The sequence below is a fragment of the Athene noctua genome, chromosome Z (genome assembly GCF_965140245.1).
Source record: "Athene noctua chromosome Z, bAthNoc1.hap1.1, whole genome shotgun sequence".
NCBI classification, from domain to species: domain Eukaryota; kingdom Metazoa; phylum Chordata; class Aves; order Strigiformes; family Strigidae; genus Athene; species Athene noctua.
The window spans coordinates 34,707,892-34,779,980 of record NC_134077.1 but is presented as its reverse complement, the minus strand read 5'-3'; the positions used below and the strand labels follow the sequence as shown (position 1 = coordinate 34,779,980).

The window sequence follows — 72,089 nt, the reverse complement described above, 5'->3', positions numbered from 1 at the left end:
AAGCTACTCACTGTGGAAAACAATCATCCAGTGCCCTTTCTGAATCACAGAAACTACTTAATTAAAACAGCAATCTCTGGGAACCTGTTCTAGTGTGTAACCACTCACACATGGTGAAAAAATTATTTCCAAATGGTCTGCCCTTGATTCATAGTAATGTAACATGATACATTTGCAATGCTAAGTGATGACTTTGACTTTGATCAGATTAGAAGCTTCAAGAACACATATAGGACCTTCACAAATCCAATTACACGGTTTAACATGCCAATAGAAAAAGTTTGTTCCCAACACAAGCCTAACAGTCATTAATTCTGACATGAACCATGAATCTCATCTGTATTAATTTTAACTGGTTAGTGTAACAGCAAATAACATCTAATTTATGAAAAATGTGTCAGATCTTTTCAAATTAATTTTTTATCCAACTAATCCTTTTCCCTGTGCTTCTTTGATAAAGTGAGATAGAAGGTACTCAGACTGCTTATGATTTGATTCAGAATGTAATTCCTTGTCCTGATTCTACATTGCTTACTTCTGTATCTTCAGTGGAAGTTCCTTTGTTTCTTGTTTTATGAAAGCTAGATGGATGACACTTGGCTAACCTCCTACACTGATTATTGTAGGGATATTTCTATCTGCTCTGCCATTTTTGAGCTAGGACACGTCTAGAGGCCAGATCAGAGAGCATTGCAAAAAGCCCTTAGCTGCTACCAAGAAATTATGTTTCAGAAAGGACATAAACTTGTCAGTCTTACTCTGACCCTGAGCTAAGTAGCCAAAGGCTAATGAGATTAGGTATAGCGGCCTGCTGACATGAGCTCTGAGATTCAACTTCATATTTTATTTGCAGTTCTGGGGCATCTTACATGGATGTATGAGCTATTGAGCTTCACCATTACAAATGCTTTACCCAGCACAAAAGAGAATTACACTCTTTCACATGTAGGAGTAATTAAAAAAACTATCCCTTGTAATTCCACTTCTGAGTCCTTGATGCTGAAGTACATTTGTCTCTTTTCCTTGGTGTTTGGCATAGCTAATATTTTCTGCTTGGCTCAGAAGATGATGGCTACACAGCTGTCTTCCTGAGTGCCAGTCCAGGGAGGACATCCTATTCAAATGCACGGTAAAGGTCTCAAAGCTGCACGCAGATGAAGCCAGCCCTATCCATACTGTGTACATGGAGTGTCCTCAGACAGCACAACTATCCCACCAGGCTCTCCCAGCACTTGCCCTGCTCCTTACTTCTCTGACATCACCAGGCAGCCTTTAGAAGAGAACCCTCACACATCCTTGCCTCTGATCCTCAAGGTCCTCTAGGAAAGCAGGAGAGGCTCACAGGTAATATAGCACAACATCATCCTTCCCACATTTTGTAGGCCTCATAAGCAAAGGAGATCAGCACCTGCCCCTACAGGACCAGCCTTCACAGATAAAGAAGCCGGGGAAAGCACACATAGCACTTTTTGAGCCTCACCAAATAAAAGGGGATGCATGTCAGCTGTGTGATGGATACAGTCCTGCTCATGGTGTTTGGCCAAAGGTTTTCTGAGGCACTCAATAGCAAGCATGCAGTAGATCAGCCCTCTGTCCTGCCCTGTGTTGTACAGCCTAGTCAGCACACAGAGACTTCACATGGTAGAGTGCTCCAGGGGTGGTGAGGAGGAGGGAGGCATTATTCAGCTGTCTTTGGAAAGTGACTATTGCAAAGAGAGTATTGCAAAGTCTGGGTGAAGCTGCGGCTGTCTCCAGCATATGTACTGGCTGGAGGGATGTCTAGGTGACAGTCTTTGTGACATGTTGGACACTGCAACAGGACAGTGAAGATGCAACCATTGTTTCACTAGTACAATTGTCAAGAGTTGATAACTGCGAATTCCCTGTTGCAAAGCTTCCAATTTGGGGATAAGTTGAAATATGAAGGTATTCAGCCTTGTCCCTTTCTGGTCCTCTTGCTCCCACTGCAGCGCTATGCAATAGGAGCTACAGATGCCTACTCTCATTGCAAAAAAAGCTCTTTGTTTAGAATAATTTGGTGCTGCACCAAAGAAGATGCTCGGTACCTTCTCAGTACCCGGCAGTGCCACAGTGCCTTGACTATGCTGCACAGACTGTGCTACACTTGGAGATGGCTCACTTTCTCAGGTCAAACTGTCTTCATGCTGCTCTTTCAGCTGCTTTTTTCCTGTACCTGTCCAATACAAAATGTGTAAATAGTCCTGAGAGAATCTAGAATTTCCTCAACCCTGCTGAAGTGTTTCCACTGCTTCTTCCACCAAAGAAGAAGTATTTCACTCTCTTTTTCTTCTTGCTCTTTCCATGGAAATATTAGCCTATGGTGGACGAAGAAAGAAAGGTTTAACAAGATAGCCTTACCCAATGTGTCTCTTAGGGTAAATGTGAGAGGTTTCTTGTCTGGGAATTGGGACCTCAGGGCCTACAAGTTGTATCTCATGATCTGAGGCAGTGTCATAACCCTTAACTGACCCAGCACCCAGTTACCTTCCATACCTAACTACAGATTAGAGGATGCCACAGCAAAGTGCAAGATAATGAGTTTAAGCATCAAGGAACTGAAACATGGATTTTCCAGTGCCTTCAGGAGTGACAGGTTTTTTCTGAGCACCTACAGTACCAGTTTAAGCAGTCTAAACTCCAGTGTTTCCGGTTGGGCAGCTCTTGATATGTTCCTGCCAGAAAAATTAGCTTTGTGGATTGGCCTTCATGCTTTCACCACTGACTTGAAGGGAGCATGACTGCAGCCCCTTAAATTGCCTTGTTTGGACAAAGACTTACAATGCCTATTTTGGAGGTGCTGAATACCTAGAAGTCTCATTGTTCTCAGGGAGAGGCATATATGTAACTACAAATATTAAACAAAGAAACAAAACAGAACAAAATTGTAAAATAATAATTTATTGGAAATACAAAAAGATGGCAAATATATTGCTCAGACTTAAGCAATACCTCAGGTTTAAAACTGGGAATATTTCTTAGTGCAAATATCAGATAAGAAATAAACCAGCCTACATTTGACCCAGGCTTATCAGCAGTAGTTACTGAATAATCAATCCAAACAATCCTTGTTAATAAACAGAAATATTCTCGACACCCTCTGGTTCATGCTAAGTTCATGCTAAGTTCATGCTTCTGGTTCATGCTGTCAGATATTACTCAGAAAACATTCACCATTTTGCAATATTGTATTGATACGAGAAACAGATTTTCTTTTGCATAACTCCAAACAGATGCTGCACTCTTCTTTTCCTGATAAGAAAAATGATAATAAATTCTTTTTTCATCATAACTTAACAGATACAGATCTGACCTTGAAAGATTTTAGTTTTTTATTTTAGTTGATTTTCTTTACTTTTTACCAACATTTTTCCTAAAAAATATCTTCAGGCAGATTTTGAGATTTTTGAATACTGTCTTTCAGAAGCCCTATTCTCCTGCAGAGAGTGTTTTTTTCAGCCTTCACCCTGTGTATCACAAGTAAGAACATGACCCTCAGCTATGAAACCAACCTGATACATTTTTTAAATTTTTTAAATTTTTTAAATTGTCAAACTGCAGCAGTAATAATATTGTGTGTTTGCCTTTATAAACTTTATGCAATAGCTACAATACCAATAGAAATTGTTTAAATAAATATTTTTTACAAACCCAGAACAGATGACTAACCCTATATATAGATTTCATCACCTTCTCACCTACAATGCTATATAAACATATGATTTTCTGCAATTGTATAAAAAAATATATTTTAATAATATTAGATAATGCAATCAGACTTATTACAATTTCAACTTAATTAACAGGTTAGCTTAACATATGGCCAGTAAATGTCATAATTGCTGTAGCTCAACATTGCTGGTTTTTGTCTGGTTTAAACCAGAACATGCAGGACAGTATGAAAAGTTTATGCAGCAGCCCTTTGAACCAGTAATACGTTAAATACAAGAGGAGACAGCAGGATGGGGAAGACTCCTAAGTCTGTTCTTATTTTGTGTGTTGTTTACCAGGCTGCCTGTAGTGACTGGAAAATTCGTTCTACATTAGCTTTAGGTTCTGCTTTTCCTCCTGAAGAGTGACTGTGGGCTGTGTGGCAGAGCAAGATGTTACTTTTTATAATCTTTGTCCTATATACATTAAATACAGTGACTGTTTCTAAAGGTGGTGTTTCTGATGTTTCTTTCCTTACTGTTTGTTTATTATCATTTTGGGGAGGGTGTTTTGATTTGTTTTGTTTTGTTAATGTTATGCTGTTGGAACAGAAGCAGATAAAACAAGTTGCAACAAGAAGCACTCTTCAGAAAATCACTTTATCTTTGAAATTGTTTTTCTATGGTTACTTTGTAGTTTTAGTGTCTTCCCTCATTTGCTACTTTATCATTACAGTTTGTGTGCTAGGAGCTATATAGTACTCAGCTCTGCATCTGTGAATAGAAATTACATAATTAAAAGCCAGGCAGCAACATATCCCATTCACGGCAGTGTTATCTTCCTGATTTCTCTGATGAAGTCTGTGAGCAAACTGCTGTTCAGAAACTCTGTGTGTCCACATGTGGCAGGTTTGCTGTGACACAGACTGCCTGTGTGTCACTTTGATCAGTGTCCATTCAGTACAAGCACAGTACTTTATGATGTGCTGGTTTGATCTGCTTGTTCCTGCAAGATATTTGCCCAGTTTGCTGGTCATCTGCAACTTAGGCTTCAACCAGACAATCTGATCTCCCATCCAGAAGACCAAAATCCACTATTGATCTTAGATGTAGCTTCCAAGCATGAAAAATCAGACATACAAGGGCACTGAAAATATGGCAGACCTAGATGCACTTTTCTGTTTATTAGTTACTTAGGTGGGTAACAAAACTTCAAGTAGGAGCATTACTTTCCTCCCTTTTAAAATATTTTCTCTTTGACCAAAGATCTGCTTATGGGGAAAATGACTTCAAGCAACGTTTTCTGTAGACAGGACCTTTCTCTTGCAAACACAGCACAGCTGTACTACCTGACTTTCTGCAAGTGTACAGTCTGCAGTGGAACTGATTATTTTAAATGGAGGATGTAAGTGTTGCACTGGACTGTGGCCAAGACACTTGGAGCATTTCAGAACTCAGCCCTTGTTCTCTTTGGTTTGATATTTTGTCAAATTCAAAATGTGCCAGTTGTGCATCAAGTTTGTAGTACAATTTAATTGCTCCATGGGAAGCAACCAATAATTTTCTGATATATTCAAGGGAGTTTTTCAAGGGCTGATTAAGAACTTGTTGTGGAAACATGCGTAATTTTCAAATAAATAAGTTGCATGTGCTTTAGACCACTTGTAGTCATCTTAAAGATATGCAATTAATTTGTTTTTAGAGGTGAGGGAAAAAAGTTCTCTCTTCCTGATAGCAAAACTTGCTCTCCTATTTTTAGATGAAGTATATATGATTACATAACTCTGATATTTTCACATTGGAAAAATATTATCAATCAGAATACACTGAAGCACTGGTTTGATCTGTTTGCAGAGTGCTTGGAATGCAGCTGTCTCTAATTCAGATTGCATGATTCTGTAGGTAGGAAGATCTGAAAACAAGGAGAACTTGGAATTAATTACTTGCTTTGGAGAATCAAGAGAGCAAGTGGGTTTGATAGCCTCAAAATACATATTTTTGCAATCATCTACTTTTCTTTTCCCAGCATAACTCAGGAATATTTGAAAAAGAAATGTAGGGGAAAAAAACCCCACTCTTCCTCACTATGGTAAAACAAACTTGTTATATGGCTGTCAAAAGCTGGAACAATCCTTCCAGCACCATTATTCAAAACTTCTGACTTCTGTTTAACTTTAATTTCAGGTTATGTTAATAGATGCTGGTAGAGGAATTTTCACAGTTTGAAACAGAATTGCAAGCCAGACCAAAATGTCTGTGCTTAAGTAAGATGTTCATGTGGTGAGCTAGAGAGACTGATCTGTGTTTATGCAGATGCATTGTTCTCGTGATGTGAAAAGTTACTACTACTTATCTCTGATTTACTGTGTGGAAACTCGCAGGTAGATACTATACTCTCGAGACTGGAAAATGAGATTGGACATTTGGCATCTTTTTCTCACATACTTGCCAAGCTAGACAACTTTCTACATAAATGTTGCCTTTTTGGAAAATACTTAAACTATTTCTTGGAAAGTGGTTGAAGGTTGGGCAGGGTTAGTTCTAGATTTTACAGTATTTATTATTGCATAAGATGGTTGTGTCCTACTTCCATGGAGGTCTGGCTAAAGACTTGATGGGATGGGGGCATGCTTCCTGACACAAAAGAAACCCTACTGGAGACAGTGAAAGGCAGTACTACATACAGGTCCCTGTACCTGCCACATATTAATATTTACATTTGGGAAATAAGTACTCTAGATGACTCAAGATTGGGTCTCTGATGATGTAGCTTTGAAATAATCCTACTCTGTAGCAGGGGTCCCCAAGAGTACAACCAAAAGAAGACAGAAGATAATGGTAGAGTCTCTGAAGATACAGGCATGAGCAGGTAACAGGAGGCCAAGGGTGGAAGCACAGATCACAGTCAATTACTAGTCACTAAAGGAGTGCACATTTTGTCTGTGTAAAATATCTTTACCATGCCACTGGTAAAGTAAATTTGGACTCCACAGAGCACTGTGAATGTGTGCATGTGTGTGTGTACACATGTGTATGTGTGTTTTCCACTCCAACCTACACACACAATGAGGTGATTGATACTGCAGCACTGAATCAGAATAAACTCAGATGCAACCACTCACTTGAATGAATACGAGAATTTCAAACCTCCTCTCCACTCCCTCCCCCAGTTTCTTTCATCTACTCTTAAAAGTCTCAGGACATCAAAACATTACTGCATGTATACATTTATGCACATGAATAGTCCCAGCAAAGTTAAGGGAACAGAGTGCTGCTTCCTCTCCCACTAGTGCATTTGATGGAAGACAATTATTCTTGCCTTATCTGACCTTTGGATTTGTTCCTTCCTTGCTGCTTCCTGCCCCATGTATTTGTACATTGCTCAGAAGAGTGCAGTTACAGCCCAGCAGATTATAATTAATTGAACTGCTAGAGAAGTATCTGATCCAGAGAGTAATGGTCCTGCTGTAGAGAAGAAAAAGAACAAAGTAAAATAAGGAAGAAAAGTACTAGGGTATGTATTAGTATTTGTTTTATTTTCTCTTTTGAGGTTAGGGTTTGTCTAATTTTTTTTCAGCATAGAATTAGATTTGTGGGTGGAGGAGAAGCAGTCCATGTGCGGATACTGATGTATTATTTGGTTTTGGCAGAATGTCTCAAAATTAATTGAAATTTTAGCTTAAGAAGTGCTGTCATTTGGAATGAAAACTGAGACATAATAATTACAAAAGTACTGACTTGTACTTTTGAGTATTCTGGCAAAAATGAACTTTTTAATAGGGTTCATTTTATGACTTTTTAGAAGTAGTCTGTGTTTGCACAATAACTGCTCCCCTACATCATCACAGTGCAGCAGAATTACACAGCTGCAGTTCATATGTAGTCCCAATAATTTCACATTAGATTTACCCATGGTAAAATTCAAAAGTAGCCTTTACCTTTCTGTAAACTCAATCTGGAAAGGCAGTGAATAAACTGCCTAAAGTTTGTGGATAAAAGACCCGGTTGCTATGTTAACTCCAGATTATGTCATTAGCAGACTATAAACCTACCTGTATCTCCAATCTATCAGAAAAGTATCACTGTATATATGCTACTCAGCTGGAGGTGGTCTCCCCCATACTCTTGAAATTGTCGTTGTTAAGAGTAATGCAGAAAAGATGTGAATGAACACGAATATGAAGACAATGTGTAGCACAGATAGTTAAAAACAAAAACATTACATTGGTGCAGACCAACTTCTGGGAAAATTATTGTTTTGTGAAGTATGCAGGCCAGACCTGGGGAATGACAAAGTCAGATAAATTGTCACACGTGCCATATGCTATGTTCTTGGTTCAAAAGCTCCCCAGAGGCAAGTTTTGAGAAAAAGATCATTGCAAGACTGGATTAATTTCCCTCTTTCCTATTCCTCCTGAGTTCTCAACAGACCCAATATGATTTGCAGAAGAGGGTCAGGTTTGCCAGTGGCTTTAGATTAAAAGCAAAACCAAAAACCCAACAAACAACACTTCTGAGAAACTGAAATGCTGGGGCTTTTCATTTACATACATCTCAGAGTTAAAGGCTTCTTTACCAGAAGTCTCACTGTGAAAATGGAGAGAGGATAGTCTTTGAGTGAAACAATGCTAAAGAGAAAAAGCCCTTTGAATGAGCTGAAGGCACCAGTTTTAAGTCTTTTATTTCATTCAGAATGTCCCAGTTTTGCTCTTGGTATATTTATGCCAGACTGATATTGAAAATACGTTCTGTCAAAACCTGAAGGGCTGCTGATGGTCTCTGCATAATGGTGACCTTTGGGATCCAGGTTTTTCTTTGCATGAGATAAACACAAAACACGCAGTGCTCCTGTGAAGCTAGATCAGCATTATTATCCCTTTTAGAAATTATGCTTAGTCCCTGCTTTCACAGTGCTGGCTCAGTGATGCTCGTATTTATTAGCTACTTTTGGCACTATAAGTTTGCCATATGAACTATATCTTTAAGGAATATTTTCATTTAACACCCCAGAGTAGAATTTACTTCTCTTTCATCTCTTGATTTCACTTACCAGCTGCCACAGATGTAGCCTTAAAACTAGTATGATTTCATAAAGGATTTCTAGAGAAACAATGACTTGTTCTACTCCCACAAATGTAACTAGGGAGCAAGAGCCAATCTGCAGCTAATAACATTCGTTATAATTGAACTTTGCCTGATAGAAATTCAACACTGGTCTGTTTCCTCACACCTTGATCATTTTCTCCCTCTCTTTCTGTTTTAAAGTCTTTAAACTATTCTCTGTAACCACACCAGCATTAAACGGGGGCGGGGGGGGGGGGGGGGAATTCATAATCTCTTGACAGTAGAAATAGAAATAAAACTCGTTTTGTCCTTTGCTGTAACTTGAATATAATTGCTGGGAAAACATGGAGTTCAGGGATTCTAAACAGCTGTTGGGTACTTCGCTGTATAAAGTGATCAAAGCTGCAGGTGAAGGAAACCAGTCAGATATTCATTCAGGTCTTGTCAGTTCAGATTTAACTCAGAGAACTGTACTAAAACCCAATAGGGATAACTGTATATTGCAAAGGAAATGCTGGATAGAAAGTTTCTGCTGTAACCTTATTTTGTATTCCTGATGAGATAAAATACCTTAAAGCTATAGGGGTATTCACAAAGATGAACCATATGAGAATTTGGAGAATTCACTTCATAATTATACATTGCTTTTTAGAAATTCATTCACATTGCAGGAGAAGCTAGTAAGTTCAGTTTATCATCAGTCATTAATGCATAGGTACTAAATCAGATCTGAGGCCTAATTAGTTGAATGCACTGTCTCTTACAGTGACTAGATGCAGATACATTTGATAGCTGTGCAAAAAGCAGGCTGGTAGGAAGAAAATCTTTCTGCCACATTAGGTCTTCCATTTTATCTCAAATAGCAAAAGTAACCGAACTCATAAAATGAAATCAGAATTTAAAGAGTCACTGTTTGATTGTGGTCCTCTTATCTGCATGAAAGTCAGCTCTGTAAACCTTCCCAAATTCTTGGCCTCACCTCTGAAGAATGGTTACAAAGCTTTCTTCAATGAAGTTTAGTAATAGCTGGGTTGGCTCTAAAATGAGAAAAAACACACAAAGTATTCTAAGATCTTTAAAATTCATAAAACAAGGAAAAGCTAAGTAATCGACATAAACTGCTTTAATGTAATACAGAAAACAAATAATTTTTCATGTCAAATTTTCCTTGTGGAAAGTCTGTAAAAAAATAACTTTTTTCTTTTTTTTGCTTTGCTAAAATAAAGAACATTTTTTATTTCATTCATGCTTGCGTACAATTTCACATTTATACTTCTTTTGGTACTGACTGACCCCTTAAACATACTAGAGGACCAATCTTCAACAGTGATTCCCCAAAACAGACTTACACTTCTATATTCTGTGAAATGCATAATGAATTATTGTCTTTTAAATGTATATTAATTACTATAATTGTCCTGATATCTTAACTGATATGCCAGAGTTAGTGGATAGAATGCAGATATTACAAACATACTTCTGAGGGGTGATCTGAATGCTATCATGAAAATAAAATTTATTTTTAGACAGACAATTATCCTGGTGGTTATGTGTCCTTGACAATGCATGAGGTAGTTTAAAAGCTACCTGCTGAGCCAAGAGAAACTGTCCTTAGCCTGTTAAGTGTCATGTTGTATGAGTTAAGAGCAGGCATGCATGTACAGATGTGCTCCCATGTCTCTTCTTCAAAGGGACCACAGCTATAGACAGCATGTCAAGTCGTTTATGTCCATATAGTGGCCTATACTACCTGGTAGAATTTGGAAAGGTGAAGGTTACTTGTAATAGTCAAGTAGATAAGAGCCTCAGCTCCAACTAAAGCAATAGCTTTTGTACATATATTGCATGCATCTTGCTTTTCAGTTTCTGTAACTTGAGCTGGTACAGGATTTTTTGTCAGCTGGTAAGGCCACCTAAGTTGTCTCTGGGACCTGTGTTTGGGGCCACTCTGTAGCCTCACAGCAGGCATCTCTACTCAGAAATCAGTCCACTGTGGTCATAAGCACCCAGCCCATACCTGTGTTCCCGTTGTGAGCTCTTGCATGGTCTCATGCAGCAGAAGTAATTGGGAAAAAATTAAAATGTGTCTTTTGCTAGGCACCTCTGTAAGCCCCTGGGAGTAGGGGTGGCTAGCAAGGTGGAGCAGAGGCCAACTGGAGCAGGTAACCCTTGGAGACAGTTAGGACCATGCTTAGCCCAGCACCATGAGCTGCAGTTTGGTCCATGCTCATCTCTCTTTCATGTGCTGGAAAAAACAGCAGGTCCTGGCCAAAGGGTGAAGGCGGGGAAATTTCTGTGCTTCTTGGCAGTGCATCAGTCAGGTAATTTGCAGGGGAAAACTGGCTTATTATCTGAGTAGGTATCTTAAAAGAAACCAGACTCCTTGTTTTTAATAAATTGTTTTCTTAAGGCAATTAGCTAAAGTGAAAAATTCAAATAAACATTGAAACAAGATAAATATTGTAGACTGTGGAAATAATAGAAACTGGATGTAGCCAGTTTGATCATGCCAGTTGTATTTCACTCACTGTTTGCCTTCCCCCTCACATTTGCTACAGTTGGTGCATCTTACCTTCCAGTAAATTGTAGGGTCAGTGAGCCAGAGGCTACAGGCTGCATCTGCTTCTTCTGATGCTGTTATTAGGTTACATGCAGCCACAGAAGTAGTAGTTTTAGCACAGCCCCATCAGAGTGTGACAAGCAAACAGTCATGGTTCAGAGTTTTACACACTAGCCTTATACCCATGGAAACCAGTGCACTTAAAAATACATTAGATTTTTTAAATAGGGTACAGAAAGAGAAAGAAAAGGGTAAAAATCTTTGACATATAAAGCATTGAAGCCTTTGATTTATTAACATGGTATTGCATTCCTGTTATTTCTTTTCTATTTAGGTAGAGAGAGATTGCTATAAGGAAAAAACACCTTTCAAATCTTATTCTTTCGAATATTACTGTGTTCAGTTTTGGGCCCCTCACTACACAAAGGACATTGAATGACTCGAGCGTGTCCAGAGAAGGGCAACGAAGCTGGTGCAGGGTCTGGAGCACAGGTCGTACGGGGAGCGGCTGAGGGAACTGGGGGTGTTTAGTCTGGAGAAGAGGAGGCTGAGGGGAGACCTCATTGCCCTCTACAGCTCCCTGAAAGGAGGGTGCAAAGAACTGGGGATGAGCCTCTTTAACCAAATAGTAAGCGATAGGACAAGAGGGAATGGCCTCAAGTTGTTCCAGGGAAGGTTTAGACTGGATATTAGGCAGCATTTCTTTCCAGAAGGGGTTGTTAGGTGTTGGAATGGGCTGCCCAGGGAGGTGGTGGAGTCCCCATCCCTGGAGGTGTTTAAGAGTCGAGCTGACATAGCGCTGAGGGATATGGTGTGGTTGGGAACTGTCAGTGTTAGGTCAATGGTTGGACTGGATGATCTTCAAGGTCTTTTCCAACCTAGACGATTCTGTGATTCTTATTTCAGGTGCTCCAGGCAAGCCAAACCAATTCATTATGTGACTGGGAAGCTCTCTATGCTACCGCTGGCAGGTGGTCAGAATCTGACCCATTTCTAAGATCAGTTGTCTGCGTTTCATGTGTTGTGCACAGTGTTGGAACTGGATAGCTGAAGGATGGAGGTAAGAAGATGAGTGGGAACTGTGGCCCATCACGTAGGATTCTCTGCTTCCTGTCAGGACTTGGAAGGACAACTTCAGAGATTCTCTGGTCACTATTTTATGCCTATTCATTGCAAGCTGTGGACTTTCCCAGCTGCTGACTATCTGATTAACCGATTAACTGTAAATCTTTGTTCTGCTGCTTTTACTTTCCCCTCAGCAATAAGAGCCTGTTCTGCTCTGTCTGCTTTGCAAGCCCATTTTAGGATATTTGTACAATCATAACACTTTGTAGGGCAGAACTTTATCCATTTTGGGGTCTGTAAGTCAGGACAAAGACAAATAAAGGGAAAAAGAATCAAAGGAAGTGGTCACAGATGAGAGGTAGCAAAAGGAAGAAACTTTTCCTCCCCATGCACAGTTGACTGCAGACCAAAATCAGACTGGTTTAGGCAACCACAGGGTATAAAAATCAGGCTAGGGGCTAAATGTATTCCCCTGAAGACAGCAAGACAACATTGAGTCCGTGTGATTATTAAAAATATCTGAAATTTCCCACTTGAAGTGAAAGCTCAGTTGAGATACATGAGGCAGTTGCTCTTGAAGATTTCTTGTTTCTTCCTGGGCAGCGACAGCGAAGTACACATACCTTAACAGGGGACAATATGTGCAGCTTCTTTACCCATTGCCAACACACTAGTGAGGTTGATGTTAGAGGAACCCGACTCAGCACATGATCTCACTACTCCCACTAAGTCCAGCCGGACTCTGTGCAGCAGCAGCCCACATCACCGCTTGTAGCTGCTGCTGTGGTCACCAGCCAGTCTACAAAAGACCTGTTTTTAGCTGACAAAGAGTGAGAGGAGAGGGGGAGTGGGGTTCAAAGGGGACACCTTCTGGGAGAGCAGGATGCTGCTGCCAGGGTCCAGACAAGTGTCACCATCACCTCTAGAGCAGACTTGCACTCACTTGTGTTGTGGCCAGCATGTGCCCTCCCTGCCAAGCATCTTGTGCAGGCATTTGCCAGCTTGCATCAGGCATGGAGCTGCTGCACCAGGGCAGGCATTTACTACTGTCCTGCTGAGCACAAGCTGTGGTGTTTCTTCCACCCAGAGCAAGCATGTGGCTTGCCTACTGGGGCTAGCCAGTTCCTAATAGCCTGACCCCATCAGGGCTTGGCTGCACAAGCAAAGCATGCAAAAGTGCATGTGGAAGAAAAATGTGCAGACCATGTTCCCATTGCTGGATGATGTTCTTAGCTAAGCTGACCAACATCCTCCTTTTCTGGCCCCCGAGTCCAGGAAGGTGCAGTGGTGTTGGGCTAAACATGATGATCCCAGGACACAGAGCAGCTGGAAACAGGATATATTAAAATCAAAAGTTTTAGATCATTAATCCTTTAACCATTCTGTTTCTCCCCAAGTATTTTTTAATTTACTGCAAAGTGGAAGTGAGACCTGAGCAACCTCATCCCTCCCCTAATTTATTTACCAGTAAGGTCTAAAATCTTTCACCTATCTTTCATCTGTTGTTCCCTCTTTTTTTGTTTGCTATACATGAAATGAAAATGGTTGTTGGTGATTACTAGTCTGGAAAGGTCTCCCAAGAGGTTCAGCCTTCTGCAGCAGTATGAACTGCCTTCATGGCTGTGATATTTCTGGGAGAGATTGTGCAGTTTTTCTTGAGTGTATCTGAGATTTTCCAACATGTTCTGAAGCAGTGGCCAAGCTGTTAGAAAATGCTTCCTAACATTAAACCTAAAGTCCCCACCAGGATTTAGGATCTTAGTTTCCTGCCCTAACTCTTGTGGACCAGGAAACAAGATTTTTCCCCTGCTCCTTTGCAGCTGTCTTTTGTACACGTCAGGAGTGTTGTCATGTTACCCTAACATTAAATTAAACAGTCCTATTCTTGCAGTCTTTCCTTGCTGAGCGCATTTTCTAGACCTCTAGCTATTCTCACTGCTTTCTTCTGGAGTCCCTCCAGCTTCTCCCCATCTTGCAGGAAGTGCCTTGCCCATAACTGGATACAGTGGTTTGGCTGAGGTTTTGCAATTGCTGACTGGAGTGGAACAAGTACTGTATGAGCCCTCTAGGTTATGCCTCTGTTTATATATTCTAGTACAGTGTTTGCTTTTCTAGCAACAGCAGCAGATTAACTCCTGCTAGCTTCATATCCACTATGACCCCCAGATCCTCTTCTGCAGAAGCACTACCCAAAAATGTGGGTATCTGTCTAAGCACTAAGTGACATTGTCTACATGCAGTGTTACTGAACAACACCTGCTTAAAAGAAAAAAAAAAAGGTCAATTTGTCAAGATTATTTTAAGGGTTCATGATGTTCACCAGTGCCACTGCCTGTACCTTTAGCTCAGAGCCTAAAATTCAGTAGGGTTGCTTCCTAGTTCAATATTCTAGTTGCTGAAAATGTTGATTTGCACAAAGACAAGGACTTAATCTATGCTGTTGTTTCTGTAGTATACGGCTGAGCACTTTTCTGGTATGGTTCTCCAAATTTTTTCCCACCCAACAGTATTTCATAATGACATGGTTTGCCTAGTTTACTTACAAAAAGATCACATCATCCAACGTCAAAAACATAATGAAAGATTTATGGCTTCTATTGTTTATTCACAAGCCTTTTACCTTATTGTAGAGGAAATGAGATCGGTTGGATGTGATTTTGTTCTTGATGAATCCTCCACGACTGTTAAAAAATGGCTTGTATAGTATCGGTAGATCCTTTTTCAAACGTTCAAACTTGCAGCATTTTTTCTTAAAACTTTTGCTGATCAGTTAATTTAATTGGTTAAGGCAAAATTTTCTTAGCTTGTACAGCTTAAAATACAGTCCTCTGTACCGTACCCTGCAGTGTAGAGCAGGATTTGGAAACTTGTGTTGTAAGGCATTGCTGACTCTAGAGGAAGATCAGCCAATCCAAATGATATTAAGGAATAGTTTAACAGGCATAGGATGAAACAACAGCTAGATCCTGTATCTCAGGACCAGCAATAAGAATAGACTCATCCTCTTAGCAAGCAACTCACCCAGAGAGAATAACAAAGACATAGAAAGAGTGTAATTACTCCAAGTTTTGACTACCAATAGTGACTATTGTTATTAAAAGCTATGACAGGATTTTTGCAATGATGTCTTGGAAAGCCGTGAGTAACTTAAACTCTTTAGGCAGGGAATAGTTTACGTGAAGAGTAGACTCAAAAAGCAACAAAACCCAAAATGGATACAACATATAGATGTTCTTCATAAATAAGTCAGAGCTAAACATACAAAGAGGACTAAGAACTGCTGATGAGCCTAGAAAATGTTACCACTAGAATAAAGGAATATTGTTCTGTGGGCTGAGGCAAGTACTGTTAGCTATAGCAGGTATTTCATAATTGTAGAGATCAGAAGTCAGTAATCAGTCTTCTCAATACTTGTAGTAACAGTATATAGAAAGGAATAGAGGCAACCCTTGCATGCATCTTTCATTCTTCCATGAATCAGATCACCATGCATTTAGTGTTTCAGAGTCACTAAGGTGTCCCTGCAGCACTGCTGTGAAGGATGAAGGTAGTGTTTTATAGAGGAGTTGTACCAAAAATGGGATTATGCATTTGGAGTGACAAAAAGTACACTCCAACATGGAACCTGTAGGCGGTTTCTTTTTTCTTCTTCTTTTTTTGCTATTTTTTCTTTTACATCTGAATAGTGACTTGACTTAGTTTGCATAAGAAATCAGTGAACCTGACCAGTTTCCTGTATTTTTTTAGTGTCACACTCTGGCCTTTGGGCTACTTTTTATGCACAGTTTTAACCTGTCCTCAGAAGAACCCTGCAGCCTTTCACATTACAAAACCTAATGATCAATATTATCTCCACTGACATCTGTAAAAAGAGGCACAGAAAAGGTAAAACTACATTTTCAAAAACAACTTTTCCCACTGATGTATCAGGAACTATGGCTTTGAAGTTCTTGAGCATACCTACTTCTTACTACATCTGTAACTGTTACTAGATGGGCCTCCTGCTGTCCAAGGATCAGAGCAGCCACCATACATCCTCCTGGCTCTTCTGTGGCAAGTGGCATGGGTGTGCTGGTGCTGGGGAATAGGGTCTTCTGGTGCAGCTTTCTCCCTAGGGGATTTTAACTCTGGTTTTACAACTGCTTGCTTTTATTGGAGTCAATAATTTTTATGAACACTAGCTCATTCACTATTCAGTTTTCTACTTCTTATGAGTGCTGGAGAATACAGCAATAAATCAAGAAAATAACACATCACTGGACATACATGACTCTTCAGATTGGCAACGTGAGGTGCATACTCCTACAAATTCCATGGTCGAAGACAGTGACATATGTAATTTTGTTTCACAGGAAAAAAAAAAGGAAAATATTTTTAGCAACTAAGAGAAGATAAGGGAGTATCTGAGCACTGGATAAAGTAGTTTCTCTGACCTAATACTTCCTTTTTGTTTGCTTCCTTTTTTGTAGCATCCACACATCATTCCGGAAATAGTAATGAAACCAGAAAATCAGTTTGTAGTATAGGCTTGGTGTGGAAATGGTATACTCTGGAGTAGTACAAGTTGAGGCCTGCCAAATTGAAGGTGAATAGTGAAGTCCCAGTTAGCCACAAATACACCCCTCCAAAATACTGTAAGAAGCTGATGGCTACCCAGAGCCATTTCAGAAGTCACCCCTCTCTCAGGTGCAAATAAAAAACATCTGTGGCTGCCTTGAGTTACTTTGACTCACTGGCATACTGAGGGTACAACATGCTAATTTGTGCCCCCTAAAATCCCTAATTATCAAAGAAGTTCTGTTCTGTGGCACAGGAATTGCTTGCAGTGCATAGAAAATTGGGAGGTATACAGTGCCGTTCACTTTTCTGACAGCTTCCATACAGAGAGCAGTCATTCCTGTCCCGTGCCTCTGCCTCCTGTCTGTATTGTAAAAGCAAATTCCTGGCTCAGAAATAGGCAACATGAGGCTCTTAATCCTCTTTCCTCTTCCACACTGAACTTGCATAATCCACAAGAGAGCCAGGCCAAATCTGGTTATTTATAATCCAGCAAAACTCTGGCCTGCTGTCCTCATGGGTCCAGAGGGGTTTTCCCAAAGTGCAGAAGACTGTGATGTTCACCATCCTACTTCTGGTAGTTTGCTTTAAGAATATTAGTGCTAAAAATTGCCTACAGAAAATACAGAAACATGGTCTATTTTAGATACATATTTTGCCTCAGATATACCTACTACCCTGAGTATAGATAGTTTTCTTTACTGTAGTGTGAAAAATGCTCTTATTGTATGAGTTAAAATATTGAAATTGTATGTTCTGAAATGAATGTCTCTATCCCCAATAGTTTGTTATTGCTATGAGGCCTCTGGGAGATGTTTTTCTTGATTTTGCATGATATTCCTAATCTAACAGATTTCTTAGTGTTTTCTGAGGTTTAAGACTTTAAGGTCAACCAGAAAACAGTACATTATTCTCCAAGAAAAAAAAAAAACAAACAAACAAAAAAAAAAGACCTGGGTAAATATTCTAATATTCTACCAGTCATCAAAAATACAGTTACTTAACAGCACTACATCATCTCAAGAGAGAGTTTGTGTTTATGAGGATGGTTTGGTTATGAGGTATGTGGGAATGGGTTCAGTGCTTCCTGTGCAATTCTGAGGTTCAGTGCTTCATGTGCAATAACTTGAGGTTTGCCTTTCAGTAGCCTGAGACAGGGAGAAGGGCAGGCGTAGTGTGCGTGGGCAGAGCACACGTGAGGGAAGCTCACCTGCACCTAGCGCATTCATGCCCTTCTGCTCAAAGACGGCATATCTGTAAAGCACAGTCAGTGACACTGCCAGGACTGTGAGAGTGGAACTGCACAGTTCTAATCACTCAGCTGAAATGTCTGCTTCACAAGTGAATCAAAATATTTGGGTCAATCCTGTGAGCCTACTTTTGATCTCGTTTATCCAGCCTAGTAACTCCAGTGGAATAGCTCAGGATTTACAGTTGTGTGAGATCAGATGGATGACTTACTATTTCAACATCCTCAGTGTTTTGATATAGAATTTAGGCACACAGTGTTCTTGGATTCTCCTTCTACCTAATTTCTTGGAAATTAGGATACATACCATTAATAACAGAAAAGGATTTGGTTAGGGTCCCTCTTTACTATCACAGGGAGTCATTCCCTGCCTTCCAGATCTTTGCCCATCTTGCTTTCAGGGACAGGTAACCCCACTCCTCTCATTTCCCTTCAGAAAGCTTCCCCCCAGCCTTAGAACACTGTGTGCTATATTGTCATGGGTTATCAAATACGCCTCAGGAATCTGGGTGGGTTATCTGACTCACAGAGCTGCTAGATATAGGCTTCTGTGGCTAAAACTTGCTTCTTTCTGACCCTTTGGGCAGAGGGAACTGAAGTGGAGAGATGTAGCACTAGGCTTTGGCAAGATGGGAGGTGGGTTGCACAGCTGTGCACCCCCCTGCTGGTGCCCAGCTCCTCCCTTCTGACTTTAGATGTCCAGATCCTTCAGTAAAAGGACAAATAACAAATGAAATTTGGGGAAGAGTGGCCTATTTTTTCCTCTCAGGTGTGATGTGGAAATGCTGTGAGCTTTAAGAGTTATAGCAAATTGCAAGTCTGCTAACTCAGGACTCCCCACTGAAAAGAACTTTGTCAAATTGCTCAAATTGCTGTATTTTAGAGTGAAAAGCATGAAATACATCTTTTCTCACTTTGTTGATCAAAGTGCGGTTTTAAACAGTGGCAATTTTGCACTTTACATAACTGTTTCCTGCCATGGTTAGCTTTCCAGAAGCTGACAAAAATGTTTCCTGCTGCCATGGTTAACTTAGTGATAACTTGCTGCTGTTTATTTACAAGAGCAATGTTTAGACACCCTTTTTATACCACCCTCCCCTTTATTTGGAGAGTGGTTTTGCCCCATACAGCCCTGTCTTCACAAAACCTTCCTGTGAACAGCACTGCCAGCTTGGGTGTGCTGCTGAGGAAACACCAAGAATTTGTTGGGCTTGAAAAGAAAGCAAATGGACTGCAAATTTGTTAGAGGCTACAGGTGGTTTTGAATGGCTGACTGTGTGTGAAACACTATGGCTCCTGAGCCTCCCAGGGACTCATCAGACAGGGCTCTAGTGGCTAATGACTCATGGGCAGAAACTCACCTCCAAGCAAACAGTAGTGAGGAAAAAGTGACCAAGCCAAAATGACTCACAGGGAAATTAAACCTCCAGAAACAAGGCTGTTTTGACAGTCTGCTAACGCACTTAACTCTAGCAGCTGTCGGTACCGTCAGCGATGCAATTGATTGCATAACTGTGGGAAAGTAAATCTAGATATAGCTGTAAACCTGTGGTAGGCTAGTCCTAAACTATAAGCAGCCTCTAGAGCTTGCTGTCCAGTGATTTTGTTGTAGAAAGTTGGATGGTCAATGGTAAGTCTCGAGTGGATGGCTGCAGAGAATTTTATTATGAGCTTAAAACACACTGAAATATCAAGCTAAAAAGTGCAGCAGCTTTTGGGAAGGGAAGTGTTGAAAGGAGAAGCCATGGCACAAAGAGCTTTCTGGGTTCTTATATTTGTTAATTGGAATCTTGAGATGAATTGAAGACTCAAGACTGGAAAAAACCTCGAGAATACACAAAAAAATACACGAGAAACCTGCTCAGCACTTTCATCTTGAGGATGTGTCTTGGAAGAAGGAAATCCCTATCGCTGTGACTTCTTTAAAGTTTCAGGATCTGTTTTAAGTTGTGTAAGGCAAATTTCCCAATAATACAGTTATCTGTCTGGACAGATTCATAGGTTTAACTTCGGACACGTGTGATATGAATTTGAAATAGTGCTGTGCAAACAGGATACTCTTTCTTTGTATAAAACATCAGCTGCTGGGTCACATCTCTTCCTCTGGAATCAGCAGCTGGAAAATATTAGATGAGTCACAAGGAGTTGAGAGCTTTGAAAAGCAGCACGCACCAAGTGACATACAAGGTGAAGTCTTTAAACCCACAACTTAAAACACCAAACTAGAATCTTCAGAGCAGTAATAGGGTTAAGATGCTCTGAAATGTTACAAATTGATAAATGGGATCAAGCTAACATGCTCAGGCAATATCAGAAAGAGCATGGTAGAAATGAATGTACAAAGAGCATGAGCATCCTTCTTTTTTTTTTTTTTTTTTAAGTAGCACTGATTTTGCAGTTACACTGCTTCCTGAGATAATTTGCACCAGCCTACACAGCACTTTGAGCTCTGTCCATATCCTGACAGACAGATGGTAGCTCAGAGCAATGGATGCACTTAGAAAATGGTTCAGATGAATAGGTGTAGGCAGCCGGGATTCTCAGTATGCTAGTAGGTTACTTGAGGATTTTAGGCTATGTTTACATAGCATTTAAACCATAAATGCAGGACGTATTTTCTTCTTTATTCTGCACCATAGGTAGGCAGTACTTGAGTATCCAAATATTGAACTCTTTTTTCAAGAGGATGCAAACTACAGCGTGTCTGCTCTGTTTTACCATGTTCCCCTTCCCCCACTTAGCCTCAGACTAGAGACATGGGGTCTAACTGTGGAAGCCGTTGTGTGAATGCTGCCAGCGTAGAGGAGATGCCAAGGTCATGAAGACCAAGTTGGGTTAAGCAGACACAGCTGAGGCATCAAGGCATGCCCCTGCTTCCACATAGCTGGACAAGGGTCTCATCTCCTGCTACATCTTTTGCCAGTGGGGCTGCCAGTCTGCCTCTTTTCCTGCAGAGCCCACTCACAAAATATGTGAGGAGAAAAACTGTCAATGACTGTCCTCTGAAGTCAAGTCTGCTTCCTCTGTGTTTTCAACAAGGTATTTCAGAGCTCTGCATCTGAAAATATCTGTTGCAAATTGGAGTGTAATACTCATGTTTTGTCTCTGCAGAACTTGCATCTCTTGAGCTGTAAGAAGAAAGACCAACTTACGAATTTCCTGTTTCCCCTGAAGTGATTGCTACATTGTCTCAATTTCTTTTTTTTTTTTTCCTGATCTTTCCTTTCTCTTGACTAGCATGTTGTTACCTACGTTTTCATTGCTGTAGCAGCAAAGCCCATGTAAATTGCTGTACCTCTGTCTTTTACTGCACCATAACTCAAATGAAAACAATGATTTGAGAGATAACAAAAAGGGGTCTTGTGCCTTAGCACACGGACTCAGTCTGCAGCATGAGTAAAAGGTGAGTGGGAAACACAACTCCTGTGGATGGTTTTGGAAATGTATAGGGCCACACTGCATTTGCCAGGGAAGTTTTTAGGAAGCCATAAAAACCCCAGAAATTTCTAATTCTAGTCTATCATTATTTCATGATAGGATCATCTGGTTTTCAGTATATTTGGCAACGTTTTCTGAAAGATCTCAGAAGATGAACGTCAGTAGCCTCTCCCTTAGCACCCTACTTGAGCACATTCTTATCCTTCCACCTTTGAAAGTCTTTTCCAGATTTCTAGGTATTACTTCAACCTCTTTGATGACACTGAAGACTATTCTATCTCACTCTACCCCCACCAAGAGCAGTTCATTAACTTCACTTTATATTAAACCAACCCATTTCTTTCAGTCACTCCTCATCATCCATATTCTCTGTTGTTCACAATGCACTGCCTGCATTTCCTTGGACTCTTGCCACTGGGACCCATCTTCTCTGAGCTGGGGTGACCAAGTAGGATGTCTTATTCCAGTTGTAGCCTTGCCAATGCTGAGTGGTGCTAAGCTATTACCTCACTTGCCTTGCTAGTTATACTTGAGGTTATTCCAGTATCATGATTGGGGTTTTTTGTTTGGTTTTTGGTTTTTGGTTTTTTCCCCTGAGACACATCTGGGCTCCTTTTCATTCCATTTAAATTTGCTTTTGGAGTGTGAATTGCTTATCTGGAATATTGATATTTTTTTTTCTTTTTCTTTTGTAATACGGTATTACAGCTTTAATAGTGGAAATTTAAAGGGTATCTGTTTAATTAGAGTCTGGCATTAAAGTAATATTGATTTAAAACTCTTACTGTTTTTTTGCATAGGTTTTATATGCAAGCAGACAGAATTTAGCTAACTTCCACTGAATAAACTTATGAATATGAATCAGTTTTTTAACCATCTCCTGACGATGTTGTTGGCAGAATACTCCAAGGTGTAAGGGTTAATGTTTTCTTCATTTGCTAATTAAATGCAGGTTTTTAGTACTGGAATTTAACTGATAACACATGCTGTTCTGCCCTACTTTTAATTTAAAATGTGATACTTGGTGGTACCAATAGCTAGTTTCTAATTAGTGATTTTATCTGCATTGCTTAAAATGCTTTGTGAAAAACAGGTTTCCTATTTTTCATTCATATTTTGCAGAAATCATCTTTGTTTTTTTCTTGTTTGATTTGCTGAAGCACAAAGATTGATTTGCCAGACAGTCGATGATATGTTATTGTAAGGTCTGCAGTTAGAACCACTTCCTGAATCAACCTACTTGACCATAATGCTTTAAAAATATTCTCACTAGCCTTTCTATTGCACAAATAATTATTTAATGAGAGAGTTAAAAAGGCAGTTCATCATGTACTGCATCAGCTCACTGTGAGACACATTCACTTGCTTTTTTTTCCCAATTGTTTTTGAGCTATGGGGAGCCTCCCCACCAACATGAGAACCTGCTCCATTCCCCACCCTTGTCCTGATACCACCTCTCTAGATCAGCTTTCATGCTGCTGATTCTCAGATCCTGCTCAAGGTCTCCTTGTGCCATAGACAAAACTAAACGTTGCCATCCCAAGGATGACAACAGTATAACTTCTTTCACCTTTGCTCTTATGTAGGAGTTGTGATGTGGCTGCATCAAGCATACAGCTGGGAGAAATTACCAGCCTCCTCCCCCAGCTCCCCAACCCCAAGTCCTGATGTAAAGGTGCAAAGCACACTGCTCAACCCAACCCCTTGTATGCACAAGGGCATATATCATATGTACAACCAGACAGGAGCAAACCTGTGATGCATGGAGCTAATGTCTCAGAGAGTCAAACTGTATAGTTTCTTCAAAACATGTCTAATAATGATGCATGGAGCGCTACAGGAAAGACATGCATGAAATCCTAGGGGCATTCCTTAAAATAGCCATTACCACTGGTTTTTTAGGTATAGTCACTCTTAACTTTTTTCTCTTATTTTTTCAGTCTTAGGAAGCTGATGCTACATAGGTGCCACAGCCACTATTGCTGATGCAAAATAGTATGTCACCTTTGCCTATTTAGAAAGCCTCTATTTATCATAATGTATATGAAATAATCTCCAGCAAATTTCAGTTTCTAGAATGTTAGCATATTAAAAGTTGGTTTATACAGCAGGGAGTCTTTCATGTTTATTATTAACAAAAAGATCTGTCGTAGTCAAGAATGACTTTTCAGTTTTTGAGGTTCGATCAGAGATCCCAATCCACAAATTCTTATATCTTTATTAAAATGTGGCACATTGCTGTGAAGATTAAAAATCTGTGTGGAAAGTCAGGTGATCATTATTTCAGTAGCTCCCAAGTTCCAAAGGAGTGTGCAACCCTTTTAAATATTTCTATGTTAAAAGCATTTCTTGAGTAGCAAATTTAAGTATTACTAGCAATAAGATTGGAATTTAATCACTTTTCATATCTCTTTTAGAAATGGTTCACTTACTTCCCAAAGCCAGTGGACCACATTACAAAAGTAAGATCAATTAATCAACTAATCATTTCTCCAATTCTACTAACTGTTTCTTATCATTTACATACATATATAGGTGTGTATATGATGTCTATATGTATATATGTATGCTATAGATAGATAAAATTGCTTTATAACCAGAGAGTTAGCTCTAGCGCAAATCACTGCTGTTTTTTGTGTTTCCTATGGAGAGGTCAGTAGCCATTTGGATCAGGTGCCACATGTGTGTGGTCAAGTTTTCTGTGATACAAGCAAAGCCATCAAACCAAACACAATCCCTGTGTAACTTCACTCGGTGGGATAGGCAGTCAGGGTATTGTATGGAACTGTATTTGTTTGGTCTCATGACTGGAAAACTGCAGGAGCAGAGCTACATCTGGTATTAATTAGTTGGTCACGGCTTGTGTTTTAAAAAAATGCTGGTCTATCTGTTTTTCATGCTAAAATGAAACCAATTATGTTCTAAAACTTAGAAAAGTGGATATTACTTTTTTCCCTTAACAAAAGTATTTTTAAAAGAACTGTATCAGAATTCTTTTAAACTATATTACACATGCTAGGAAAATGGCCTTTTAATTCAGTTAATCAGAGATGAAAAATGAAATATATTTGCCATGCACAGCCCCACAGTCTCCTGCTGGGATTACTAAAAATGCAATCAAATCTTACGTCTCACCCAGCCACTCAGCAGCCTTGAAAACAAAGTACATGACTACCAGTGTCCAGCAGCTATCATTTCCCAGATCTAGGTCTGGCATTTAGGTTATCTTAATAGCTATTGTTTAACAGACAACAAAAGGAATCAAATTTTACATCACAAGATATTCCCCCAAAACCCCTCAGAAGTCACGTAAAGAACAGGTGCAAGCAAACAGAAAAGGAGCCCTCCCCTTATTGTAATAAGGAAACAGATACTTCACAGCTACCCTTAGAGCTTGCATATTTATTGAACAAATCCTACTAAAATAGCTAAAATACATTGGGTACTTGTAGTGCGTTATTAAAGATCACATTGTTACAAAAGCCTGCATTTTCAGCAGTACACAACTGCAACTATACATAAATGCCACAACTGCTGAATATTACTTCTTGCTCTATATACAGCACAGTAGATGTATCTAATCTATTGGAAAATAAAATGTACAAGAAAAGGGATACAGAAGGTGGAGAAGGGAAAGAAATCTAGAAGTGCAGTGCATGCATTGGTATTTAACAGTCAGAAGCTGAAACAGTTCAGAACAAGGCCTGCCCTGTAAAAGGAAGAGCTAAAAGACAGAGTTATAAAAAAATTAAGGTGGGCTTTCAGACTGTGTCTAACACAACAACACTCCATGAGTAGATGATACTGTTTAGTTTTGTGGTTTGTGTTGTTTCCTATTGATAGTAGTCCAGGAGCAAGAACAAAAATGTAAAGTCCACATGCTGACTGTACCGTGGAAATGTACTCTTTCCCCTTTAGGACTTCTCCTCCCAGAAATTTGCTGTGTTTTTTTTACTATATCCCCTATTTTATGGTTTTGAAGAGGACATTAAAAGTTGTCCCTTCTTTAAAAAAAAAAAAAAAAAGACAAAAATCAAGAGATTTTGAGAGGTTAGTGGAAAATTATTGCTCGTCTTTCTCCATTAGGTGGATAGGAGTCAGAAAGGAGATTTTATGTAAATTACAGTTTTGTGATTGCTCCCACTATAACTGCATGTTTGTGAGTGGACCCTGATAGGGAACCAGTTCCTCACTTGTACACTATAAGTAGTTACTCACTTACAGCACTGAATAAGAAAGCCACACTGAAGACACAAGTAAACAAGTCAGTCCAGTCTAAAGAACAACATTCAGAAAAACAAAGTACCAACACCTTCTCAGAACATGGAAATAAAAAATAACTCCATCAGAGCTACCTTGCCAAGGAGCATATTTAAAGTCCAAAATAGCACCATTCATCAGTGTCTCAAATCCCGTGGCAGCATCACGATCACTTACCACAAGGAAACCATGAATTTCATACTACTTCTATACATCAAAAGAGTACATGGATAAAATAGAGAGATATACAGACGATGAAAATAAACTACTAGGCTTGTTACACCTAAATGAAAAAAAGGGGGACTCTCAGCCTCTGCAAAAAGCAGTTCAGGATGGTGGAAATGGAGAGAGAAGTTTACCGGTTGAGTGCGAGCAGTGGAGTTTGAGTAGTGGAAGACATTGCTGTGGTAGAACCAGGCCTGAGGGCCCACCTGTAATGTTTGTAAACATGGATTCACAGTGTGAAATTCTGAGTGCTTTCGCTTGAGTCAGAATGTTAAAAACTAGGTTTTATGGTACAAGTTTGTCCCCTGTTATTCTCTAAAGCAAGGCTCAGAGTCCCATAGTTTCTTCTTACACTTGATGATTTACACAGAAACAATTCCCAATATATGACACCATGACCTCATCAAACCCATACACCATATGTAATACAAATGGAGAAATTATGACTAAAAAGAGTAGAGGTAATTGACTTTGGTGAAATGGTGTCCATAACCATTTACTGGAACCAGGCATGTCCCTTCCGCCTCACTTTTCTTCTTGCGGTTTACTTTCTTTGAGATGGGGAGACTTCCCTGTGGAGAGGAAAAAACAGTATTAGCTGTGCTTCTGTGAAGTCTGTTTGGTGGGGTCCTCCCTTCTCCTATCCTAAGGTTTCCATAGTTCCCTAGCTTTAGTTCAGAAGTAAACATCTACTAAACATGGCTTAATCAACTATAAATAATGCCACAGAGAGCAAAGGATTGTTTACAAATCAGGCAAGGTTTGCGGCATCTGAGGAAAACTCTTCACTTGGGGATGAATGAGTGTGCCCCAGCAGTCAAAATGCAAAAGAGCTGAGCCAACAACTGTCCACTGCTGAACTGGGAATTTGGACATTTGTTGCAGCTGGGGAGACCCCAACCATCCCAACAAAGTTACAAGGGAAGTTATAAGGGAAGAAGCTATGGAGTGACAACCCTTTCTGCAGCTCACCATCAGTTGTACATCCTTACACTATTCCTCAAAATTATTTTTCTCACTCCTGACAAAGCCATTTCTGTGCCCTTCATAATAGATGGGACAGATCAGGTCTCAAACTGTACCTGCAGGTGCTGTGTGTGCAATTTTTCTGACTTACAAACATGGCTGAAAATGAGCAATTACCTGTTTTGCACACTTGAAGCACAGAAGACAAACACAGTGTCTCAGTGTCATGAATGCCAACAGTCATGTCTACAAACAGACAGACATTACCAAGCCCTTTTGAAAATAAAGTACCAACTTGGGTAACCAAAAAACCCTAATGTTAATTAATGGTATTATCTACCAATAAATTAATTTGTTTGCTTGGGGTTTTTTTAAACTCTAAGCTCCATTTCATGGCTCCGCTTGTCCTCCCACATAAAAGTGCATCTTCGTTATGAAAGATCATCTTATTACTGAGAACCTGTTACAGCTTAGACCTTTCATCTTGTAAACATTTTACAGCTTAAGCAGCTAGCATACTCCAAGAAGTGACTTTCCTATAGTACTTCATTGAAAAGAGCACTCTAAAGACACTGTAGTGTGTTACTTGTCTCTAGACAAGTAAGGAGATGGTATGCCCTATCAGCCAGCTGCCTCAGATAGGTTTTTGTTATCCATACTTAACCATTCACTGGTTGAAGTCTATGCTCATTCAGCAAAGCATTTAAATACATTTCAGTTTAAGCCTCCAAAGGAAGCCTAAAGGCTAAGCACTTCCTCAAAGTACTCTGCTGATGCTATGTCACTCTGGAACTTAAAAAGAATTTGTTTTAGCTAATAATATATTGTAAGTTACGGAAAAATTGTGCTTTTTGTGTTTAAGAGCTCAGAATTATAAAGGAGTTTTACTGCTTATGACATGTTTGTCATATAAGCAGAATGCTTTTAGTTTGTTTAAGAAATTGAAGTTATCTTCTCCAAGATCAATTTTTCTGATGTGAAAGTTGTGAATTTCTGAAGTAGGAATTAAACACACAGCAGGTTCACAACTACCAAGAAAGTGCAATTTTCAGCAATTTTCCTTTCCTAGCTCCTCAAAGCCATAATTTTCACTGGAATGTCCATATTTGCTACATTTACTGGTGCTAGGAATAAAGCCACACCATGGCTCTCCCACTGTCTTTATCACAGTCTACAGGATAAATTCTGCTTTCAGGTAGATGAACTTTCCCCAGGGTTCTGCACTGCACACAGACAGGAGCAGTTTTCAGGCAGAACACAAAGATCCTTTCCTAGGGGCAAATGGTGCCCTCTCCCATTGGGGCATTAAGAAGTGGAGAAACGGAACAGACTTCAGTCAGTACTGACTCAGAAGGGCTGTGCAAGCCAGGGAAAGGAGCAGGAGCAGAAACATACCTTGCAAGAGACAGTTTCAGAATTAAAACATAACGTTTACATTTTAGTGACTACACAAACATGTTTCCTCAGAGGAATCTAGAAAATTCCATCCTCGTGATAGTGTTTTGGCTTTTTTATTGATTAAATTTGCTACTTGTGTATCATTACAGGATATGAGAAGAAAACTAGAAACTTACACATGCAAACAGGCACACCACACAGACCAAAGGTCTAGGCAAATTTCCAAAAGCATTGTGTTGGGCAGTTCCTTTTCAGCTGTAAAAACAATCTCAGTCCTGAAATTCTGCCATACAATCATAAGATAAAAAGTCCCATATGGCCCTTCTAGGTCTGGAAATAAATTGTCTTTAAGAAATGTATTCCTGTATATTTGTTGGTTGCATGGAAAAAAAAAAAAAAAAAAAAAAAAAAAAAAAAAAAAGCACCCTTTTATCTGAAATAAGAGTTTCAAAAAATCTACTAATTTTACTTTATTCTTTTAGTAGTTCAAGCTGTTCAGCATTGAATACAAAAAAATGACCACTTTCTGCAGTCTTCTTCAGCAGTTTACCCTGATTAATCTTATAGGACAGATGAAAAAAAATAGATTCCAAAGACGCCCAGTTTCTGTTAAGGCTGATACTCTGCCAGAAGCTAGATTGTGTGCAGCTAATACTTACATTGCTTTTGAAGATCAATTGTGAAATAAAATTTGGAGCTAGTTCTAAAAACTGGTTCTTGTAAGCATCTGCCAAATATCTTTTGAAGAATGACATAAAGGCTAGAAAAAATACATTGTATTTAAAAAAGCAGGAATCCAATCACTTTAAAGGAAAAAAGTATACTATTTTTTGACTAGTTGGAAATCAGTTATCCCTTTTGATAAACTTTAAGCTAGGTACAACATAAAACAATGGCAATTCACAAATGCAATACAATGCACCATTCTAACTAACTATGCTGCACACAGTTCACAGCTTCATTCTCGTGTTTCAGGAGCAACTTTGTTTACTCATGAATGGCAACTTACTAAAAGCTCCTAACTTAAAATTCTGAATAAAACCCATCTAGTTAACACACAGCTGATTCATAAAATTATCAAATTCATTTAATATAAGTATGACCATATATAGCATATTCACCATAATCTGGCATTGCTATCAGCCTATTCAGCAGAACTTTTGAAATACTATGTTAAGAATGGCAGTAATGCCATATACGTTAATTTAAAGTTTGGCATGCTAGCACGTAAGTCTGGAAATAGCATACTGCAAATAGCCCAGATATAAATTTTAGAAGCTCCTTTATAAAGTGTTGAAAACATAGTGTTATCCAGATGGAATAGCAGAGTTTTATTAACAGGGAGCTAGAGCCTAGATAATAATTGAAACTTAATCAAAACAATTGATTGCCCATGTGCTCTCTCCTTTACTTACCTAACATTTTTTTGGACAGATTTTGAGTCAGTAATGAAAGGGAATATGAAAACAAAAAATGTACATTGTGTGGTTCTAAGTAACTGCTACATTTTCCTACTCAAAATTCACATCCAGTTTCACATTTATAAAACCAGCAATGGTAAGAAAACAAAATCTGATGAATCGTGTCTGACAAGCCCCATCTTCTGCATTTATGTTGGGGTCCTTCTTGTCAAATTCAGATGAAAACTGCCGTGTTTTGTATGCTTGTTACTCAAGCCAGGTAAAGCACAAGCAAAAAACTTAACAAATGAAAAAGAGAAACACCACCGTCTCCTTCCTTCTCTGGCTTTATCATTGACTCTTTCACCTGCATTGCTAGGAGTGAATTGCCAGAATCAAGCATTCAAAACTCAGATGTTGAGCTTGTAAAATCATGAGACAGGCTTAAGAATTATGAGCTCTTGAAAATCAGTATGTTTTCCTTCTGGTAAGTAGCCAGCAAGAGTCCATGTTTTCTGCAAGTCTGAAAGCTAAAAACATCCATTTAAAATGAAAGCTGAAATCCTTAGTTAACTGCCTGGCTCAAACAGCCAAGGCTTTAAGAAAAACAGAATACCATGAGACTCGTGATGAAATCATAAAAGCTGGCTACTCTCTTGAAGCAGTCATAAAATAAAATCCATTGAACTTTCCATGAGGATTTTTTGTTTTGTTTTTCAGAAAACTTCCATCTTCGTAAACTGTTTATTAGATAAAAGAAATTATATAATTAACTTTACCTTTGGAAATCCCCCATCCCCTTGGCTGGTTGGAAAGATTTTCTGGCTTACCCAAATCATTGGTTGATAAACCTGCAGTGACATAAATATAGACAATTTTTTACTAACAAAGAGAGATTCATTAAATGCAATCAAATGGTGTTCATGTGACAGACCACATTACTAAAACCAAGAGACTAACATCAGCTGAGCTTGGCCCAGAAGTCTAGTTGTGTTTTATGCTCAGTACATATTTTCGAGCGCCCATGACAACAAGAACAGTCTCTAGAGTATTTCAACTATATTGTTTATGGCAATCTGCATTCAACAGGTTTTTTAAAGAGATCACAGGATGTATTTTTTTTAAATCTCTGTAAGAAATTCTGTGTAAGAGGATGTCCATACTGATAAACCTGCTGCGGATACTGAGACCACAGGCCCCTTTTCTTCTGTCAGAAGTCACTGGTAAAAGACTATTTAATGAGGTTTATTACCTTTGCTGATGACTGCAGGAAACAAGGGCACACATCTTTGATAATCCTTTCACAATGAACTGTGAACTAGAATTTACTACATTCTAAGATCATTGACACAGTTATAATTCTGAGTTAGCATCCTATCTTTTGGACATTGAAGTAATTCCAACACATGATAAAAGGTATAGATAAAACAGCTGACATCAGGGTTTAACGGTTCCTTAACCATTATTGGCCTATGACTGCTATAGGAAAATTTTCCTATGGAAAATGGTCCCAAAGCCAGCCACTGACTACAGTGGGAAGCTAGATAAATAAATGCCAGGCTAGTACACCTCAGTTATGGTGAATCTGAGCTGGAAACCTCCCACGCTTCAGTTCCTCAACTTCAGGATGAAGATCAGAGCATTTCTTCATCTCAGTCTTACTAAACGCTGAAGTGGTCAGGTACAAGTTGCATATGATGCTAAAGATCTTAAATTTATATTCCTGACGGGTCTGCCTCCTGGGTGTTTGTTTGGGGTTTTGTGAACTGAACTCCTTCTGCACAATGCCTGAATGTCAAACTGTCAATATTTTGAACATTAAAAATTACACCATTCAAATCTGTTTGCACTTTGGCAATCTAAACTTGCCTTGTCACTTAAATTTCTGGCGGACCAGCTTTACTCACCTGCTTACTATTACATTTATATTGAAACCTGAGTAATGTTTTCATCTCTGTGGCATTGCATGTTGGCTATTAGTTGTCATAACTGGACTAGATGTATCTTGGAGAAATTATCAGATTACATGGATCACTTTTCCAAGAGAAAATCCTGGACTCTACTATAAAGCAGGAAACAGGAGGGAAATTTAAAACCCAGAGCCTAAGGGAGTGCCTGCTCTGATACATTCTCCCATGATTTTCCACAGCATGAACCACAGTGTTTTCTACTGATTAAAGCATCAGATTTTATTTCATATTTTAGATTACTGTGTGATCTCAGACAAGCCAGTTAAGCTCTCTGGGTACGGCTAACATAGAATAACAGCACAGAGCACTCTGTGAATTCATCAGTTAATGTTCACACTGAATATTTGAGACACTTGAATAAAAGATACCAAGATAAAAGATACCTGAGCTCTCATGTTGCTGTTTATAATCCCTGATTACCCGTCCTGCAAGTATGCCTTGATTTTATTGTGTAGTTATATTTTTTGAATGAAAACTCATAGTGGGGAACCAGGATAGCAGTTCAGCTCTACCATAGGATATGAATGCTCAAATCAGCAAAGTATACAAAAATGTGTATTTTCCTATAGGAGAAAGAAATAAGCATCAGAATACAGTATTATTGATTATTATGAACATGAGCTTCTATATTTTCCATGGAGTCTGAGTTGTATTCAGGTTAGCCTATAAGCCTTGTCATTCCTATTAGTAACTCAATAGGAATAAAATAAGCAGCTGTACTCAAATGACAAAGAAAGGATCCTCAACTTAAATCTGTAAGAACCTAGAGGGACTGCAGTTTGAGAGTGGATTTTGGGAATGGAGCAGGAGGAAAAAGGTGTAAATTGTAAATATACACGCAACTATGCTCCAGGATTAAAAGAACAAAACAAAACAAAACAAAAACCCACCAAACACCACCACCAAAAAACCCTACACAACCCCCCAGACACCTTTCACAGTGATTTTCTATGGCGAAAAATATCAGTAACATCCTATTTTCTTAATGTCTCTTCAAAAACAACTACTGTGGCAAATAATCACATGGACCTATGCACATGCAGTTACTGTTCTGTTCTAACTGCACCAAAGTCCTGAATAGGCAGCCAAAGGACTTTTTAAGTATCTGCCTTGTGAGCAATGCTGAAAGGCCGCAGAATTATGGCATGGATCATGGCTAAGTGGAGGGAGATTCTGGGATGGACAAAAGCTGCTGGTGTAGAAAAGTCCACTTTGGACTTACTCTAAATCAAGATTTTAAAAAAAAATGGGGGGGGGGGGGGGGGGCACGCGGGGAGAGAAGGATGTCACACCATGCTACATGCTTTATAAAATGCGGAAACTACTTAGATGTTCAAATACACCGATAACTACTGTGTTACAAAAACACAGCAAGAACTCTTAAGTCAATTACAGCAGCTCAAAACAACCGATTAATGTTGCAAGCAAGATGAGCTATAGAAAAAGTGCAATGCAATGCTCCATCACAGTAAGGCTTACAACATTCCAGCTGTTAGCATGAGGCAAACACTTCTAAATAAATCCTTCGTTGATACACATCATATTTTCATTTCTTAGTACTTCCTGTGTGACTATTATGCAAGTACAGGTCTGGCTTAAATAACCAAAGTATCAGGATTCAGAACAGAATTAGTGAACTTTAGGATGGACTGAAAACTAACGGTACTGCAAGTCTATACAATGCATGAGTCATATGCTGTCTTAAATTGATAGCCTCAGTATCCGATAATCATTAGGAAAAAAATCAAGCTAGTAAACTTCATCCATAAATTATCAGTGGATCAACCCTCAACATGTGACTAACAGCTTTACTACCCTTGGAAGCGTGCCTTCCTGGCAGAACATGTGATACACAAACCCATTCACTCCTGCTTTGAGAAGTCAGGGGGAAAGAAACCCACTGATCTAGGAAGTGCTGTCTGAGAGTGTTATACAGCAACAAGCAATTCTGCCCAAAACATCAAGGCCAATTTGAAATAGAGAATTACGATCTATGAAGAATATGTTTTCAATTCTTCAGCCTCCACTCTCTTAAAAAGATACTAATAATAAAAATTAAAACTCAGAAAAAGCAAAGTTGGAGGGAAATAAATGCCCAATCTATTTACTGGCTGTTAAAGCCTCCAGCCTCAGAATTACTGCTACTTTTTTTTTTTTTTTTTAAAAAAAAAGGATTTCTTTTCTCCTCTGCCCAACAAACTGAGAAACTTTTTTGCTACTGGAAAGGCTCTTTTTAGCCAGCATTTCAAAACTCTAATGCCTATTCTTCCATTTTAAGTCATGTCCTCTTTAAGAGCAATAGTTGGGGAGCACATAGTTTTGCCCAGCTTTAAAACAGATACACAAAATAATTTTAACAGATCTGGACTAAATCTACTGTATGTCACACCAAAATGCTAGTTAGTTTCTTGATACCCACTTCTCATTCCTACTCACTAAATACAGATTCAGACACATGCACTCAGATTACATGCAGACACCTCCATCAAGAGGGAAAAAAACCCAGACTTAAGGCATGCTAAACTTAGTAAAATGAGCACACTCCTGTTAAGTGTTCACAAGGTTTTTATAGTTAATAAACAAGTAAGAAAGCACCCAGAGTTTTGTTTTTTCTCATGTGGACCGCAACTGAATTCCTGTTGATGATCAAGACTCATTCAAGATTTGGAAGTGTTGAGTTCAACTGCAGTCTGGATTTCCAAACTACAAGCTTAATGAAAAGGACCAGCTGCTTTGAGTACATCAGCAACCTCCTTTTGAGAAGTTTCAGATAACTTCTTTATCATATAGATGAATTGGGTGAAGAGGGAGATGAAATCAAAAAGTAAATGACAAGTACTCTAGAAATTCCTAATTCTGAATAAAAGCTGACCATCTCTAATAATTCTGCACTAACCTACCTAGGAAAAATGAAAAATAAAAGAAAAAATAGAAGCTTTACTATATGGATTAGCAGTCTAATAGCAGACATACAATACAAGGCTATGTGCTGGGGAACACAGGAGTAAAATGGTAGAAGTACATGCTGAAGAGAAGAGAAAAAGGGACATGCTCTTCCCTTCCACAGCACTGCAACTATACTTGTGCAGTTGTGAGGACTAAGGGTCCTGTGCGTCTGTAGTGCCTACCCCCAGAAGGGGGAGAGGCTATTTTCCTACCACTCTATGGAGGGTGGGCTGCATAGCTGCTGCTCATTTCTCTATCTATATTTATTTGAAGTAGTTCAGGGATTTTGCACCACCATTGCTCTGTGTTGCAATGACACAATAGTATTAAGGCTCCTAGAGGAAAAGCTGTAGATATTTCCTTTGAGGCTGGTCTCAGCATCACTGAAAGCGTCTAGCAAATTTTCTTTTGAAATTGAGTCCTGATGCAATTTCCTTTGCAAAAATTTGTAACATAGTTGCCTGCTAAATTAAAACAGTTATAACTTTGCAGTTTTTAAAAACTTTCTTAGTTACCAGCTGCTTTGAGCTGTAGTCACTTTTCCCAGCACATTCTACCATGTACTTCTCAATCCCCCAAATGTCTCCCCCCCTTTAATAAAAAGTTCTCTTTGTCACCAACAGCCCACCATCACAATCCAGGTACATAAATGGAAAATCTTAGTGCACCACTATCTGAACACCAAATAAATAATTCTGTTAAAAAACCAATTCATTTAAACAAAACTGGAAGGAAAGTTTGTGCTAGAAACAATGCATTTATTTCAGTGCGAGTGGTAAACTAATGCTCCCATCTGCAGTAGTTTATTTTTAACACTGTGAGGGGAACATTATGAATTCATATAATATTAATGTCCACCATGTTCCAAACATAGCACGCAGGATTTAATACATGCAGCAACCGTCAGCTGAATGGTTGCTGCTTCTCAAGAGTTTAGTTCGGTGGCAGTCTGCTACCAATCAGCTTCATCTTCTGAATCTTCTGGAGAGGGCAATGACAGGGCTACATGAAGAGTGTTCATTGTTACTCCTTATATCAAAGAGTCAGTGAAGTTTTGATGAACCTTTGTTATATTTAAGAAGCTGTACTTACGATCAAATGGGATGCTGCTGCTGTGATAAGCTGATTCTGAAACAGGCTCAGTGAAGAAGCTTTCCCTATTGAAACACCAGAAACCACAACTTGCCCAAGTTAAAATGGAAATTAATTACCTTAGCTTACTTATTTAAAAATACTGTGAACATGTGGTTTAGCAGGTGTGAGGCCTGCCAATTTTGTGAACTTGATTGCTTTTTTTGTGTGGCTCTGCACTACAAGTCTGAGCCTCCAGTTGAGGTACAGCAACAATTATCCCCAGTAACCTGTGTTCACGTTTTCAGTATACTGTTAGGGCTGCAGGTTTTTCTATCAGTCCTGCTTTCCACATCAGTGCCATGAACATTCAAAAATCAGTGGGGTAAAAAAATACATTTACAATCATTTCACTTGGTTAGTTCCACACAGCAGATAAAGGTAGATAAATGGTTTGAGAGAACTGATGGAATACAATCATTCTCCTGCTGACTGGGATTGTTCCAAGTGACCCACCTTTTTGGTAAGACTTTACCTGCCATTACAGCAATAATTAATACGTGGCACTGTATCAGTAGAACATGACAGGACAACTGCACACCCGAACTTGTCTTTGGCTTCCGTGCATCAGCATCCCTTGCTGGCTTTGCCTTTTCATGGGTAAGATACTACTGCTGGTTTTTATTCCTCCCCATCTGATGACTCAAACTCACAACCACATAGAGATGAAAAAGCCTAAATGAGACAAGTATACTTTTCCTTGCATTCCCCTCTCCATGCTGCACATGAATTAGCAAGTTTATTCATTAGGGGTTTTTTGCAGTCCTTGTTTATCACTTCTTCAATTTCTGTCAGTTTCACAGAATAGGATGTCATCTGCTCCTTCCCTACACAGCATAAGGAAGTGACTTTGGAAGTAGTTTTTCTAGATTTTAAAGTACAAAGCTTCTCACATAAACCCATCGTCATCCATTGTTTTTTTTGTCATTGTTCTTAAAGCATCTATTCTCCAGGTTACACTTAAGTCTCTGCTGCTATGTAGTCTCCGCCTTGGCTCGACTGTATCAGCTCCTTCAAAGAACTCACTCCTGTCGTCATCCATACTACACAGGTTGCATCTTTTATATATGTACTTGCAGTAACCCATGATACAAACAAGAAAGTTATCTGAGTGACTGCAAAGTTTGTAGAACATGCTTTTAAGACTACTACTGCAGAGCCCCTTGCTGCAGCTTAGATACTAAGCACTTGGAGCAGGCACATTTTTCCAAGTCTGTTACAGGACTACTGGCCTCCAAAACTGAGTGAGTATGGAGTTGGGGAGGGTCAAAACACAACATAGTCTAGCCTGAGTCAGCACACTCCTGCCAAATTCTGTAGCTTGTAAGAACCCTCAACAAAACCTTTAGCTGTCTTCTGGCATACATGATTAAGCAAGGTTAGTTATAGAAAATAACTCTTTACTCCCTGGAGAGGAATCTTCCCCACACCACCTGAGTGTAATGCAATTTTTAGGCAGAGAGATCAATCTGCACTTTTCTGCACTAGACAGGATGAATCTAGCTTGTGTGCTACAAGTGCTTCTCATGCTGCTTTTTTACTTCATTAACATGCAAAAAACATTGCAAGGCATTGTTAATATTTACCATGCATATGGAGAGTAAAAGAAATCAAGTGGTATGCTGTGAACACTGTTATAAATGCTCATCCAACTTCTGAATTCATTAATTTAACAGATACTCATTACCAGAGTATCATACTCTTTGAAAGAAAAAGAAATGCAATTATTCCAGAACAATTATAAGAAACAAATGTATATTATAAAGTTTTGTTAACCAATAAAATGGCTGCAAACTACTTTATTCCACCCATAAATTTCAGTGCATGCACTCTGAAACTCTAAAATATTACAGAAATGAAAGTAACCAAGCGCTTGCTCTCCAGAAAACAAAATCCAGTGCAAGCCAGCACCTTTTCCACTTCATTTTGTTTGCCTCTGCACTATGGTGGTAGCTTTTGTTATTTTACTTAATAGGCACACAGACAAAAATAACAGTAATAAGCTTGAGAATTAACATAGTATTTGAGTTTTCAGTCATAGGAGTTTGTAATTTGCTCTTTGAGTACAGTAAGATAATGAAAAGTTCAATTAATAACTATTTGTATCTACACCTAATGATAACTGCAGAACAGGACGCAAAAGCAAATCCTTTGTTACAAAGTCAGGTGAACCCACAGCATGGCAGCAAAATTCAGGACCAAAGACTGCATAGTTAAATTCTTCAGGAGTTTCATGCACCATGATGACAAATTACTGAAGTAACAGAAGAGGAAGAAAAGCAGCATGGTCACAAGCTGTCCAAAAATCCATTTAGCCCAGTGTCCTCTTGATCTAAAGGGAAAGACCAGCAAGAACAGTGGCCAGTAGGGAAATCCTGAAGGCTAAGTACAGAGACAACTCAGAAAAATGTTTTTCTGTGTGGTGTCCTATTTCCCTCTTTCCAACTTTGGGGTATACACCAAGCTGAACTTCAAAACATGTTTCCTTTTTCAATTTCCTACAAATTTTCTAAACTAATGGCCTGAATACGGTAACTTAAAGAAGATTTAATATACTGCTTTGGACTGGTTTGTTCAATTTTGTTTGAATTTCTCATACACACCAGAAAGATGACAAGAAATCCAGTAAGTGATGTTGTCCAAGTGGCAGCAAGCTTAATGCCTCTGCCAACTGCTGTGCTGCAGAGCCCAGCCACAAAAGCCTTTCCCTTTATGAGATGCCAACCTCTTGCCCAACCAGAGTATTTCAGGCAAATATTAAAAGCCCCGGTGGTACCCTTCGAAATGGGAGACAGAACCACATTGGTACTTACCTCATTAAGAGAGATGTAATGACCACAGCTGATGATATTGTAACAGGTGCTTGAAAGCATTATGGTCTATTTACCTGCAGTCACCGTAGTACCAGGATCTAGTATCATTTAATGTAGCTTAACTGCTACTCCCAAGTACAAAAACACAAGCGATATCATGTATGTTCTGTAAGCTGAAAGTAATAAAATATCTGTGGGTTCTTGGGACTCATCTAATGAGGAGACACAGGAAAAGAACTTTTCCTGCCCAAGTAGTGTTTCTGGGTTTTGTTCATGTTGGCTTATACAATTACTTAGCTGAGAAATAAAGGGTAAGGACTTTTATAATATTTCCACGAGATTTTCTTCTGCCAGCAGGAACTGAGTTTCTTAAACTCATACTCTTTCATGATGGCGATTTATCACAGATATAGTGATGTTAAAACCAAGAAGAAAGATCTGTTCCTCTCTAACTTAATATTCTAGAGCATCTCTATGATGCCAATGTGTGCCTTCTAAACTTCAGTGCTGTAAGAATTCAGAAGTTCTTTCTGATAATATAGATATTAAGCTAAGGCTTATACCACCTTCAGTGAGAACACACAAATTTCTTTTAACTTTTTTCCACTTACTCCCACACAGGTATGCTACACTAGTAGACAAATAAGGTTAGTGTTAACAAAATTAATAAGAAACATTTCTTCCTGCAGGATGAGAAAATGCTACCTGTTCTGAGAGTGGGTTGGTTTTTGGTTTTGTCTGGGTTTTTTTTAATGCAGTATTTACAGAAGGAAACATCAGGAATCCTCTCAGGAACATCTATATAGGGATTCATTCAGTAGTGCTACCATGAATTGCCAGATAAGCAGTCTAAATTGAATTTCATGTAACATTCAAACAATGATTCATAGTACCATTCTACATTAAACATTTGAAAAGAACATTTTTGCACCTTTCCAGATTGCACCCTCGACCAATATGGTTTAATGAGGTAAATAAATATTTAAAATAAAACCAAAATACAAATATTTTAAATTTTATATTTTTTTTAAATATCCTGTCCCAATCAAGGATATCAACTGAATTATGTTTATGAAGTTGTTCTAAAGCTATTCAGTGTAGTGTCTCTCCTCTCTATTTAGCCATACACACAAAGATCAGAGCTCAGGTATGGGGCAGCAGTATTCCAATGCAAAACAAGATAAAAGATTGTTGGTGAAGGCTTTAGATCCCAAGACTTAAAAATCAATGTAATGACTGTAGTATTACAAAGTGTATACTAAGTCTTATTTCTGATATTCCAAGATTTCATCCTTTGTGGAAAAAGTTCAGTAAACATTTGTCCTGGGCAAAGTATTATGTAAACTTTCAATTCCATGTGCCAACACAGTTCTGTTCAGATAAAGTATGCTAGTGCATAGTTACAAAATTTAGCACCCGGAGCATGCACATTTGTGACTAGGTAGAAACAAATACACAGAGATTTTGCCTTTCAATGTGCATATGAACTGTACTACAGGACTATCCACAGTAACTACAGATCTGGACAAAAATTACTTTGTTTTAAACTCCACTTAAAATTTTTCTAGTCATAATCAAGTAAAAGTGATTTTTTTCTCTACAGTTGAACAGCTGACTTCACAGAAGTTTGCAAAAAGTGAGTTGGTATTTCTGCTTAATTATTTTGTAAGCTGGAAAAGCTTTAATTCTCCCTAAGTTTTGAGGAATCAAGTAGTATTGTGCAAACTGAACCCAATGTACTCTTCATGCACAACACCTAAAGGTAATAAAAAAGCAAAATATACACCTTCAGATGTCCAAACTGCTTAGCTTTCATCCCCCTCAATTACTTCTCTTGACCAAATTCTACCCATCACTACACATGAACAGAACAGGATCTGATATAGTCCTACAGCTCCTATGCAGTTCTGAACTACCATAAAGAGATTCCAGCTCCAGTACCAGACTTGGTAATAATCAGCAAAGAAATACGAGTTTTCTCATGACAGGAGCTGCATTTATCCAGGGTGTCTCTAGTGTTAGGCTGGACATAATGTCTCCTCCTAGTATCTTGTCCTTCTTACTCCTCAGAGCATATTAAAAGAGTCAAAATAATGCCTGTCTCTCCCAGACCAATCCCAGGCTCCACTCTCCATAGATAATCCTAAAGTTATGAACCGTTCTTCCATCTAAGGTGAAGTAATTTTAAAGACACAAAAAATTACTGAATGTGTAAAGATATCTGCATATAACTCACTGGAGAAAGCTTTGTAATGGCTAAACTGGGATGAAATCTTAAATACAAGCTTTGCCTCATAAGTATCTCCACCTAACTTGATGTTATACATTTCCCTATGAACTGAAAAAAAGTAAATGGGATGGTAATTTTTTTTCTCTTCAACAAAATGCAGGTTGACATTTCTTTCTCTCTGACAATGAAGAAAAGCTTTTCCCCCAACTGTTTTCTCTCCAAAAGGCCATCATTCCATTTTTCTTTTTTTCCCCTAAGTGAGTCTATAAAATCCAGAGAATTCAAATGTTAGGACAACCTCAAAACTGATCCAGTCCAGGCAAGGATACATGACAGGAAGTGTTTAGTCCAAACGACCTCCTTCCGGGGCCTTTTGGCTTTGGGATGACAGTTATATTGTAGAACATCTAGTCTAGAGATTCCACACTACCAGTGCTTATGAAGAAAGCCATCTGATCATGGTAAGTCAGAAGTAGATTAATAAATTGCTCTAGAGTATCTTTTATTTTCAGGTAGGTCAAAATTAAATTATTAAGAATCTGTTTACTGACATACTTTTATTAGTGTTATTGAATTCCTTAGCACCTGCACTGCAAACTCTCAGAGCTGCAGTCCAGACATTAACTGCAATGTGAGCAGGAGAAAAGGACACACCTGAGTGCTTTAAAGCAAACAAACAGACCAGTTTGTCACACAGAATGCCCGTTTGATTTCTTTCTTTAAAAAGAAACATCTAGCATTTAAAAAAAGCCTTTTCTGGTTTTGCTAAAAGTCTTCTTTGAGGTCACAGAAAACTGGATTAAGACTTCCTCTCTATCTTCTGACGAGGTCCTTTATTTCAGTGACTGGCCAAATAGATTTTAAAAACTTTTTTTTTTTTAGATACTTTTTTTTTTTTCCTTAATTAGGACTAAAATCTGAATTTGTATTTTATGACATAGAGTACTTTCCATGAATGTAGTATGCAGAAATTCTAGCACTTCAAATAAAAAAGCAATTAAAATCACCTCAGGATTTCATACATTAGACATAAACGTAAGAATTTCTTTCATCCTTTAGGCTGTCATTTAAGCAAATATATTGTACACAAGTAAGGACAGATCCTCAAATGGCAGGTGTTCTTGTGTAAGATGGCTCAAAATGTCCATGAGTTAAAACTGTAAGAAATATAGGAAGTACACTCTTCTTTGTTTCTCTTTAAATTATTGATGTTATTATCATACAGCTCCAAGAAAGATTAATTAGCCACTTATGCAGAAATCCTAATTTCATGTCTAGGATGAGGAGAAGCAGCATTGAAAACTAACCTGCTAAGTTATTTGCTTTTACACTGCTTTTATTTGCAGTTTAATAAACATTTTATGGAATAAGAACATTAAGAAACTAAGAAGGTAACAGAGCAAAGTTAATCCAAGAATTCCTTTGTTCTCACTCAGTAAATTTATTCTAGTCACTCTTAATTTTACTGTAAGCTTAACTAAATAATTTATGAACTTTCAGTTTAGCAAAGGAATAAGCAGGCCATCTTTCCCCATTTTTTATGGTTTAGGTCGGCCTGGTGAAAATAACAGCTAAATTTTCACTGACCAATGAGAGTAGACTTGCCTATGTTGTTACATTGAAAACAAACGTAAGCACTTTTACAACCATGTATTTCACTGTAGAAAGTGTTGGTATGTAAAGAAGAATTTTTCTTGCAAATTAGAATGGCTAAGGAGACAGTTGCAAATAAATACACAAAATACGCCAAAGAGAAGTGTCCACTCCTTCAAAGTCTGTCAGCGGTCTGACTTAAAACTACATTTGGTGTAAGAGGAAAAAATGTGTGATGCTAGGGGCATATTCTACCAAGGTAACCTTGCAAGCTGGGGCAAAATGTTGTCTTTCTTACATTGAAATTCTGATTGTCACAAAAAAAGTGGAATTACGCCTTTTCATAACTAATAAAAAGTCTTTCAGAAACAGCCAAATGAGATTTTATGTCACACTGCAAAACAACAGGACTAGACAGGTGGGTTACCACATTCTGTTTTCTGTATTTGTATAGTTTTATTTTATGTTCTGACCCAGAGATTGGCTTTACAAAACTGATTTCATTGACTACTACAGGAACCTTGCTAGATTTACAGATTATCTGCTGGTAAAAATCAGTGGCTATTTTATGCCTAACTAAACTTAAAATAATCTTTTGTTCCATAGATAGGCATATATTGCACATAACAGACTGTATACCAGCTAAAAATGTGGGCTGATTGTCACCTTTGTGTTGGTAGGAAAACAGTTGCCTTATCCAATATTCCAGTTATGTGAACAAAATGTATTTTAACATGATTTCTATTCACAGTTTAAGTGAATCATTTCCCTTTTAATTCCCCACCCCCAACTATTCATTTATACACAGATGAGCAAAGCACTTTGATGAAAGTAGGTTCCAGAATAGACTAAAACTCCAGAATTTGCAAGTTTATTTTTGCAGATAGGAATGATATAAAACAAAGAGCCAAAAAGAAAAAGCCTTTAAAGAGGTTACATATTTGCTTATTTTAAACATCCTTTGATCATTCTTCCTCCCCCAAATCAAAACAAGCCAAAAGAATCAGACAAGGATAATGTAATTAATGCAATTAATTTAACTCAATCGTGGTTGTCCCTGAGAACCTCACAACTTTGTAATATAATCTATGATAATGTACACCCTATGCAATGCTACTTCAGACAAGCTATTGCCCCATAAAAATTATGATTTTTTTTTACCATGAGATTATCATGCCCATTTAACATCACCTAAAATATATCACAGTTATGTCAATACATGTATTCAGACATGCTTCAGTGATAGCTACATCTTCAATAAGAATGCTATATGACTACACAGTATCTAAACTAATTCTGACTACTTTATGTACTTTTTCTGTAAAGAACAATTTTATTTGTCCCGCTGATTCTGAGACAGTCCTTCTCAGAGAATACCGTATTTAGAGAATACTTAGATGTATAATGTTTCATCCTTAAAATCAGTTATTCATCATCATCAGTATCTCAAGAGTATAACAAATGGGCTTTAATCAGTAAAAATATAAGCACAATTAGCACTGAAGGAAACAGGTTATTGTTGAATATTGTTCAATAAATACATTCCAACAAAGTGCCTGTAAGTTCAGTTAGGCTGAGGCCTAGCCACTTTTTCTGGAACAGATTTGTATCACAAAGAAAGGCTAATCTTCTGAAAAAAATACCAAATAATAGGAAAATTTAGTTTGCATCTTATCTACTTCCCTGACAAACTGACATTAAATCTGCCTCACTAAGTGCAATGACCTATTTCTTCTTTTTGGGAGGAAGGTAGCAGGGCTGAAATTACTGGATATTGTTTTGTCTCCATGTGTTCCTACATGTGTTATGATGTGTATTTTTCATAGTAACCTAAACACTTCTTGTTTCAATTAAATAAGCCTTACTGCACAAAGAGGGATTTCAGATTTTTATTTTTAAAATGCAAGAAAATCAAAGATCCAACACACAGATGTTTTCACAGTACATCAGTCATTGTACGGCAAATCCCCATAGCCTCAAGAAGAACGTCTTATAAAGGTCATATTTATAAATGAGTATTGGGGATGAGGAAATAAGGTTTGTATTTATACAAAAGATGATTCTTTGCTAAAACGACTAATTCTTACCATTTTTAGATTCTGTTAAGTCTTGGGATTGCAGTTTCTCTCAAGTAGCACAAGGAGAACAATCTGAAAACAATTAAAAAAAAAAATAAAAATGAGAAAAATGTAATTCCAACTGTTGCAGTATTTAATAGGTATTTTTTGCCAGCGCTAAGAGTGGGTAAGCCAAGTATAAGCTTCAGTGGTTAAGATTAAAGTCAGGCAAATTATTCTAACCACATGTATGCTCATATATCATGCGTCTCTGCACTTCAGTGGTCTGTAGGCTTATATATAGGACAAAGGAATCCCTGGTACCTGGACTTGCAGAACCCTATGCTATTATTAGCACTTGGTACATCTCTAAAGAGCACTATACCTAATGGTTAATGCACCTAAAAATCTGTCAAGAGGACAAAAAAAGTCAACCTATGCTTACTGTAAAGGTGGTCTATTGTTCCCAGGCATATTAGAAACTGTGGGGTTTTTGCATTCAAGAAACGAGTATAACAGTGTCAGGCTTTCACAATGTAATGGCCCAGAGAGTAGGTATTTTTGGAAATGGCACTGCATTACATAACCTCCAGTTTTCTCTCTATTCCACACACACCCCTATTTTAAATAGGGAGAGAAAAAAGAGTAGGTCCTACCTCGTTTACACGGTACTTTAAATTGCCACACTGTTAATTGACTGAATTTGTACATACCTCCCTTATCAGTTTTCATAAAGTGACAAAAAATAAAGTTCTCTTTTATTGATTATATATTTCTTACCTATAGTGTGTATGTTTGAAATGTAATTAGGTATGAGTCATATGTTTACACACAAACACACACATATATATTTGATTTAAAACTGCAAACTCATGTATCAAATGTACACAGAATCGTCTGAAAGCAAGCACATCACTAAATGTTCACCAAAATACTGTTGGTTTGAGGTTTTTTTTCTCAAAAGAACCACCCAAAATTTAACTGCTGCACATGCAAAAATGCAGGAGGCTGTTGCAAGAATGACTGCTTTCTAAAAATAAACCCCAGCAGCCTGAGAGGAATCCAGTGTCAGGGTGGAGAAGAGGGAGATTTGTTTTACAAGGGAGAAGAAAAGAGGTGAAAAAACAATCCTAAACCTTTGCATGCATACTAAAAAACCTAAGTGCATCAGGTTCAAAAATGCATTTTGGTGTTTGGAGAGTGCAAAAGCGAAAAAAAAAAGGAAACAGTTTTAGAAAATCACTTCTCGTCTCCCCTTGCATGTGTGCAGAAAAATCTCCAGCCTAGAAATCCAGCCTTAAAGCATAAAGACAAAGAGTTAAATACATATACTGCACGTTTTCTCATCGTCTTTAATAAAGCCTGTTTGGAAATGTGCACCGAGAGGGGGAAAGGCAAGCTGCAGCAAAGTCCAGCTAAGGACAAAAGGAAATTAAAAGAAACAAAGATAGAGAGAGAAGATTAATTAAAAAAAAAATAAATTCTGTGGATTGGAATTGCATATACTTACAGACAAAAGACCCCGCTCCCTGCTCACTTTCTGTCCTTTCTACATGATGTGAAACACAAATGTGGATTAAAAAAGGGCAGCATGCTACAGAAGGGAATTTATAGTTGGGGGAGTGGAGAGAGGGTAGGGGGTGTGGGGAAGAATGACTGCACCTCTTCCAAAGTGCAGCCTTGGAGAAAAAAGAAAAAGGGGTGGGGGTGGCTGGGGGAAAGTCTCTCTCTCCCTCTCTCTCAGGCTGGATTTTGGTTGCCAGTGCTGCCTGTATTGAACAATGAGCTAATTCTGATGGCAGCTGGCTCCCTGCCAGCTCTCCCCCCTCCCCTCCCGTCCCCTCCTTACACATACACACTCCCCCTACCTCCCGCCCGCTCCCGCCCGCCTCTCCCCGCCCGCTGCTGCAGCGCCAGACTGCTTAGTCTGCAATAATCCGCAGCCCCACGTCCCCCCGCTGTCTGGGAGCCAGGGCAGCGACCGCCCCTCCGCCGGCCGCGCTCCGCCGGGCAGCGCCGGGGGCGGGGGGCGGTGGCGGCGCCTCCCGAGCAGCGAGAGCGGGGCCGCGGGCACAGAGGGGCGCGGCGGGGCGGCGGAGGCCCGGGAGCCGCTGCCGTGCGGCCGCGCCTCTCCGCGCGCGCGGGGCCCGGCGCCCCCCTGGCAGCAGCGCGGCGCGGGCCTGGCGGCGGCCGGGCGGGCCGCAGCCACGGCGCTGCACAGCCACGGCGCTGCACAGCCACGGCGTCCGGCCAGCGGCGCGGAGCGGAGGGCGGGGGAGAGCGCAGCCACATACTGTAATAATTACCCTGCGGCGGCAGCGGCGGCAAAGGGCATCTGAGGAGAAGGGGAGGGAGACGGAGGCAGCCGCCCGCCCGCCGCTTCTCCTCCCCTGCGCCTGTCTGGGAGGGAAGAAAATGGTGGGCGGGGAGGAGGGGGCGCCGCGCCGTGACACGGGCGGGCGGGAGCCGCGGCGGGGACTGGCCCCCGGTGGCGACGGCAGGCGCGGAGAGGGCCGACGGGGGCTCGCTTTTCTGCCGGCGACCTGCCCGCCGCGGGAGCCCCGGCAGCCCGCCGGGCCGGTGCGCGGCAGGGAGGGCGGCGGGACGCCGCGCCAGCCGGGTATGCGTGCACCTCCGGGCGCTGGGGAGCACAGCGGCACCCGGCAGAGAGCGCGGGGCGGCCCGCCGGAGGTGCGGAGCCCTTGGGACGGCGTGAGGGAAAAGCGGACGGTGGCCGCGGCCCTGCAGGTGCAGCCTCGCAGCAGGGCTGGCGTAGGCACCGCCTGTGGGAACAGGAGGCGGTGACATGGTTTGCTGTATCAGTGTAACAGTCATAATCTAGACTCGAAAATCATATAAAAGAATACGAGCCACTCACTCAGTCTGCAGAGGACGGTGGCGGTGTCCCCGGCCACCAAAGGGTCCTGGGTGTCACTGTCCAGCAGCAGCTCCGGCCCCAGTTCCCCACTCAGGACTTGTAACCGCATGATTTTATGGACAGCGTTCGGGGTGTGGTTACGCTTCCCCATTCCGTGATGGGGTCGTCACTAACGGGATTGGCCGGGTGCCTGGGGCCTTCGAGGCCAGCAAGGAGGGGAGTAACTGCCCTGGTGCCCAGGAACCTTGAGGACGGGGGGAAGGAGGGAAGAAGAATTCTGTTTGGCTTGTCTACTTGGTTCACAGGACCTCCAGGGCTTGATAATGAGGGAAAGGGAATGAATACGTGACCTGCTCACAAACGTGACTGGTCATATGCTGAAGTGGACTGAACATGCCGCAGCTAATGAAGCAAGTTGGATCTAGCATGCCATTTCCTGAAAAGTTGGGGGGAGGAGAGATATGAGGTCCCAGCTAGAGCTGTGGGGTGTTTCTCCCTCCCTGCTGCCTCAGAACCCTGTGTGTTCAGGTTCTGTAGTCCTTTCTTCATATATATACACCTTCCCTGCCCTTGCACCCCATTTGGAGACCTACCCACAGCCTAAAATTCTTACTGGAACCACCAGGAATGGTTGTGAGCAGATACAAAGCTCTATATGAGCCCTTAAAGCTTTCATTTTCTTCCCGGTGACTTGGTTTCTTACCCCAGGTAAGCAATCTGGTTTGCTGTGCTGTTTGTACTGTATCTGGACTGTATGTGGAAAGTCCTACCTGTTTGTTGCCTGTGACAAGCTAAGTTGCTAGGATCTGCTCAAAATCTGCAGTGCTTAGTTTGGCTGTAGTGTCTTGAATTTTCCCTCAGCCAGCTTCCATTAGCTGTTCTGATGGAAATCAGGAAACCAAGGTTTAGCTGGTGAGAGGAATAAGAGGGCAAAGCCTTCATGGGAGGAGGCAGTCTGGCCCCACCATGGGACAGGAAAGGTTCTGCCACTTCTGGTTGTGGAAATGTTCCGGGTTTGTGAGACAAAAGCCTAACATGGAGGACATTGACTCCAGACAATGAGGTGGAAACAGTGGAAGGTTAAGAACCATTTTAAGCAAACTGTTAAGATTGAACTGAAAAACACTTAAATTATTAGTCAAGAAATACATCAAAAGAAACGCATTTTTTGATCATGTCTTTGTTAAAGTGGCAAAGAGCATTAGGATGCTGAGAAACACCAACAGGTGACCAGACTATTAGGGAGAAATACTGCGCTTTCTAAAATGCTACATAGTGAGGACGCAGAAATCTTTCTGCACCTGCAGCTGTGCCTTCATCCTGACTGTGAGTCCACTGCCAGCCTTCCCTCTTTAAGTCTTTAATCACTCATATAAAACTTCATTATTACAAATGTGGCATTCAGGTAAATTGTCCTGCTGTCTTCAGGGGAATACATTTAGCCCCTAGCCTGATTTTTATACCCTGTGGTTGCCTAAACCAGTCTGATTTTGGTCTGCAGTCAACTGTGCATGGGGAGGAAAAGTTTCTTCCTTTTGCTACCTCTCATCTGTGACCACTTCCTTTGATTCTTTTTCCCTTTATTTGTCTTTGTTCTGACTTACAGACCCCAAAATGGATAAAGTCCTGCCCTACAAAGCGTTATGATTGTACAAATATCCTAAAATGGGCTTGCAAAGCAGACAGAGCAGAACAGGCTCTTATTGCTGAGGGGAAAGTAAAAGCAGCAGAACAAAGATTTACAGTTAATCGGTTAATCAGATAGTCAGCAGCTGGGAAAGTCCACAGCTTGCAATGAATAGGCATAAAATAGTGACCAGAGAATCTCTGAAGTTGTCCTTCCAAGTCCTGACAGGAAGCAGAGAATCCTACGTGATGGGCCACAGTTCCCACTCATCTTCTTACCTCCATCCTTCAGCTATCCAGTTCCAACACTGTGCACAACACATGAAACGCAGACAACTGATCTTAGAAATGGGTCAGATTCTGACCACCTGCCAGCGGTAGCATAGAGAGCTTCCCAGTCACATAATGAATTGGTTTGGCTTGCCTGGAGCACCTGAAATAAGAATCACAGAATCGTCTAGGTTGGAAAAGACCTTGAAGATCATCCAGTCCAACCATTGACCTAACACTGACAGTTCCCAACCACACCATATCCCTCAGCGCTATGTCAGCTCGACTCTTAAACACCTCCAGGGATGGGGACTCCACCACCTCCCTGGGCAGCCCATTCCAACACCTAACAACCCCTTCTGGAAAGAAATGCTGCCTAATATCCAGTCTAAACCTTCCCTGGAACAACTTGAGGCCATTCCCTCTTGTCCTATCGCTTACTATTTGGTTAAAGAGGCTCATCCCCAGTTCTTTGCACCCTCCTTTCAGGGAGCTGTAGAGGGCGATGAGGTCTCCCCTCAGCCTCCTCTTCTCCAGACTAAACACCCCCAGTTCCCTCAGCCGCTCCCCGTACGACCTGTGCTCCAGACCCTGCACCAGCTTCGTTGCCCTTCTCTGGACACGCTCGAGTCATTCAATGTCCTTTGTGTAGTGAGGGGCCCAAAACTGAACACAGGAATCGAGGTGCGACCTCACCAGTGCCGAGTACAGGGGTCAGATCCCTTCCCTGTCCCTGCTGGCCACGCTATTGCTGACACAAACCAGGATGCCATTGGCCTTCTTGGCCCCCTGGGCACGCTGCTGGCTCCTGTTCAGCCGGCTGTCAATCAACACCCCCAGGTCCCTCCCTGACTGGCAAGAAGGTGGGAGAGGCACACGAGGTGCTATATGAAGCTGGTGGTTTGGCAACTGGAGCCAGGTCATGCATGCAACTTACAGCAAAATCATTCAAAACCCCATATTCAGTTACACTTGTTGGCAGCTTTTGTGAATATGCAGCTTCCATTAACAATATCTGCACACTGCAGCAGTTTCATGGATATATCCTAAAAGCACCACATAACACCACAAAGAAATTCACCATGCAGGCATAAAGATACAGCATATGATGGCTTTCCTTTCTTGCAAATTCTGCCTCTTGTGCTATTCCTACTTTTAAGTTCTATTCATCAATAAATTAATTCAAGGAAGAAAATGGGTGATTACATTGCTGCCTAAAGAAACTTCAGCAGACTTTTATAGCCATACAGGGGACAATGCAGATTATAAACTAGCTACAAGAAATTTTGTGTGATGTTTTTGTGGCAACTAGATTGATGTTAGAAGGGAAGACTGTCCATTAACTGACTTTTTAAGACTTAAACTGTGGGTTCTATTTCCAGTTTAGTTTTCTGGGGACTGGATTCAGAGAGTTTCTTTTCCCTGCTTATCTCCAAATCTATGAGAATTTTGTTTTCATTTATTTTTATTACCAAACAAAATGAGCTATGCACAAATAACTGATGAAACCAAGTTGTCTGGAAGATTTCCAGTTAAGATTAGTTTGTTATTAAATAAACAAAACATTAAGGAATTTTTTACCAGTGCTCCAACAGAAGACAGCTTAGATAGAAGAACTACACTTCAGCTGCTGTATGAACATGTTCATTTTTAACAAGCTCAGGTTCCCCACACTTCCAGAATGGATTATTACGGTTCCTCTGCAATAATGACTGACACTGGACAGGAAGATGTAAAATATGCAGAATACTTCAAAAATATACCAAAGAAAGAAAGAAAAATCATGGTGAGGTCTGTACAGTGAGATTAGTCCCTTTGAGTTCAGTGAAACTACCTACAAGTATAAAGTACCCTGCTGAGTTTCAGCATATCAAAATGAAATGGTATACCCACTAAATTCTAAGGAATTTTTCTATGGACTGGGATAAAGTGTTTTTTTCCTAGACCAGAGAAGTATTATAATTTTAAAACGTGCTATAAAAAAAAAGCATAATGATTTGATCACAATTTGTGGCTACAGAAAGGAAAAAAATGTAAAAATGAAGCAAATTGCAGCCCTGAGCAGAGCTCCAAAAGAAACAGTAAATGGTAAAAAGAGTTGCTATAGAAAGGAAGAAAAATATACCAGTACTGACTGTGTTCATTTCATTTCAGTCGATAGTAATTCATGTTTTACAGTTTTGCAATCATATATTTGGAAAACAGCAGCCACAGTACCAGTATGGGCCTAAGAGTTCAGGTAGAGGCCTGCTTTGCACTTGTAGGACAAGGAGCAGAAAAAAGTGACTACAACGTCTTGCTTGACTGGTACTCTTCACCTGCGTATGCTCTTCCTGGATCCCAATTCAAGATTGCTTCCTTGAAACATACTGCCTCTGTGATCTGGTTAACTCCAGCAAGCCCTAGTCATGTTTAAAGTATAGCAGTTGTCAGACTGGCTATTAAAAATCGTGGCTATTTGTGCTGTATGAAAAAAAAAAAATCTGTCTCATATCTCCTACCTGTCAAGTCCATTGATTATCTCCTAATTCTTATGTTTGAGTAAAACAGAATAATGATTCCCTAATCAGGGAATCACAATTCCCATAGGTTTTATAGGAAGTTAGGGTTTCTATTGTAGAGTTAGACCCAAAATGCAGAAATGGACTGTTATCTGAATTAGTGAATCATGTAACAAAACCTAGAACTGGTTGGTCTGTCTAATTTATCAGAGCATATGCATTTTACTTCTGGGACACTTTGATTTATTTGTTATGAATTCCATTCATACAAATATTTATAGCAAAATGCTAAACACTGATTGATCAAAAGACATATTCATGGCGAGTGGATTACATTTTGGAGAAACTTTGCATACTAACCAAGAACTGCAGCTCAATAGGTTTAGAATTGGCTTGACCATGAGCTTGGTTTTTTTTCTTTGAAGCCGTTAAGTCCTTCAGTTGCACAGCTGGATTGCCAAAATATTCAAAGCAATAGGTGCATGTAGGGAACACGGAATCTCCTGAGTTCAAATGAAGACCCGTAGGTGTGGTCACTCTCAAGCACGTGGCTTGCTTTGTTGTATGATGTTGCCATTTTAGCATCTGAATGTTACAGAGACACCATTAACTGAAGTTCTGTGGTATAATGTGTAATTCATTGCCTAATTTTCTTGTAAGAAAGTTATGATAAATTACTTGAACAAGACAGACTCTTGGAAAAGAATTTACAGCTTGTATTTGACTCTGCAAACTCAGGTGCTTTAGTGTGGAAAACAGGGGCAAAACATGTAATTCTAAGAGTGACAGGGAAGTGCTAGTTCTGCCAACTAGGATTAAGAATTAGTATGTCCTCCCTGGAGAGAAAGATCGAGAGTGGACATGGGAGACACTAAAGAAAGGCTTAGACATTATCAGACTTCAGAAGAAAAGTTAAAATGCAGATCACAGGATTTATTGATAAGTAGCCAACCTAATTACATCCAAAGCAGATAGCAGTTTGAACAGTATCTGTGTGTAGTTTGCTCAAACAAACACAAGACCTTTCCTAACTTATATCATCACTCTGTGAATGTCATTCTGATAGATATACTTGCATTTTTGTCATGAGACATGAGCTGAAGCCCAGCTCTGCAATTCTCACTTCTGAAGTAGCATTTATTCACACTAGTGGTTGCACAGAAGACAACGTGTTAAATACTGTTCCAAGTAATGGTTCAAGAGATGAGCCTTTCTATTTAAATCAATTAAATAAACACAATATGCTTAATTTCAATTCATGAGAATTCATTTAATTAAAAATGCAAACTACATTTTTTCTCTTATGGGCCATGAATTCAATTATTCTCAGCAATTTAGTGACAACCTGCAAGATTACCTTAGTCAACACTGGATGAGTTTAAACCCAATTTAAGTTTAGCTATAAAACTGAGTTTAAGATTAAATTTAATTTGACTGGAATGCAAGAACAGAGGATCAGTTGTGGCTAGTTCATCAATTCTTGAAAAGCAGGACTAGAAGATAGGAGTTTGATTTGAATCAATTCTGTCAGTTTATTTTCAAATGTCTGGATTTTTACTCTTTTTTTCTCATTACAATGGAAATAAATACATTCACTCAATTCAATTTCATTCTAGATTAAGTACAAAACCACTCAGGTTCACCACTGTCAGTCATGTTGACAGTTTCAATGATCTGGGCATGCTGTATTACAACAACAATATTATATTAGAAAACAATTTAATATCCCTGAAATATCTGCACCCGGACCTGGAAAGCATGGTCTGTAAAAGTAGTCACAAAAGGAGACACAGTTTGTGTCAACAAAAACCATAAATATTTATGTTTGGGGAACATATAAAGATAAAAAATCAGCCCATGTACCCAACTGTACCTAGGGAATAAATGAAATTGCTGCAGCAAAGCTACCCCTTAATCCTATATTATAGTCCGTAACATTTCCTTTAGAATGTTTCAGGACTTGTGTCAACGAAATGTGAAGCTGTGGAAGTGGTGGCTGTGGAATTAGTTAACATTTTTCTGGCTAGCTTCATAGGCTAAAAAACAAAAATTGAATTTTCCCTTTAACCATAGTGAATTATAAATTTCTCACTACAGAATGAGATGGTCAGATATTGATTCCCTCACAATTCTCCTTTTTTCTTTTTTTTTCAAAGGATTGCACTATGCTTTCTATCACAAAATTTATCATTGTTCGATTTTTTTTCTCTTTCAAATGTCTGCAGGGTATATCTAGAATCTCACTTAAAGCTCTATTGTTTTACTGGCAGAAAAGTCACGACTCTGTTAACCAACGACACATTTCCTACTCATTTTAAAAAGAGTAAGTTTCAGTCCCTTATACTTAATCTAATAATTCTCTCTTTTTCCTGGTATTTCTTATAATAGAAGCCAAAGAACCAGGTAGTAAAATATTAAAGTTAGAAGAAAAATTTGAAAGATCCCTTTTAAATTGGTGAACCGAGCTGCTTCCTTAAAGACAGGGAGGAGAGCTGAAGGTCTTTGTATGCCTAGGCAGCTGCACATTACAGTCCAGAGTGTAGTCACCTGTGCAGATGGCAATGGTTACTTGCTATTAATAAGTTAATAATGGATTTCAAGTGGCTTTTGGTAGAATCTGTCTTGGTTTGTATTGGGCACTACTTAAAAAGAGCTTTGTGTGTGATCGTCATTTTGGTGTTGTCTTTTTTTAACGCAGCAAGTGTACTCTGCCATTATATAGAGCTGTTCTAGAAGCAGATGTAAACTCTACTGAGTGCTCAAAGCTTATTATTTACAATTATTTAAAAAAATTTGCACAACTGAGAGTAATTTCCACCTTAAAAAAAACCCAACCCAACACCTTTATAAGGAAGTTTAGGATGGAAAGGCAAAAGGACAGCCTCAGAACTGTAGAATAATAATTGACAAGCAGTAGGAAAGATTCAGGTTAAATGCTGGATGTTAATGTTGTTAAATTTTCTCCTTTGGCCCCACTCAGTCATTCATACATAGCATGTCTGACAAATGTTCTGTCTTTGTGAACAGTCTATGATCACATCATGGAGTCTGCATCATTTGCAAAAATGCATACTCAGAGCAGAACCCTCTCCAACAGCAATAGTGAAGGGTTCCAGAATTTTGAAGTTATTCTGAGTGTTATTTTTATGAAGAACTAATAAGAAACACATTTTAAAACTATAAGCCCTTTAAAAAAACTTTTTAAATATTAGACTTTATCCCCAGTGGAAAACATACTTTCTTTCAAAGTCCTAAATCTCAAAAACTTCTTGTCAAATTAATTTCCAACCTTTCTTGGGGAAATTAATCTTGGGTCAGAAACTGCACATGAGAAACAAGAACAAGGCAGTTTTTTAAAAGGTGGTGTAGTCAACATCATGCTTGCCATGAAAAATAATTACTAAACTCCTCTAAGAGGTTGACTGCAGCATTTTCAGTCCAGCCGTGGACTCCATGAACCTGGAGTTCCCTTCAGTTCAGTGGTTTCATAAAATGGCTAGTTTTAATCATAATTTATATTTAAAAAAAAAACAAATGCAGGGCCATAGAGAGGCAAACTGGCAATTATGAGTGGAAGTTTTTTTCACTAATTTTCCTGTGGAGTCCAAAGGCTATCTCTTGAGTCCTGTGTGGCTGCCAAAGGGGACACAGGCAGCACACAGTGACTTGAAGCAGTAGAGAACTGCCAGAGACAATGGGCATGGCTTCTACCAGCCTCTCCTTGAAGGACTGCGCAGAGCAGAACAAGCTCCTCTGATAAGAGGCCAACATGGGAACAGCTGATTAGACTGAAAAGCAATTTTCTCAAGTGAAGTAACCAATGGAGACAACAGTAGGAGGGTCTGAAGTTACATACTTACAAAGTGACTTGATTTGTAAAGGCAATGAACTCTTCACTGTCCTTCTTCACTTTATTAAAAACTAAGTTTTTTTCTGTCTTTGAAAACTTGTGCACATCTTGACCCAATTGTGCCTGATGAAGGTTTTGAGATCCTGATTCTGATTAACAGTTGGACACTTTATGCATTTCTAAAGTAGGCGTGATGGACACTCACTTCAAGGTCTATTTACACTTCCTGAGAGGTAAACTGTTATCTGGCATATGGTAACTTGATATAGTTGTTTGACTGAGACTACAAGTTTGGCTGATAAAGCAAATAAAGCTGATGCAATGACTTCTGTTTGGCATTTGACTTGGCTCTCATAGTGTTTTGATTAAAAAGTGAGAGAAATTCAAAATCCCCATGGCCTGGATGAAACCCCAGCTAACTGCTGGTAATCAAAATGTAATTGTGCACAAATAAATGGGTATGTACTGACAGGCAATGTGGCTGTTGGCCTTTCACTGCTTAACATAGATCAGAGATTTTGTACCTAAATCTAGAAGAGCTGCTATTGAAGTTTGCAGGAAGTGGTGCATAATGCAGGGGAAGCATCAGCAGAGTGATCGATGCTACACCTCATCATTCCCCAGTGTTATATCTCTAGTTGACAAAGAGGTACAGGATTAAGCCACGTTGATGATAGTCATTGCTCTATCTTAGTCAGGAGAGCCTCAAGAAAGATGCTGGCATCCAAGCAGCTGGAGGGTATTCTTTTTAAATATTATTTAAATTGTGGGTTGATGTAAGAGACTTCACCTCAGAGGACTCAGCTGACAGGCCTGCGTTACAAAGACAAGCTCACCATCTACTCCTAGAATGCCTGTTGGAAGCAGAAAACTTACATTACAGATGACCAAGGTGGTGTTGGCAGGATTGCCAGATTCACCGTGCCTAACAGAACATAGCAAGTGCTGGAGAAAAAAGAAGGCAGCTTTCCACTAGGCTGTCCTGTCATGTTGATGAGAGGAAATCCAAGGAATCCTGGAGAAGTGGGGTAGAAGTCCTGCTTACCTCTCCTTATGTGACTGGAAAGGCCATTCTCCCTCACAGCAGACAGGGTAACCAAACCCAGTCCCAGCATTTGGTGTTCAAGTTGCTGTGGTCCAGGAATCTAGTTACAAATGCGAATGTGTCACTAATTCAGTCAAGTCCTATAGCCTGTATTATATAATAAGTTCAGATGGCTGATCATAATAATTCTTTCTGCTGTCATTATATTTCTCATATTTAAACCAATCTTTGCATCATTCTTCTTTTGTCCCTAGGACACCAACAGATTCCACACCCAACCATTTACTGATTTTAGGACCTTTTAATGCCATATATAATCTTGAAGAGTCTACTTTGTAACTTAATATTGAGCTAGCTACTTAGTAAGGACCCTGTCATATACTTTTGTTGTTTTCTGATTTCCATTTGTTCCCTTCACTTTTAAAAACTGACCTCCAGCTGTCAAAAAGGATTTTTATCTGATGTGCTCTTTATTGACACTACAATGCAGAAGTATCAGAAACAATATGAAGACTAAGATGTTAATAGCATATTGAAAAACTGTTTACTTTTTCTAAAAAAAAAGTAGTGCTCTTCATTTTTCTCTGTCATTATATCAGTAAAGAAGTTTATTGTAAGGTTGCAGTTCTGGCACTGTGCTCATGTGTTACTGTAGTAGTATCAATGACATAACTATGAAATGACCCGTCCCTTAGAGTAGCATGTTTTCCTTTGTGTTGTCTTACTGTGCACTTTCATTATTTTCTGCAAAGAAAGCATGTGTTTACTGAACTCACTGATGAAATACTTTGAAAAGTATTTCAAATTGATCAAGTTGATCTTCTGATAAAACACTGCCACAATAGAATTGAATCTGAAGAATTTTAGCTCAGTGCATTTACTGGGGAAAAGAATGTCTGGTGGCTGCCGAAGTGCATCAGTAAAGCTGAGGTTTGAAGTTTTCAATTCAGTCGGACTTATTTATACTATGATGTAATATTACATTGTTCTGTAATACCATACTGTTCAACACTTTCATTAGTGATCTGGATGATGGGGCAGAGTGCAGTGCCATCAAATTTACTGATGGCACCAAACTGGGAGGATGGGCTGATACACAAGACAGTCATGCTGCCCATGCAGAGGGACCTGGACAGGCTGGAGAAATGGGCCAACAGAAACCTCATGAAGTTCAGTAAGGGGGAGTTCAAAGTCCTGCACCTGGGGAGGAACAACCCCAGCTACCAGTACATGCTGGGGGCCACACAGCTGGAAAGCAGCTTGGAAGAAGAGGACTTGGGTTCAAGTTGAACATGAGCCAGCAAAGTGCTCTTGCAGCAAAGACAAGTGGTATCCTGGGCTGCATGAGGAGGAGTGTTGCCAGCAGGTTGAGGGAGGTGATCCTTCACCTCTCTATTCAGCACTGGTGAGGCCACACCTGGAGTGCTGGGTCCAGCGCTGGGCTCCCCAGTATGAGACATGGACATACTGGAAGGTCCAGCAAAGGGCCATGAAGGTGGTGAAGGGATTGTAGCATCTCTTCTAGGAGGACAGGCTGAGAGAGCTGGGACTGTTCAGCCTGGAGAAGAGAAGGCTTGGGAGGCATCTTATCAATGTATATAAACACCTGAAGGGAGGCCGAAAAGAGAGCAGAGCCAGGCTCTTTACAGTGGTGCACAGTGACAGGACCAGAGGCAATGGGCACACACTGAAACGCAGGAGGTTCCCTCTGAACATCAGGAAAAACTTTTTCCTTGTGAAGGTGAGCAGGCACTGGCACAGGTTGCCCAGAGTGGCGGTGGGGTCTCCATCCTTGAAGGTACCTGTTCTGTGATATATTGCAACCAAGACTGGACATAAAGGTGATACTAAAGAGCTGCTACTTAATATTGTGAGTTGTTTCAATACCTTTTGTATGCTTAAAGTGTTTTATGTTAACTTAATTGGATAATTTTCTATCTCACCTGAAAACTGGTGTAGATACTTACTCTATTTATCCACATAATGTCTGGCACTTTTGATTTGTACAAAATCAGTACAGATTGATAAGAATGTACAACTCTCCCTTTGCTTGATCTATGAGAAACTAACTGTTCATCTGCATTTGGTCATGTTTGTATCTAAGGCCAAAGTGTCATATTTTAAAGGAAATATTGTGCTCCTGGGAAAAAGAGGATATTTGAAAGGCCAGGAGGGTGAAGAGCAAGAAGGAAGAAAAAATCAACCAGGTAGTGAAGTCCAGTATTTAGCCATAGGTTGTGGAGGTCTTCAGTAGACTGCTCTTCTTGAATCTGTCCAGACTATCACCTGACACAAGTTAACTTTCACTGTGTGTGAAAGACTTGGTGAATCAGCTTTGTCCATAATTGATATTATTTCACTCAGTGCTTGCAGTCAGGAGTTACTGGTATTCTCATTTCCTGACACAGTAAGAAGGTGGTGTACTAGAAAGCAATGCAGACAAATTGAGAAAGTCCCTTCAGGTCAGTGCTGAGACACTCCATCAGCAGTATGGAGGGACATGTAACCATGTACCTTTTCCTTTTGTATTGTCTTTGATAATGCATCCTGACTGTCTCATTGTCCTCTTCTGTTACTCCACTATGTATCATGAAATGTTGTATTATCATAATAAAGGCATTGTTTCCAAACTTTAAATTAAACAGAAAATACATACGATTGTTTGTTTTCCTTTCACTTTTACTGCTAATACTTGTTTTTAAATAAGTGATTTCCATCACTGTTCAGGTTCTGCTGCTTGATCCTATGGTGAAGTCATAATCCTGAATTTACATCATCATAGTCTGTTCCCATGGAAATGGTTAATGATGAAGTGCAGACTTTGTACTCCCACACAACAGTAATTTAAAGATAGATCATATAGATTAAAATCTCATTTGGTGTGTTTAACAACCATGCTTTCTGTGTTAAACATCTTTAGGATGACCAAGAAAAATAGTGTGTTGTCATAGATTTATAAGGAGCATTCAGACTTCAAACCTATCACAATATAAAAATTATAACTTAATTACTTTAGATCTCAAGTTAAAAGTGAGTTACACTCTGAAAGTAATTTCTAAGGTCAGCTGGAAAGTAGTAACAGTATAGTTAAATTATTTTGGGACCCAGGTTCTTTCTAGGATTGCTCAGAGGTTCTGGGTAATATTTTTCAAAGTTGCTTAGTAAAACTTTTAAAAAAAAAACCAACATCCATTTTGACTTGAAACATTCTGTATCTGAGAATATAAAATGTGAAAAAATAAATAGTAAAGAAAATCTTAACACTTTTATTTTAAAGAAACCTAACTGAACTATTTGATTATTCTTCCTATAGATTGTAACCACATAAAGTTAACACCTCACAAGAGCATGTTTTACCCAAAATGCATCACAGTTCATACTGATTAAGTACAGACTGATTTGTCACAGATGCACCCCTCATATTTTTCATTTAATCTGGATTTAATTATATGTCTGGGGGAAAAGTACTGAGTGGTTTGGCCTACAGTACTTTTGCTATGGTGACACTCTTGTCTGGCACTCTTGATTCAGCATCAGCTGAACTCAAAGGGGCTTTCAGTCGAGCCCTTAGTCTCATCTTCAGCAAAACAACCCAAGGTCTCTGCTTTCCAACTGCCAGAGAATGACAGGTGCTCAGCTGCAAGCTGCTTAGCTCAAATTCATCCCAGATAAAATGGAAGTCATGTAACCTGATAGGCAGAGTGATCTATATCTACCCAACTAATGAAAGGCTCATTATTCTTATCTGAGTGGTTTGCAGGCCCAGGATTTTACTGGAATAAGAACTATAGCTTGCATTCGAAGGTAACCATAGTGACTTTAAATGCTTCACTGTGTTTATGAGCCAAGAGATTGCCTTATCCAGAAATGGTCACCTTAGTGCACTTCTCCAGCTCTGTCTCATTGGACTGCAATGTATTTTGCCATTAATTAGGTTTTGAAAAGGACTGAAGGCTTCAGACAGTGTTTACCACAGCAGCTCATCTCTTGTCTGGAGTGGACTTCTGGGTTTCTCTACTTCTTAGATTCAGTGACCTGTATTTCTTCCTCTGCGTTATCGTTCACAAGTCCAAATTTCTGTGAGTTTTGATTCCTTCAGAAACATTACCTATGTGCTTCTTGCCTGTAGGATGACGACCAAGGTGTGTTTGCTCTTTTCTCCTTGAAGAGGAATATTCATAAGCAGACTGTATGTCCATAAGAGAATGATTGAGCCCTGCAAACTGCTTTGCTTCATATCTGGATGGCACTTTCATAATGTGTCCATCAGGGCACAGTATGAGGCACATTTCTCTTACCAGCCTGGCAGGAATAGGGGATCTGCTTGCTGGTAGCAGGTGATTCTTTCATAGCCATGAAATTGTGGCAACCTCTCCGGTTATTTTTATATCGGATCACATAATTGCAAAATCACTTAGTCTGGAAAGGACTTCAGGAGGTCTCTAGTCTATCCCTCCATTCAAAGCAGTGTCAGCATCTGAGGTCAGACAGGTTGGCACAGGGCCTTTCCCAGTTGGGGCTTAAAACTCTCCAAGGACACTGCACAACTTCTCTGGGCAAGCTTTGCCACTGCTTGACTGTCCTCATGGGGAAAAAGTTTGTTCTTCAATCCAATCCGAACTACTCATTTCAACTCATGCCCATTGTCTCTCATCCACTTCCTATGCACCACTGGCAAGAACCTGGCTCCATCTTCTTATTTGACTGTTTACTCAGCCCTAAGACATCATATACATTTTACAGTAGGCAAAGGAAACCAGAGATGTCAGAATCATAATTCAGTGTGGCAGCAGCAGGAGAACTCACACTTCTGTCAGCTGATAAATGAAAAATATTTTGTCAAGCAATATTACAGCATGACTTAAATTTTACTACTGAGCTCATACTAACTTTTTATCTGAAGGCTATGTGATTTGTAAGCTTTTGAAGCATTTTTAGTAAACTGAAGGACTTTCAGTTATCTGTGTTGTTCCAAGACTGTGGAAATCAACACAAACCCATCACTCTGCAGAAGAGACAGACACTAGTTTTAATGTCAGAAGAGAGAACTGATCTTTTTGGAGCTTCTTTAGATAAAAAAAATAAAAATAAATAAACAAAATTTTAAAAGTCATATCATGCTAGAACCATCGTTGACCACAACAGACAGCATAAAACATCTCTAAGCAGGTGGAAGAGAAAGAGGATTTTCAGAGTTGTTTCGTCAGATTAAATGCATTTTTGGAAAAGGTCACTGTTGTGACTAAAGAGAAAATAGCTACTAAAGGGACAGCTCACGTTCACAATGAGCCAAGACTGGAGATCAGAGACAGAGCAGGAGATGGTCATTTGCATTTTCACTCCAGTGGAGAAGTGCTGCTCACAGCTGGTCTTCTTGGGACGCTCACTGGGGTGGAAAATGGCAAGCTGGGGAAGATGTAGCCAGAGATGTGCTAGGAATGAATGTGAGTTTCTGGAACAACCACTTCCACAGAAGTGGTGGGAGTAAAAGGCATCACCAACATTCAGTACAGAAGTTGATACATTTCTGAAAGAGATTATATGTTATGATACCTATCACAGCAAAAGGCTAGACTTAATAAGCCTGAAGGTTCATTTCTCTGCCATATTCCTCTGCTCCTTCTTCTCCTAATTTCTCTCTTCATTCCTTGTCTTATATTTTTCAGGAAACTGGAACACTGATTGTTTCTCTATTTCTTATTATCAACTGACAGAGATATTTAAGGGCAGGATGGAAAAGCATAAGAGAGTGGGAAGGCTTCCTGTAGTAAATGGTAAGCATGCCACAGCTGACAAGTGTTATTTCTGAGGCAACCACTAGGCACGTGGACTGCCTTCCTTCCAGAACTGAAAGAGAAGTTTTCACAATGTATCAGTCTGTTCACTACTCGCTTTCTGCATTGTCCTTTCCGGAATGCAAAAAACCAAGAGGGGCAGGGGAAGCCTCACAAGTTGGACTCAAACGCCGTTTGAGGTAGTGGTAAACAGAAGGTTGAATACATTTCCAGCTGTGCACTGAAATAAAGGACAAAAATCACACAATGAGTAGACTTTTTTCCAGAAAAGACAATGATAATATATATAAGGGATGTAAAACAAGGAACATGAGTTTATAGGAAGCATACAAGGTCTCAACCATAATAACTGATTTACATGAAGCCACGCTATGTATTTGGAAGTGTATATATTATGCTTGTGTTTCCCTGAGGTAGATTCCTGCTTCTTTTCCTCTCCTCTGAGAACCAATCAGTGAAAAGAATACAGAAAAACTTGTCTTAAGAGTTTATTACGTACTATTTCCAGCAGTAGTATTGGTGTTGGGATAAACCAGTCAGTACTGTAGGAATACACACGAAATATGGCACATTCCCTAGGCATACTCAATAAACCGGGGACCTCTTCTGTTAGTGAATCATTTACATTTCACCTTGGACCTAATCTGAAACTCATTTAAGATGGCCAGATTCTTGTTAACTTCAATAATTTGGGATGAGACTTTGAGCAATCATTACACTTTACATACCTGAGAGAGCTCATCTTTTCTTTTACAAAACTGCAAGCAAAATAAACTGATTTCTAAAACAGGTTATCCAAGCAGATGCAAAACCTACCTGAAAATGGTGTAGGCTGGGGAAAACATGATTCCTCTATCAGTAATATTTTTGAAGATATGCTTTGTAGGAACTTTGTAGAAATTATGTAGACACTTTCATAACTGCATTATGAAAGGCTAATAAAAATGTATTGCTTCTATTTCCACTTCTGCTGAGAAAAGATTCAAATCAATTTCAAAAGTTTAGGCTGTAATAAATTAGAATCTTAGAAGGCAAAGAAGGATCCCTTAAAAGACTATAAATTCTAGTGAAGGTAAGTCAAACACTGACAAACCAGAAGCACTTTGGTAAATACACATACACTGAGAAATGCACATTATAAATATATTGACCAACCAAGTGTACCTAAAGTAATACTGTGTCAAAAATTGTTCGAATTTAGTAACATGCTGAAATCAGGGACATGCCTAAGGACCTAGCAATTTTTATGAGTTTGGAAAATTCTTAACATAGGTCAAAACTGAGGTCTTTACATAGATGTTGTTTCTCATTTTGCACAAAAGCAACTTGGAAACAGCCTGTGAAATCATTGAGTCAGTGGGCCCTTTAAAATAAGGTTTGGATGTATACTGTAAATACATAATCCATAAGGCTCACACACACACACACACACACACAGACACACACACACACAGACACACTCTTCACTATTCATAATGATGGAGCTAATCCTTGAACAGGGGAATTTATTGTAAATAATAGTGGCAGATATTGCAGAGTAGATTGATACATCCTCAGTAACAGCAAAATGCCCACATGTTATGAAGTTACTAACCTGGGTATTTACAGTTCGGTAGGAATGCTGACAATAATTTAACATGCTCCTGAGGAAAATGTCCTTAACTTCTGAGTTTGCCTAACCCTGTAGCAGTGTATCTGAGGAGTGCCAAGTCCCAGTCCTCTCTGTACTTACCCAGTTTTCACATGCAGGCCATAAGAGCAAGATTTAGCCATGTAACTACATTGTCAAGGAGACAGGAAAATATACATACCTCATCAACAGTGCTGTGGCAACAGAAGGATTTTACAGATTCAGTTATCCTGTCGCAGAAATTTTTCAGTGCCACAAGTTTTACTCCTTAAGGACCTGGTTTAGCCTGTACTTTGGAAGCAAATTACCAGAAAAAATACTGTCTTTTCTACAATCAGCTATGAATTTTCTACCATCTCACTCTACCTACAAGCCTTCTTAAATGTACACCAAAAATAGCAACCTTTGACCCTGGTCAAAAGCTAACATGAGAAATGGGTGGAAACAGTAATCTCTAATAGTACACATTTCATCCCAGTCAGCAAGCAAATATTAATAAAACTAGATTTGTTGTTGGAAAAATATTGGTATTTTATCCATGTGTACTAATAAACTGCTTCACTGCTTTTGCTAATTTTTAATCTTTTCGTTCTAAAATAATTGTAAATATAATTGCGATTGTATGGTCTAGCCCAATCTGTTTGTCAGTCTGTTCTCTGGAATTTTCAGTTGATTTATAACCCGTATGATTCCCTATCTGAAGTGAAACTTCCAGGTATGGTCAGCTTGTTGACCTCCCCTTGAAATAAACAGCACTGAGGTCAAGCATACACCTCAGTAAGAGGAGTTTAAGAGATCTGGGCTTTTATGTCTGTTTTTGCTCCTAAAATATGTGATCGCACATCTGCCTGTCTCTGAAATGGAGAAGAGTTCCACTCTATAGATGAAAAATTTGGGACCAAGACTAAATGTTGTAATTTAATATTTCTTTGAACTTTTTCTATTAGAAAAATATTTTCTCAATGTCTTAGAGCTCACAAGCTTGTGTACATTAACACACACATTAAAATACACAGCTTCTAAAGTCTGATATAAAAATTATGCAAAAGGATAAAGACAAAAGGAACTCATAAGCATGCCATAATACCATCTGAAATGCTACTTCCTTGCTTTATTACCTCTGAGCACAATTCTGTTGTAATATTTTTCTCTTCAATGAAGCACATTTCAGGAATTTCAGATGAAAATAAAAACAGTTTTTACAGGAAACATGCCGTGTCAACATCATGCTTGATTTCCTTTACAACCAAAAAGGGTTTATCATGGACCCTATGCCACCATGCATGGGACAAGAAGGGAGTGTGAGGCATGGAGGGGCTGCAGCGATGCCAAGTCCCAGGCACCACAACAGCAGGGCCAGCTGGGGAATGAGAGATGGTGTGACATGCTGCAGCTTCAAGGCCCCTTTCCCTTCCCCTTGGCAGCCCGCAAATGTATAGTTGTAACTTAACTTCTTCCATGAGAGATAAGAGGTGGTTTTGTCTTTTTATTATGCAATATAGTGAAAAGGAGAAAGGTTTTTCTCTTGAATCTTTGTTGCAGTGAGAAAAATCTCATGGTGTCTCTTGGAGTCTGCCCCAGAAAATTCCCTGTCACTGATGTTCAGTCAGAAATCTTGTGAAAACTGGAAAGGGCTTTCTGGCCCCTCTAACACCTGTTAGGCTAAAACTTCAGCTTAAAATTCAAATGTTAAAGTAAAAGCACCATATGATATAAGGTTATGCTTTATACCAAACAGAAACTGAAATACTGCAAACTTAGTCATTTTCTTTGTGTTCGGGAGTAGTTTTGCGGCTGTTATTTCAAAACTCGTTATTTTTCACCTTTTTTTGTGAAATAGAGGTCTAGCCTTTAACCAAATGTATCACTTTCTATTTATGACTATTTTGCTAATAGTTAACACGGAGTTGTTATTTCTCATACTGTAAATTCATTCTGACATCGCCAGTATATTGTGAAGAAAGTATGAATCTCCCGCTACCTTGTTTTCAACTACAAGACCTTATTTGTTCATCACTATGGCAACTGCTGCCCCAGCCCAGCCTAATAGGGTGCTTGTCTAGACAGCATTAGACCTATCTGCACTTATGTTGTCTGGTTTTAACATCCAGGTGTGCAGAAGGTGCGGTGAAGAGAAGCAACAGGAAAGGAATGAGTAAAAGCATTTGAGAAGTCACTTCATGTAAGGCATTGTAATTCTGGAGACCTTTCCTGGGATGTTAAAATGTGTTCCTCACTCAGGACACACAAAATTACAGACATACATGGAAGAATGCCACACTGATTTTTAACTGACCTCAGAAGGGCCACCACTGCCTGTGGGCTCCTCCAGGAGCAGAATTCCATTTCACAGTTCCTGTGGAGAGGTGTGTTGTATCTGGGACTGATCAAGGTCAGCAGGTCCTGGGAAGGACCTGAGGAAAGTCTTGGTTCTGATTCAGTTCTGATGGTTGAATCTTGGGGAAAACAGAATAAAGCACTTCAGCAGTGTTCTCCTCCCTGCCATGGGAGGCTCCTGTGAAAGGGGACAGTTTCCTCACAGACAGTGTAGCAACTGAGCCTGTAGAGACCAAGAGGGCTGCATGACTTCAGCTGGATGCAGTCCATGTAAGCAGAGTTTATTCACCAAAGTATGGCACTTCAGTCACCCAGAAACTCTCCACATAGGTGCCCATCTCAGCATGTACTTTCAATGAAATGAAAAAAACCCCACATTTTCAGCATTAACTTCACAGTGAAAGAGGACACAGCCTGGTGGAGTTAGGATGTGGGAGACACAAACTTCATTTTCTGGTCTTCCCTCTCCCAGAAAATGATTCAAACACCATGCTACAGCATGTTTGGGGACGCTGAACTGTCAATCTGTATTTTTTGGAACTGTCCTTACTTCAGTAAGTAAACGCAGATTGGAACAGGTCCAGATGACATCCAGACATCGACCAACCAACATCTAAGCAGGCATCCTTCCACCTCTCCTGTTCTCACTGTGCATGATACAAGCAAACACTCACTGAGCCATAACAAATGAATGTTGAGATGTTCTTCTGGCAGACAGAGGGTAAAATATCCCTGACAGAGGCAAGAGTTGGAACAGATTTCCCACTACTGGAAGTTGAAAGCAACAGCATGAATCTAACCCTTCATTCCTATTTAATATTTTCTGTAAAAACCTGAAAAATACAACACATATTTCCAATCTAAACTAAGCAAACATATTAGGGTGCAAGAACACTGAGAAGGCAAGGAAGAAGAGCAATGGAAATTAAGTGGGAGGAGTCAGTCTTAATTTTTGCTGAACTAAAAAGCAGCTAATTATTTATACTGCTTAGTCATTGACCCCTGTAATCCTAGATGGAGAAGATATAATTTTGTTGCTCACATATAGTAGATAAATACATATGATAGATAAATAGCCAGAATATGAAAAGTATATGTCACTAGGAGCTGCATATAACACTTAGCATTGTCCTTGGAAATACTCTCTGAAGTGAAACACAGCTTCCATGCAGCAGTGTCTGCAGGACTAAACACCTGGATTTCTAATCATTATCTGTTAACTAGGTGGGGTTTTTTTAATATTTAACCCCTAATTGTGCCCTTACTGTAAGTTAAAGATGGCAGAAATGTACATACAAACCAGCCCAACATATAACCTCTGTATTGCAACCACAATTAATGGGTATACCAACAGATATTTTATCTCTGATACATTTTCTTTTCTTTTTTTTTTTTTTTTAACTAAGAGAAAACTCGTTGTGGTGTACATTGGCAGGCATCAACCCTCCAGCTGGCACTATGTAACAGAGAAGTGTCCAGAGTCAACTTAGGGATGATGCCTGTTTGCAAACAGAGTCATCACAGGAAAAGCTGGAGATGGGTGTTGCAACTACCTGTGATGCCAGCACACAGCTTATGTGTTGTGGGGCTGACTGGTTGCCAGAACTGTTTGGAAAGCAAGCATCTCCATTTGAAGAGAAGATGGTTAAGATTGTTCGTAGAGATACATATTCAACACATTCCCAGTGCCACCTTGTCTAGACAGACTGTTACTGAATCCATGAGAAAATACTCTCCTGGTGTTAACACTAGCAACTAACTCCTACCGCTGAGTCATTCTTATTTGACACACTGTCTGTACAGGACAAGGAGATCCAGTTTGCACTTTCTGAAATGCATTGGGTAGGTTGAGAGCGAAGACTCAAAGGACCAGTTTCTAACAAAAATAGCATTAGTCAATGATGTGTCCAGTTATCTGCCTAGATCCACTGCTATGTAGCCATTTTCCCCTTTTACAGCCATCTCAAACTCATGCTCACGAGATCGTATCATGTGTTCATATGTTGCATGCCAGTATCCCACGCTAAAAAACGTCTGTAGTTATGCTATACCCTTCCATGTGCTTGTCACAGATCATTCACATTGAAGCTTGATCATTCCAAAAAGGAGTATTCTTGTAACACATTAATTCATTCCATAAATATGGGAAAATGGTAAAACACCTACATGTTATATTTTATAGTTCAAAAGTAGCACTACAGTCTCTTGATAAACTTATTATCTTGAAAAATGAGTATTTTTCACTTGAATTCACTATGCTACAGTGTGCAACATGGTATGATTTTTACTGATGTGTATAATTACATCATATTGAACTTTCCTACCAAAAGATCCCTATTACACCTCAACAGCACTATGCTAGCCCAGGTGTCACTGTGGGGTGGACATTGACCATCTGTTTATCATACAGTACTAATAAATCTAATGTTCTTAGGAAAAATCTTATATACTTAATTCTCTCTGAAAGTCTTAAGAGTGTCCACCTGGTATAAGTCACTCTAATGCAGCCAAATTAATTACCTGTAGCTGTTTGAAAATACTTGAATCCTCTGAAACCCAGTGTTACTTTGCTTTGAGGTTGCTCTTAAGCCCATAAGAAGCTTAATGAGAGCAGTAGCATATTTGGGGGTACTGTTGCTAGGCATCTGTGTGCAGGGTCCTATCAACTTGGTTCCAGCAGTTACCACAGAGAATTGGCACAATACCTTCTCCTTGAACTTCTTGAGTTCCATTTTTTTAAACACTCTTGGGAGGACAAAATATCTTCCTGAGATGTCAAGTACCTAAGTTGAAGCATTACTTGTAAGACCTTAATATCCTCCATCAGGAAGCCAGACTGCCAATGTTTATCAGCAATTGATACAATGTGGAAGGGATTGTATATGAATAAGGATTTAATCTCAGTGTTAATATTGCCCCTAGGAAAATTATCATCTGTGTTTAATAAAGAATGTAACTCACTCATGGAATATGATTTTTGTGTGAATGAAGCCTCATATTTGATGTTCAACATCACTTCTATTTCTGAGCTATCCTGAACTATCAGGATATTTCCCACTCTTTGGCAGAAAGTGCAGATGAAGAGGCATAGTTCAAATACTGGAAGAATTGTGTCTATTTTACATACAGATGCTCCAGAAAGTTTATTTTCTAACCAGAAATGATGTCCAGGTGTCCAAAGGTGACTTTTGGCCTACTGTTAGCTACTTCTCTCATGGGGCTGCCAGACATGCAGGAGAGCTCCCTGTGGGTGATGGTGCCTATACTCTGATACTGATACCTCTATGCACTGGAAATACTGGATTTATACTGGATTTAAACATTTGCTTTAGCATATTAGGGACACACAATGCTGAACTGGACCAGTAAAGGAGTGTTAGATAGTGTTTGTATTTAATAGCTACAAATAAATACATTTTGTTTCATGTAATGTGAAATGTGAATTTAAATAGCTTGTTGTTCTTCATGAGTTGTAATACAGCCACCACTGTACTATACATTTGATTGCATAGCAAGGTAAATGCAATTGCAATCACTGCACTCTTTAAAAAGGTCATTACATTTGCTAAATAGATATAAGCAGACAAATAATTTACAGATTAAACAGGAAAAACAAAGCCCTATCAAAAATTTCTTATTAGAAATCATGGAAATCTAAAACATTGAAAACTTCTACAGCAAAGCAGAAGTTTTTTTTCCTTGCTTCACTGTTGTAATTGTCAAAAAAGTCAATGTCCTCAAAACTTTATAACTTACCAGGAAACATTAAAAAAAAAAAAAAAATCACTCTGCCTTAACTCTTCTGTCTATATAAAGATGATAATTTCTATTTTTGACTTATTTCCATTTCATGGTCCTCACTTGAGTGGACAAAGTTTTGTACTATTTGCAAAGAATTTTGAAGCTAGCATCTTATTTGGCTTTGCAACTTTTCTGGTATACTGTTGGACATCTGCTACTTTTATTCTTCTTGGTACCCTTACTACTGCTTTCATCTTGCCAAACCCTGTTTAGAAAGGATCACTAAAATGGCAGCTAGGCTAAGTGGCATGATGGAAGGAAGAAAGGAGTTCTGGATGCCTTGAAATTTTCTCTATGTAGTATGTAGTTCTATCAGGTAAATATTGATTTGAATAAAATGATAAAGTGAAAACTTTATGAAAACCTGATAAAACTGATAAAAGCCACATACAACACCATTTTTTACCAGCATAATGGGAGTTTATTTCAGTGGGACAAGGATGTTTTACTGACAATACTGAGCATATGCACAAAGTATTTAAAGTAGTTTTTGGAACCTGACATGTAATTTCCATAAACTCTTTACAATTGCTCATCTATGTTTCTGTTGTTCTTAGCTTCAGAAAACAATTATCAGTTGGAAACTTGGTCACACAAATTGTAAAAAAGTAAAATGTCATGCATTTGCCAGCCAAAGTAGTAAAACAGTACTTGGTATAGGTGCTACTTGACTATAACTAAGAAGTAACAGAAATATTATCTATTTCTGTTCTAACACAGAGATCTGCAAACCCTCCATAGTGCAGGTCTTGGGCTCAGGTTCTTGTTCAGCTGTAGCCTGACAAATCCTGGGAAGTGCTGTGCAAATTATTTGAAAGCAGAAAACTTCTTTTTTTTCATTATTTAGCTATGGATGTCACTGTAGTATGTTATGGATTTGCATGGTGAACTTTATCATATACATATGAAACAGCACAGTGGCTGTAGCTGTCTATACCTAGTCTGAGGGCTGCAAGGGCTGTGCTATGATATCATAGACATTGCATGCCACAAGTGGAATGTGTGGCGTTCTCACCTGTGAGCCAAGTTTTGATTCAGCCTTAATTGTATTAAATAAAATACATGAAACACACATGCAGAAAAACATCTGCATCATGCAGGCAAATGGCAACACAAGCCATCTGCAGTCTTCAGCCTCCAGGGACACCATGGTCTGTGGCTTTCCAATCCTGCTATCTTCACATGCTTCTACAGCAATCTCCCCTGGAGAAGAAGGTGCTGAAGTTTAAATATTACTCCAACAGCAGAACCCATAGGCTGAAAGACCCTTCTGACGTGTTGCTTGCCAGGTAGACTGATCACATAACGTAGAATCTGGCTTTTATACTTCTATTTTAGTTTCATCAGCAACATTAATAAAGCATGGCAGCTTGTCCTCATTCCAGTTCAATTGTTATATTATACAATGTACTTTGATGCACAGTAGCCTTTATTTGCTATCAGATTGGGATACAAAATCATATTGCAACACAGAATCTGATCATTTATCTCGCTCTGACTTAGGAGCATGAAGGTTACAGCTAAAACGTGGAATCTGGTCATTACTTACTGGATTTTTTACATGATTTTTTTTCTTTTTTTTGTTTTTTTAACTCTGGTGTGATAGGTTTCTTTGTAATCATGAGGATTTGTCTCTGCAGCATCGGTAGCAGTTTGGCCTTCCAACATAGTATTTATGGAAAGAAGTGGGAAATGCCAAAGGGAAGAAACACTGAAACCTGAGTATATATGGAGTAAAACATTGAGCAATGGCTACTGGATCTAAC

The 72,089-nt window shown here is 39.4% G+C and overlaps 1 protein-coding gene across 3 annotated transcripts; it reads right to left on the bottom strand.

Annotated features, from left to right (window-relative positions):
* Positions 1-25,613: 25,613 nt before the first annotated feature.
* NREP (neuronal regeneration related protein) lies at positions 25,614-47,572 on the bottom strand. Of its 3 annotated transcripts, XM_074931806.1 has the most exons (5): positions 46,253-46,326; positions 46,101-46,139; positions 44,621-44,683; positions 30,630-30,701; positions 25,614-26,658 (listed from the first exon to the last, which is right to left on the bottom strand). In XM_074931806.1, exons 3-5 carry the CDS (start codon positions 44,621-44,623, stop codon positions 26,533-26,535), a joined length of 201 nt encoding a protein of 66 aa, XP_074787907.1. In that variant the 5' UTR covers positions 44,624-44,683; positions 46,101-46,139; positions 46,253-46,326; the 3' UTR covers positions 25,614-26,532. The 3 variants fall into 3 exon arrangements, with proteins under 3 accessions (XP_074787907.1, XP_074787908.1, XP_074787909.1); XM_074931807.1 differs by lacking the exons at positions 46,101-46,139; positions 46,253-46,326 and adding an exon at positions 47,469-47,572; XM_074931808.1 differs by lacking the exons at positions 46,101-46,139; positions 46,253-46,326 and adding an exon at positions 46,897-46,997.
* Between the last annotated feature and the right edge of the window lie 24,517 nt (positions 47,573-72,089).

Coding starts and splice junctions, on each gene's coding strand:
- NREP (XM_074931807.1), bottom strand. Junction 26,659..30,629: donor GGGATGGGGGATTTCCAAAG/GTAAAGTTAATT, acceptor TCCTCTCCACAG/GGAAGTCTCCCCATCTCAAA.